We start from the raw sequence: 63,838 nt of genomic DNA on the forward strand, positions 1-63,838 counted from the left end.
TGCAAAATAAATCTAAATGTAAATAATAAGTTATTGCAATTTTGTATGATAAACTTAAATTTTTAACATACATTACTTTTTATTTATAAATTTATTCATGCAATTATTAAAGGAAAATAATAACATTGTAATCAATTAAAAACATACTTTATTGTCTTATATTTTAAAAATTGTAATAAATTAAAGAATAAATTTCTGTTTTTTCATTTACATACTATATTTGTTATTTGCACACTTTTTTGTTCAATTTACATATAAAACACTGTTTTCTTTTCTTAAAATACAAAGATTCATTTTTTATTTTTTTGTGATTGACGCCTGCACAGTTTACATTTATATTTATCTAAGATATCTTTATTAACTCTTTTATTTGGCCGATAGTTAATGTTTTCTTCATCATCAGAATTAATTTCTCCTTTATACGCACATTGTTTGTGAACGTTTACACTACATTCTTCACAGACAATACATTTTTTGTCTTTAACTTTAAATTCGCAATAAGCACAATTTTGTGGTCCTTTTTCAGCACAAATAATCAACTGATTAGCAACATTATTTCTAAACTTAAGAGGGTTGAAGTTTTCTTCCATTTCTGTGTCAGTTGCAATACTATCCAAATAGTACTGGATGTAAACTCCACAGTTAGACCCATCGTTTACTGGTTGATATGGTCTTCTTTTTACGTATTGTTTTACTTCAAATTTCCCTTTTTTAAATTTTCCAAAAGAAGAATTAACGTCGCAAACTTTTATAAATTGATAAAATGCCTCTACCACTCTGTCTTCATCACTACCTTGCATATAAGGATCTATTAACGTTATGAACAATTGTTTTACATTAACAAATAGTAATCTCCAATGTCCAAGGAACAAGTAAGGCATTAGAATGATATCATTCAGAGGTTTATTCATTTTATAAAATGGGTGAATGGTATCCTTCCTTTTATTATAAAAATCCCCTAAAAATATACTTGTATTATCAGTTGGAATGTAAGTAATATTTTCTGACCAAAATTGTTTTCTACACACAGAATAAGAGTCAATGATTTGCCCGTCAATCCAACCTGAATCGTTTGTAAGAGATTTTAAGTGCTTGCAAGTAATATGAATTTCGCTGGTTGTTGAAAATACACTATCTCCAAACGTGAATTTTCCAACTATTATGTAATTCGATTTCGAAGTAGAATAATATTCTAAATTCTTTTTCTCATTTTGAGAATATTCGATTATATTATCGCCTATGTTTTCTACTACACATTCTTCGTGAATTGTTTTTTGACGTTTTTCTTCTAAGTGTTTTCCGTTTTCATTAATTATTTTCCTTTTCCGTGAATCAGTTTTCTCATTTTTAAATATTTCTTTATTTAGATTGACTATTTCTTTTTTTTTCTTCAGGTCATCAACTTCGTAATTTGATCCAGTCAGTTTATTGTTACTAGTTTGAATAAATTCTTTTCTTACAAAATTTTTTGTGCCGTGTTTAGATACTAGTCGCTCTGCTTCATTTTCCTCTGCTGTTATTATTTTCTTATCAATGATTTCTTTTACCAGTTTCGTCAAAGTTTTAGCCGACGCATGATTAGCTTTTCTTTGAACCGATTGTTTACCTCTTCTCCACACGTCAACAGTTAAAGGATTAGAAGCTGTATCTGGATAAGCTGGCTTTTCTTTTTCTTTCTTAGTCATTTTTATTCTCGCATCTTCCCCCAGGTTACATTCTGCTACAATTTCATCAACATAGTCTTCAAGTTCCCTAATGACTTGTCCTGCTGCACAATTTTTTCGCTTTTCTAAGATAGAATGTTTTATTGTTGCATTGTGTGTTTCTACGTAACTATTACTAACGCGAGAGATATTTTTATCAATAGTATCGAGCATCAATGCTCCACAAATAGAAATGAAAGGCATATACTCCAGTGTTAAATATTCTGCAAATCTAGGACAATAAAATTTATTCAAATTTTCATCGTTTTCATCATCGAGTAAAGCTTCTTCTTCATTGTATTTGTTCTGCAATCTTACTAATTTTATATAAAACCGTTTATAAAATTCTGATTGGGTAAATACTGCTTTGCTGTCTTTATAAAAGTACTCGAATTCTTTTTCAATCTTATATTCCTCTATAGCATTTTCAATAACTTTTACTTCTTTGTAAACACTTTTCATTTCATCCTTTATATCTTTTGTTATCATGCCGGAGAGAATGAGAATTGACCTATTAGCTTTTTCTGCATCCTTCGTTAACAGAATGTGTAAAATATCTTCAAATATAACGTCTACTTCATCAATAGTTCGACTTAATAATAACAAACTGAATATGTCTAGAACAAAACTTTTCTTATCTTTTAAACGTATATAATTTTTGTCTATAGTTTTTGATGTTCGATGCATTACGTGAGCAAAACACGTCAATAGGAATGTTAAGTGGTTTGGAAGGTCTTTTTTCTTTGTTAAATAATCATAAGTCATATTAATGTAATCAACTACTGTCATTTTATTCCACTGTAATGTTATGGCGTTTATTGATGCCCAAGACCAGTCGACAACAATAGCTTTAAAAAATGGCCATTCAAATTTTTCTTTCAGAACAAATTCTTCAAAATCCATCAAAAATTTGCCTATAGAAAAAGCGTCATGATTCACCGTTAACATCTCTATTGCTGGAATTTCGGATTCATTAACTTTGCACACTATGCAATAGTACATGACTTTATTGCTAGAAACGTCATCTAGTTTCCTAGCTATGGATCCTGTAGAATCACAATGCCCAATTCTAGTTGATTTATTATCGACTATTGCTTGTAATTGCCGTTTGCTATACATGACTGTTCTCAAAGGTACTGACACATTACGAAGATAAGGATCATCTTTTTTACTTTCATTTATACACAGCTGACATAAATCTGAAAGTACTTTATCTTCCAAAGTTAATCGATGTTTACTTTTATCTTCTTGTCTGATTTTGTGTAGCGTTTTTATTTTCATCATATTTTGTGGATGACCATTTTGCCACATATCTTTGTTTAATGATAGTTCTGTCTTCAATTGAATTTTTCTAGCAGATTGATGTTGTAAAAGTCTCTTCATTTCATCTCGTTGCTTACCTCTGATCTGTTTATACTTTTTTGTTGTGCCATCATGTGAAACTAACATTTTTTTATTACTTAATACTCTCAACGTTGTATGTTTAAGCTCTAAATCTCTTATTTCACATTTAAAATGTTGTGAATGAATATGATTTTGAGAGCAAAATGCGTATATAATAATTGTATTTTTTACACTGTTATTAAATCTAAAATTATAAAATGTTAAACTACATGGGCATTCTAAAATTTCGAAAAAACATTTCTTAATAGAACCATATATGGTATCTCTGTCATATGTATCCGTATTACTTTTCCACATTTTTTGATCGACTTGTACTTCACCTATGAACTCTTCATATTTTATCCTTTCTTTTTTTGCTGTTTTACTAGTTTTTTCCATTTCTTCTTTTGCTTTACTATTATCTTTCTTTTCTATCTTGTGACATATTTTTCTTAATTTCTTCTTTCTTGCTGTATCATCACCATCAGCATCTTCATTATATTCATCACCATCTTCATTATATTCATCATCATCGCCATTCTCATCATCATCACCATTATTTTCATATCCATCATCATCACCGTCGTTACCATCACCATTATTATATTCATAATCATATTTATCATCATATTCATCATCATCGCTACCTATACTAACATTATCATCATCATCTTTAACACAATACTTCTCATCATAATCATGCTCACTATTCTCATAATTAGTAGTCTCATCATTGACATTAATTGCATCACAATCTCTATTCTCAACGTTTTTATTATTCTGACAATAATCCTTATTTTCACACTCATCATCACTAATTCTATCAAAACAATTCTTAACATTTTCATTTTTATCGTCGGTTGACTTGTTCCAACTATTCTCATTAACATCACTCTCATTCGTTTTAAACTCATTATTTGTTGTACTATAATTATCATAATTATAAGCATCAATATCATTAAAAGTACTCCCCTCATTATTATTCTTCTTTTTTTCATTATTATTTATACTATTAATATCATTGCGACTACTCTCATTTTTACCATTTTTGACAATTATTAAATCACTATTACTCTCAAATTTATCGTCCTCTTTCATATTTTTATTACAACTATTTTGGTCAAAAGTAATTTTATTTTCACGACGTACATTCACACCTTTTTTATTGCAACTATATTTATTTTCATCACACTCATCAATAACATTCTCATTGCACTCATTCTTATTATCATTAAGGTCTATAATTTTATTTATTTTTATCCATTCTTCTTGATGAATTATGATTTTTTCCTTTCTTGTGTCCCTACTTTTTGGAAATTTGGAAGAATGCATTTCTTCTGTCTCTTCATTGAAGTCAAAAGCTGAAAAATCTTTTGCATTGTCTACTACTACTTGTGTTTCTGTACAAATTGTCTCTTTTAATTCTTCATTAAAAGTAGTTGCAGACAACTTTTGTGTTTCTTTTTCATCTTCTGCTATTTTCCCTATCACACTACTCTTCTCTTTTCTTTCTTCTAATCTCTCTTCTTTACATTCTACTTTCTTCTCCTTTGGTTTCTCTATTTCATCTTCTGCTATTTTCCCTGTCACACTACTCTTCTCTTTTCTTTCTGCTAATCTCTCTTCTTTACATTCTACTTTCTTCTCCTTTGGTTTCTCTATTTCATCTTCTGCTATTTTTCCTGTCACACTACTCTTCTCTTTTCCTTCTTCTAATCTCTTTTCTTTACATTCTACTCTCTTCTTCTCTGGTTTCTCTATTTCATCTTCTGCTATTTTCCCAGTCACACTACTCTTCTCTTTTCTTTCTGCTAATCTCTCTTCTTTACATTCTACTTTCTTCTCCTTTGGTTTCTCTATTTCATCTTCTGCTATTTTTCCTGTCACACTACTCTTCTCTTTTCCTTCTTCTAATCTCTTTTCTTTACATTCTACTCTCTTCTTCTCTGGTTTCTCTATTTCATCTTCTGCTATTTTCCCTGTCACACTACTCTTCTCTTTTCTTTCTGCTAATCTCTCTTCTTTACATTCTACTTTCTTCTCCTTTGGTTTCTCTATTTCATCTTCTGCTATTTTTCCTGTCACACTACTCTTCTCTTTTCCTTCTTCTAATCTCTTTTCTTTACATTCTACTCTCTTCTTCTCTGGTTTCTCTATTTCATCTTCTGCTATTTTCCCTGTCACACTACTCTTCTCTTTTCTTTCTGCTAATCTCTCTTCTTTACATTCTACTTTCTTCTCCTTTGGTTTCTCTATTTCATCTTCTGCTATTTTTCCTGTCACACTACTCTTCTCTTTTCCTTCTTCTAATCTCTTTTCTTTACATTCAATTCTCTTCTTCTCTGGCTTCTCTATTTCATATTCTAATATTTTTCCTGTCACGCTACTCTTCTCTTTTCTTTTTTCTAACCTCTTTTCTTTACATTCTACTTTCTTCTTCTCTGGTTTCTTTATTTCATCTTCTGCTATTTTCCTTGACACACTATTCTTCTCTTTTCCTTTTTCTAATCTCTCTTCTTTATATTCTACTCTCTTCTCCTCTGGTTTCTTTATTTCATCTTCTGCTATTTTCCCTGACACATTATTGTTCTCTTTTCCTTTTTTTAATATCTCTTCTTTATATTCCATTCTCTTCTTCTCTTGTTTCTTAATTTCCATCTTTTTTGTGTAATAATGGAATTCTTCTATTAGTTCAAAATGTCCCGATCTATCACTTCTAGAAAAAAACAACATAATTGTTGAATTATTTGTAATGTCCGGAGTGTTGAATCTTCCAATATTTTTCACAATTTCATGATTTTCTGTTTCCTTAAATATTTGTACATTGACATTGTATAATTGTGAAAACATTCCAATTTCAAAATCAGTACCATATTTTCCATTTCCCCCCATCTTCTCATTATAATCCGCAAAAGTGTTACATTTTTTTTCGTTTTCATCTTGAGTAGCATGTAAATTATATTTAAGATCATTCCAGTTACATTGAACATGATTTACAATTCTTTGGCGTATTATTTTATGCGTATCGTTTTTATATATATGATTCTCTTGATCAGTAAGCCATAATGCAAGAGAGTGAAACAAGCAATTTCCATAGCTACGTAAACCTGACAGAACCATATTGTCGGATCACGATGGGACCTATTGCATAATTAAGGGCTCATTTAGGGCTAATTTAATGCCCCATTGCCAAATTTCCGGCCCTTTATATTTTAAAAAAAATCCATGGTTTTGTCACCCTTACTTCAAGCTGGCAGAACCACCTTCAAAAATGCTTAAAATGGTGTTTTAACAATTTTTCAATGTACGACAAATTTCGGCTCAATTTCGGCTTCAAGTTTCCACAATAAAAATTAATTAATATTATAATTTAACAAAAAATTTAAAAAGGGCTGACACATAATTTATCCCCTTGTCCTTGTTTTTCATTAACTATTTAAAGTCTGAATTACTTTCATTAATTCCATTTCTTCCACACTTGGTATGTAAAGGTTTTTTCAGGGTTTTATGGTTACGAATCTAAAATCAAAATTCAAAATGGCGTATCCAATATGGCGGACAAAACAAATTAAAAAATCAACAGAATTTACTTGAAACTTTGTACTGTGAAGTTTTCAGGGTTTCTGATGATGAATCAAAAGTAAAAATTTCAAAATTGAATATGTAGGATCCACACTGAAAAAAATATTCTAGTTTTGAGAAGAAAATTCCTCTTGAATCAAGAGGAGTATTTTCCTCTTATTCTAAGAGGAATATTCTTAAGTGGAGAATAATCCTCTTCAAATAAGAGGATTATTTTTGAGACATACACCCAGAGAAATGGTAGGGGAGGGTGGGGCAAGACGGGGTACTTAAGGTTTAAAGCGCAAAAAAACGAAAATTATGTAATATATACTTTATTATTTTTTTTTTAATCATCTTTGGGAATCAGTCTTTCGTAAAAAAGCCGTACAAAGGCCATCTGATTCTTAAATAGCTTATAATTAATAATATAGAAAAACTTGCAAATCACCCCATCTTGCCCCACCAGGGGGCAAGATGGGGTACCTGTAGGGGCAAGATGGGGTACTAAATGAAACAACCTATTTTTGTCGACAAATTTTACAGGTGAAGGTTGCATCTTCATCTTCATGCATAACTGCAGTGAGCCCATTGGCCGCAGACAAAAAAAGCAGCCCAGCCTTCATTTGAGTCTAAATAATAACCATTACAATAGAGACAAGGTGTATTTTCCACTTTACCATCGCTAATTGATGATTTAACCTGACAAGCTTTTTTCTTTTTGGTCACTCTTATTTTATTCAGTCTTGATTTTAGTAGTTTTCTTAACTTCTCTTATTTCTCTTTTTTTTGCTTAATTTGTGAACCCCGTCTTGCCCCCACCTACGAAATTGAAGAAAAAGATTAATTACTACTATTTACGATTCAACAAAGAAAAAAAACTTATGCTTCCTTTCTCCTGTAACCCTTGACAGTTAGAAAAAAATTTATACAGTCCATTAACTGTTATTATTAAATAATAAACACCTCCTAAAAAAAGTGAAAAAATGACAAGAAAATCGTCGAAAACAGTTTTTTTAGGAAAACAGATAAAAGATTTGTTCTCATGACTTTTAGGTTTTATAAACAAGATACTATCGTCTCGGTGCAGTATTATGTAAAATATAATCGCGATTGGTTAATTCGTTTGTTAAATAAGGCCGGTACCCCGTCTTGCCCCACCCTCCCCTATATTTGTCTCAGAACCAACTAGACTTTTTATTCGATTTAAATAAATTTTATTTGGTTTGAATGAAATTTTATTTAGCTCAAATATATATTTTATTTATACCGAATAAAATTTTTATTTAAAACAAATAAAAAGTCTAGTTGGTTCTGAGACAAATATACATTTATTTAACTTAAATAAAATATATTTGTTTTAAATAGTAATTTTCTCTGGATGTGTTCTCTCTACTTTAGTAGAACTTTTTTTTAGAATGTGCAAATAATGAGTTATTTGAAACAATAATTAATTTATTTATTTCACTCAATTAATTGTATATTTGATATTAATAAGAATTATTTGACGCAATTAATTAATTTTATGGCTTTAAGTAAACTAAATTATTTAATGCAAATAATGCAATATTTAATGCTAATAAAGTTTTTAATAAAAACAAATAAAAAAATATTTAAAACTATTTATTTATTTCATGCAATGGATGTTAGATATAAATAAAAATTATTTTTCTTAATTCATTTTAGGTATTTTTATTTTAACAATCTAAAAATATATTATATGAATAATAAATATGTGTTAAATGTATTAAATATAATAATTTTAGTAAGGTTTATATTAATTTAAAATAATTTTATAAAAATATTAAGAAATCTTGACATTTTTACACTGATATTTATATAGACATATCGAATATATTTTTCCAAGTCGCTTCGGTTGTCGATGTCGTTAAGGCTCTGTAATCAGATTTTTAATTAGTTAAAAAAAAGGTGCCTAATACTTTCAAGCTTTGAGTCTCTTAGAAAATTGAATCGAGAGTGCAAAATTTGAATTTTTGTTATTTCTATATATAATTATAAAAATTATAAAAAGTTTCGTTTATTTAATACAATGTGAAATTTATTTGTAATTAAAATTTTTTAAGCACTTACTGATTATTGTTTAATATTTTCAAAAATTTGTTATCGATTTTTCTTCTATAAGATTTGCCACGAAAACCGTAGTTTTGGAATAAAATACAATTTATTTCAATTTTTATAATGTAAAAAGTATAACTATGGACAGATCTTTCAAAAATTATTATTGAATGATTTTTCTAATTAAATTTGTAAAATATATACAACTAATAAATTTTTAATAATTGAAATTTATAAATTTAACTAAAAATAATTGATTTTTCAAGTATTTTATTCCTATTTTTGAAAATCAACTTTTGAGGAGTTTTAATTGAAAATTTTGAAAATAATTTAATTATTAAAAATTAATTAAAATTAATTTAAATTTGCTTCTAAAAATTATATTAAAATATTTTTGAAAAAAGTAATACTTATCGGAATTTTTCCTTACAATTTTTTAAAATTCAATTAGTTTCAATAATTTTAATTACACATTTCCAAAAATTCAAATACGTACAAAAAAATAATAATATTAAAGATTTTTAGAATTATTTTTATTGTTTTTTAACTTATTAAAATTTTGGAGAAGTCATGTTCATTTTTAAAATTGAAATTGATCATAAAAATTTATTTTTTTAAGTAGTAAACGAACTTACAAAAATAAATGCCCTTTTGTACATTAGTGTACTAATATTAATTAATAAATTTGAAAAACACTCTATAGTGCTAGGTTGATTATTTCCTTTTATATTTTTCAAAAATTTAATTATTTTTTAACTTTTCAATTGCTTAAATAAAAACTTATTAACTTTCAAAAATTATTTAAAAAATAAAATTCTTGTGACATTACTGCATATGAATTAAATGAACGAATTTTTCGACGTTTTTTGTATCTTTAATCGACTTTTTTTCCTTAAAGTCGATCCGAAGCCTGATAATTTTAAAAGTTTATTGATTTTTAAATAATTTTACTAACATTAAATCATATGGAAAATTTTTGTTTTTTAAATAATCAAAAAATCAATTTTTTAGAGAAAAATTTTAATTGAAAATTTTAGAAAATAATTGAATATTAAAAGAGTTATAGTGAAATTTTTCTTTTTAAATAATTAAAAGGTTTTTAGTTTAAATTTTTAATAGTTTGTATTTTGAGTAATGTTAGTTGAAAACTCTGATTACTTAATTTCATTTTAATATTTTAGTTCAATTTTGCTTCCTCATGAGGAAGGTTATATGGTCTCATTTTCATCTAGGATATATGTATATTAAATCCTGAGCAAATGTCCAGATGTATGTGTGTGTGTCACAAAAATCTACAAAATTTTTTTTATACAATTTTTTCAAAATTAAAAAAAAAATTTTTTTGGTATTTTTTGAAATAACTTTTTTATTTCTTAATATTTTCATTAATTTTTCTTAAAATTACATTCTTGACAAGAAAACGAATCGATTGATATATAAAAAGCGTACATTTTATCAAAATTTATAAAATAAATCGATATTTTTCTTTTTCACAAAAAATCCAAATTTTGTATTTTTTTAATTATTACCTTAACACAGTAAAATAATAATTCTATAAAAAAAAATCAAGCAACTGGTTTATATTATATTGACGAAGCGAAATGGTCATGAAATGAACAACTTGTTTTTTAAATTAGTTGATTTAGAAAATTGTATCTTTTCAAAATTATTTAATTAATTGTACATTTTTTAGCTGAAAAATCTATAAGTAATAAATTTGTTCCTCTGTCTATGCTATGCTGAGATTTCAAAAATTTTTTGTTTATTATTAAGCAATTATCTAATATTCTAGTGATAAATTGTCCCATACTTTATTTGTTTTGCTAATTAATTTCCCATTTTCTAAAAATATTTCGTTTTTCCTTTTTTTTAAACAGAAATTTGATTTAAAATCAAAAGAAATTTTGATCTAAATGTCTTTTGGTATTTCTTCCCTAATTCAGGGAAGTCTGATTCCGGGAAACTACAGAAAACTGTGGCGACGCTCAATTCCGCGAAAATCGTCTCAGACTATGACTCTATTGGCCCACCTCCCACTTTCACCCTTCCCATGCATAGCTGATTGACAATATCTACTGTCAAAAATATCAGTTTTTAAAGAAATTTGGTCATTGACTAATGCATTGTATCGCGCGAAAAAATGTCTAATAGACCGGGGAGGAGGCCAAGAGTTGATGAAGAAGATTTAATTAACTTATTTAAAAAAAGGAAAAGCGAAATATTTTTAGAAAATGGGAAATTAATTAGTAAAAATAATAAAGTGTGGGATAATTTATCACAAGAATTAGATAATCGCTTAACAGGAAGATCGCTTTACTCAAAACTGTGCGAAAATTCATTTCGGGATAAAGTGAACAATGACAATAAAAAAATGAGTGACTCTGAGGAAAATTCTTCTGTTAATTTGTCTTCTTTTAACGTCGCGGAAAGTGATTCGTCTTTCGATGAAAATGAATGGGCGTTCGATATATTCGTCAATAAGGACGAATTTGAAAAATTAATTGTTGAAGTCGAGTACAATCGAAAGGCAGGAAATCATAATTACGTTCGGGTTTTGAATCGTCTTCGACCAGGGTTATGGGAGGATTTGATGAGTGAAGAAATTTATACAAAAACCAAATTAGAATGTGGTTTTAATTTCATAAATCACTATCTAACGAAGGACAGAAACAGTGGAGTAATAAACGGTAAGTAAAACATTGCTTTCTCAAAAAATAATTAACTAGAGGAATAAATAAGTAAATAAATAAATGATTAAATAACTAAATAAAGGAGTAAATAAATAACAAAAATAATAACTAAATAAAGAAATAAATAAATAACAAAAATAATAACTAAATAAAGGAATAAAAAAAAAAATAATAACTAAATAAATTAAGAAAAATATAAATGAATAACCATATATCGATATATATAATAAAATAACTAAACAAATAAATATTTAAAAAGCAAAATAACTAAAGAAATGAATAAATAAATTATTAATTAAATGAATAAATAAATAATTTATTCAGGGTGTCTACTATTTTCATTCAACAAAATTCCCGTTTTTTTACCGGCTTTGTTCTAATATTTCTCGGTATTTTTACATCAAATTAAAATTTATTTAGATATAAACATAAATAAATCTACCAATTTCATAAATTTTTATTATAGTTTTTATGAATAATTAAAGTTTCTTTAAATTTTTTAAAAATAATCTTTCTTTAAGCTTTTTTTTAATCTTTATTTAGTTTTAATAGAAAATTTCTAAAATAATTGAATTAAACAAAGAATTAAAATTTTTTTTTAAATAATCTTGTCTGTTTATAATTGTAATTAAAAATTTGATTTGTAAATTTTATTAAAATTATATTCATAATAATTGAATTTTTGCAAAGATTTTTACTATTTATAAAAGTAATTGAATCCTTCCTAAGAATGTTATTATTTATGAAAATAATTTAACTCTTGCGAAGAATATTATTAACATTCTTGAAAATAAGTAGTAATAATAAATTTTTACTTAATAAGTAATGAACATTTTTTAATATATTCAAGAAATAAATAAATATAATTTATTAGAATATTCAGAAATTTAAGAGAAGTTTAATAATTATAATTATTCAATAATAATATAATAATATAGTTATTTTCAGTTGAATTTCACAAAATATTTATTAATTCAATAATTATTATATATATTTATATATTATTATTATTATTATTATTATTATTATTATTATTATTATTATTATTTATATTTTATTATATATATATATATTTAAGTCAGTGGCTGATTTTTTACTATCTAATTAATTATTTTTAACTAATTCAAATTTAGAGAACAGTTTATAAATATGTGTAAAAATTGAAATAAAAAACAATTTTTTTAAAAACAAATTAAAATAATAAAAAATTTTTTAATCTATTGAAAAAATTTCCGGTTTAGCAGAAAATTACTGGCTTATTCTCGGTTTTCCCGGTAAAATTATATTTTAAAATTATATTTAATTCAATTGATTCAAGAAAATATTTAATTGATAATACTCAATTAATCAGTTATTTCAATCAATTAATTTTTTTTTGAGAGTAAACACCCTGTAATTAATTCAATAAATGAGTTAATAGCGAATGTTACAATAGTAGTATAAATAAGATTTAATATAAATATAAAATAAGTTACTAAATAATTGAATAACTAAATACTTAACTAAATTACTAAAACTAAGAGCCAGTCTCATAAACACCGATTAAAAGTTAATCAAAGATGACATCATTCTAAAATTATGATCATTTTATGAACAATTGCTTTCACAAAAAATAAATATCAAAGAACAAGTAAACGAATAATTAACTAAAAAACTAAGTGACAATTTAACAACTAAATAAATAAAAAACAATAGAAATAACTAAATAAACAACTAAACATCAAAATAATTAAGTAAACAAATATAAATGCGTAACTAAATATCAATATATGTAAAGAAATAACTAACCAAATAAATAACAAACTAAATAAATAATTAAAAAACTGAACTCAGGGTTCAATATTGCCACGCTTTTGCTCATTTTAAATTCCTCGACATGGATCTTTCATATAATGCTGTATGTCGCTTTATTATAATTATATTTATATATTACTCAATTAGGGTTGCCACAAACATTTAACTTTGTTTTTCCCTGGCTAAAAAATATTTAATTTTACGAAATTTCAATTATTCGGAAATTCTTTAATCAAATATGTATTAGAAAATAAAAATTTCAAATAATTTCAAAAATATTCGATTAAACTTTATCAAAAAAAGAAATTAGTCAACACAATTTCTAGTTAAAAGTATGAAAAATTCAAAATATTTTAGTTTACTCCAAAAAAAATTTCCTGCCATTTCCCAGTCTAGCGGCCACCCTGATTTTAAAATCAATTTTTATTAGAAAATTCTACGAGAATCCAATAATTGAATGTTACTTAAAAATGATTTCTCATAAAAAATTTTGTCAACAAATTTTTTAATAATTAAAATTCATTGACAAATTTTAATGAAAATTTTAAGAATAATTACATTTTTCAAGAAATTTAATTCAAATATATTAAAAATAATTGAATCTGTCTAAAAAATTTGAATATTTATGAAAATAATACAATTATTGTGAAGAAATTTATAAAAAAAATTGTAAATAATTGAATTCTTATGCAATTTTTATTACAGTAATAGATAATAAAAATTATTAAATTGAGAAAATTTTTTAAAAATAATTTAATAAATACATTAAATTATTTATTAAAATAATTGAATTATTGCCAATTGTCAAAAAAAAAATTTCTTAAGAAATTTTTTATTATTGAATTTTATTTGAATTGTTGAATTTTACCAAATATTTATTTTAATAATTGAATTCTTTTGAAAAATTTGGTTAAAATAGTAGATATTGAAAATCACTGAATACATGGAGAAAAATGAGTTTGCTATTATATGGATAGCGAATTTTTAGTTACAGCAGTTAATAATTAGCTGTTGCAGCAAAAAAATTAGCTGTGAGACTTAATTATTAGCTGTTAGAGCTAACAATAATTGCTATCCATATAATAGCAATTAAGGTTAGCTCAGGTAGCTAAAAATTAGCTAAAATAGCTAACTTTTTTCTCCGTGTAGAGGAACATTTTTCGAAATAATTTAAATGTTGAAAATAATTTAATTAAAATTTGAAAATAATTGAATTTTATACAATGATTATATTATTTATAAAAATAATTGATGCTTTGACAAGAATTTTATTACAATTTTGGAAAATAAATGCATTTCTGGGAAGAATTGTACTACTTTCAGGGTTGCCACAGATCTGGAAAACCGGGAATTGTCAGGGAAATGCAAAAGTGTCTGGAAAACCCGGAAAAGTCAGGGAAATTGATAAAAAAATCGGAAATCCCATAATAATTTCAAATTTTGAATTTTCTGTTGCGGGCTGGTTAGGTCGCTGGCTATAAAAAGTACTCCAAAATAATTGTGATTGTACTCAAATTAAAGATCATTTTCCCTCTTTAATTCCTGACCAAGGGAAATAATTTTGGTCAAAAATTTAGACAGTTATGAATTTTTATTTTTGACCATTTACACATTTTTCAAATTTTTGGATTTTCTGTTGCGGGCGGGTTAGGATGCTGGCTATAAAAAGTTCTCCAAAAAAATTGTTATATTACTCAAATTAAAGCTTACTTCTCTCTCTTTAATTCCTAACCAAGGGAAATTATTTTGATCAAAAATTTAGAAAGTTATGAATTTTTATTTTTGACCATTTTCAAATTTTTCAAATTTTTGGATTTTCTGATACGGGTAGGTGGGGCTGCTGACTATTAAAAGTGCGCCAAAAAATTGGCTTTGTACTCAAATTAAAGCTCACTTCTCCCTCTTTAATTCCTAACTAAGGAAAATTATTTTGATAAAAAATTTAGAAAGTTATAAATTTTTATTTATGACCATTTTCATATTTTTTAAATTTTTGGATTTTCTGATACGGGCGGGTGAGGACGCTGGCTATTAAAAATGCTCCAAAAAAATTGACCAGGGTGGCCACCAAAACTTGTGAATAAAATTCACATCTATTTCCCGGTTTTTTCAAGGTTTCTAGAAAATTTTCAAGGTTTTTTTGTTGGTTCAAATTTTACTACAGTAATACTTAAAAAATTCAACTATTTCCACATTTTTTATTATTTTTTATTGCCGAATTTTTTATAGGCTTTTCTTACGATTCTGAACAATCAATCGTATAAATTTTAAAAACTTCAGGGTTTGCCACAAATATTTAATTTTATTTTTTCCTGACTTTTCCCTGATTTCCAGACAAAATTTTCACTTTTTCCCTGACCATAAAGAATATTCTGATTCACTCTAAAAATTATTAGATACTCAAAAAAACATTCTATTACATTTACTTACGAATTTCTTAAATTGTAAAATTATTCGTAAACATCAATAACTAAATTTTTAAATAAGTATTTAATTATTATTTTTCCATAGGAATTAAAATTTTTCAAAACATTCAAATTAAACATTTTTAAAATTCAACAACTTATAAGAATATTAATATAAAATTTTTCAAAAAAAAAAAATTTTTACAAAAATTATAATAAAATTCGTTGCAAGAATTCAATTATTTTCATAAATAATAAAATTTTTCACGTGGTTTCAATTATTTTTAATACAATTTTAAATAAATTTCTCGAAAAATAAAATTATCTTCAAAAATTTTTTGCAAGAATTAAATTAGGTACATTTTACAAATAATGAAATTCTTCGCTGAAATTCAAAAATTTTCAAAATTTACATTTTTAATACAAGTTTTCAAAAGAATATAATTATTTAAATAAAATGTAATAAAATTCGTTGCATAAATTCAATTATTTTTACAAGTAATAAAATTTTCTACGTGAATTCAATTATTTAAAAAAAAAATTGATAAAATTCGTTGTAAGAATTCTATTATTTTCATAAATTATAAAATTTTTCTGAGGATTTCAATTATTTATAATACAATTTAAAGTAAATTCCTAGAAAAATGGAATTATTCTCTTAATTTTTTTGTAAAAATTTAACTACATTTTACGAATAATATGAAATTCTTCGTTGAAATTCAAATATTTTCAAAATCTACTTTTTTAATAAAAGTTTTCAAAAGAATTCAATTATTTAAAAAAATGTAATAAAATTCGATGCAGGAATTCAATTAATTTCATAAATAATAAGATTCTTTACATTATTTCAATTATTTAAAAAAAAATTTGGAAAAATTCATTGCAAGAATTCAATTACTTTTATAAATTATTAAAATTCTTCACAAGATTTAAATTATTTTTAATACAATTTTAAGTAAATTCTTCGAAAAATGTCACTATTTTCAAAAATTTTGTTAAAATTCTTCCAAAGAATTCAATTATGTATTTTTAAAAATTCATGCTATAATGCTTTTAATATTCAATTATTATCTAAAATTTTAACTAATATTCATTTTCAAATCAATTTTTATTGGAAAATTCTACAAGAATTCAATTATTTAAATACAAAAATAAATTATTTATTGAATAAATGAATGTTTTTCGAAACTAAATTACCATAAAGAATTTTATCAACAAATTTGATTTTTTTCGAGAAATTTTAATAAAATTTTCAAGAATAATTAAATTTTTCGAGGAATTCAATTAAAATTGTATTAAAAATAATTGAAATTCTATGATGAATTTTATTATTCATGAAAATAATTAAATTTTTGTAAAGAATGTTTTATGAAAATAATTGAATTATTGCAAAGTTTGCTTAGTTTGCTTTTTTTATCAAAATTTTTTTTTTAATAATTGAATTCTTTTGAAAAATTTTATTAAAAATGTAGATATTGAAAATCATTGAATTGAGAAAAATTTTTTGAAAATAATTGAAATTTTGCAAAGAATTTTATTAAAATTTTTGAAAATAATTGAAATTTTGCAAAGAATTTTATTAAAATTTTTGAAAATAATTGAAATTTGGAGAAGAATTTTATTATTTTTAAAGATAATTGAATTTTTATGAGAATTTTTTTTAATTTTCGAACATAATTGAATTACTGCGAAGAATTTTATTACTTTTGAAAATAATTGAATTTCTCCAATCATTTGTAACTTCTCCAAAATGCAATTTTTTCCAGTTACTTAAATAAAAATCCCTGTCTTCCCCAGACTAATTTTACTTTCCCTGAATTCCCTGATTTCCCTGACCTGTGGCAACCGTGAGAAATTTTAATTTTTTCAAAAAATAAAATTTTAAAAATGGTCAAAAAATTTTTTTTTTTATTTTTAATAATATATAATACTAAAATTCAAGGTTTTTAAAAAAATTCACGTCCAATTCACGGTTTTTTCAAGGTTTTCAAGGTTTCAAGGTCCGGTGGCCACCCTGTTGACATTGTACTAAAATTAAAACTCAAATTAAATCACGAAAATTGTTTTCTATAAATTTTCTATACAAGTGCGAAATTTATTCTGCATTTTAAATTAATGCAGGTCTGGAAAAAATATTTTTTGTACCTGGAAAACCGGGAAAAGTCAGGGAATTTCAAAATAGAAAAACTGTGGCAGCCCTGTTACTTTTAAATATAATTCAATTATGTACCAAAATTAAATTTCTTTTACTGTTTTTAACTAAAATTCTTCTATAAATCCATTATTATTAATAATTAATTAAATATATATTATAGGATTTAGATGGTTTAAGAAGAATTCGAATTATAAAATTTTTCAAGTATATAATTTCTTTAAAATTTCTAATTATCCCTTTGGGACACTGTACAATAACTTTAGAAAAAAATAATTTACCAGGATTCAGACTAAAATTCCCTAACTAAATACTTGACTAAATAAACAAATATATAACTAAGTAAGTGAATAAATAAATAATTATATAACTAATTAAAAAAGAAGCGAGATAACATCTAAAATTTTGTATTTCTTATAAATAATTGCGTTCTAAAAATGATATCAAAATTAACAACTAAAGGATTAAATAACTGAAAAAAACTAAAAAAACAAAATTAATAATTAAGTTACTAAATAAATAAATAATTTAATAAATGAGTAAATAAAAAGAGTTATAATAGTGGTTTAAATAAAATTTAATTTAAAAATATAAAATAAATAATTAAATAACTGAATACTTAGCTAAATGACTAAATAAATAACTATATAACTAAGTAAATAAATAAATATATAACTAAATAAAATGAAAGCGAGATTACATTAAAAATTTTGATCTTCTTATAAACAATTGCGTTCTAAAAAATTAATATCAAAATTAACAACTAAAGAATTATATAACTAAAAAAATAAATAACATAATTAATAATTAAATGACTAAATAAATAAATAATTCAACAAATGAGTAAATAAAAAGAGTTATGATAGTCGTGTAAATAAAATTTAATTTAAAAATATAAATAAATTATGAAACTAAAGAATTAAATAACTAAATAAACAAATATCTAAATACTTAACTAAATGACTAAATAAATAAATATAGAACTAAGTGAATAAATAAATATATAACTGAATAAAATGAAATAAATATAAAATAAATTAAGTAATTTTTATTTTTCGTTTAGGTCGTTGTCATTGTGGAAGCAGTTTGAAATCGAAAATAGACAATTCAAGTTTTGCTAATGTGGTAAAGCTTGATTGCGTAGTCAAAAAGGGTTCAGGAAAATGTGGAAAGCGATACTTAAGACAGCCGAGAAGGGAAGAGATTGCAAAACTTTTATGTTCGAAACCAGCCGAGATTTTTCGAATTGAGGAAGCTGCAAAATTGATGAAACCTGGAGATCCGGAACCACCTTTTCTACCAAATTTAAATGTTTTGAAAAACGCAAAATGCGAATTTATTAAAAAAGAGCATCTCCACGAAGATCCCAGATTAGCTCTTGAAAAAATGCAGGAGACCAGTTTTCGAAACACCATCCACGAAATTGGATTAAAGCCATTTAGAGTATGTTTTTGGTCAAATGAGCAGAACCATATTTTTCAAAATTACTCCAAAACTGATGACGCTGAAGTTGCGATAGATGCTTCAGGTGGAATGGCTAAGCAAATTGTTTTAAAGGATGGATTAAAATCAAAAACAATTCTCATGTATTTGATTGTTATAAACACAGGATTTGGTCAAACTAGCGTTGCGCAAATGCTTACCGAAGACCATTCTGCATTATCCATCCTTCGATTTCTTTTGTTATGGGCACATTTAGGTGCACCTCACCCAAAAGTCGTGACGACCGATGCTTCGAAAGCTCTTTTAATTGCGGTAATTAGAGCTTTTGCGGGCGACTTTACAATAAATAATTATGTCGACTCTTATGAAGAAAAGCTTCCTTCGTGTTTCGTCCGAATTGATGCTGCTCATTTTCTAAAAATATATGTCAATTTTTTGAAGGATTCTAAAAAATCAAAAAGAATTCGAACATTCTATAAAGCAGCAATTGGGCAGTTAATTATTGCCACTGACGAAGAGTTTGCAACAAAGTTGCTAAAAGCAATACTAATACTTGCTTTCTCTGAGACAGATGGCAATATCATTGGAAAAAAAGAAGAGAAAACTCAATGCGAAATTGAAAAGAATTTCCTCCTCAGTCTTTTAAACCCGAAGGAATTAAATGAGGAAGAAGAGGAGAATTCATCAGAAGATGAAAATAATCATTTTGAAAATTTTCTGGAAACTGATTCGAATGAGAGTGGCTCTAATTCATCCAACAAATGGGTCAAAATTGGGAGCAATGTACAGAAAGAAGTATGGCGAATAATTGAGGCTGAAACAGGGGAACACGACAGCGCATATTATTTGCCAGAGTTAGGAGACAAATTACTGAAAGATTTCCGTTGGTTTCCCTTATGGTCCTGCGTCTACTTAAAACGGTTTGGATATGGAAAAATTCCAGCTTCAAGTGCAGGAGTCGAATGCGAATTCAAAAACATAAAAACCAAATTTTTGAATGATGAAGTCCAAACTTTAAGGGTTGACGATTTTGTTCAACGTTTTGTCACGAAATATCTATCCGGGCGTTCAAATTTATATATATCAAAGGAGGTGAAAAATGCTGTGGAAAATAATAAAGAAAACAAATGCAAAATTACTCGATCTGGTAAGTAAATCACAATTATATAATAACGAGGATTATTTTTTTAAATCAAAAGAATAGAATATTCAAATATTTACAATTTATTTATTTATTTATTTTTATTTTTATTTATTTATTTATTTTTTTTTATTTTATTTATTTATTTTTTTATTTATTTATTATTTATTTTATTTATTATTTATTTATTTATTATTTACAATTTATTTATTTATTATTTATTTATTTATTTATTTATTTATTTTTTATTCATTTATTTATTTATATTTATTTATTTTTATTTATTTATTTATTTATTTATTATTCATTTATTTAATATTTACAATTTATTTTATTTATTATCAAATGTTATTAAAATATTATTCAAAAGAAAATTAGTTTAAATTAGTTAAGACTTTAAAATAAAAAGTTTAGCAGAAAAATGTCAGTCGCTGATTTAAATAGTAATATTTTATAAATAAATATTTAATAGTGACTAATTGTTACTTAAATTTCACTTTCATTTATGTCAAAATATTTAAAAATCTTATTAAAAATCTAGTTTCATACTCGATAATTATTTTTAAAACGTATCGTTAAAACTGAAAAAATGGTGAAAAAGTACCGATTGAAAAATTAAGTTTAACGGCACAATTTTTTCATAATTTCTAAGTTAAATTACATTCAAAAATAGAATGATTTTTTAAAATAAATATTTAAATACTTTTTTGTAATAATTAATTATTACATAAAGTTTCAACTGAAACTATATTTTAAATTAATTTTTATTAGAAAGTTCTAAGAGAATTCAATTATTTAAATACAAAAATAAATAATTTATTATATAATTGAATATTTCTTAAAATTGAATCTTTATAGAAAACTTTATCAAAATTTGTTTAAATAATTTAATTCTTTCGAAGAATTTTAACAAAATTTTCAAAAATAATTGAATTTTTTAAAAGAATTCAAAATTAAAAAGAGTATGAAAAATGATTACAATTAAATTAAATAATTAAAATTAATTGAAATTCAAGTAATTATATTAATTATATTAATTTTTTTTAATAATTTAATTCATGCGAATAACTTTATAAAAATATTTTTAATTAGTTGGTTTTTTGCGAAAAATTTTATGAAAATTGTTTTAAATAATTGAATTCCTATGAAATTTTTATTATTTGTAAAAATAGTTAAACGATTGAAAAAAATTTTATAAGCAATAAATTTTTTAAAATAATGGAATACTTTTGAAATTTTTTTTATTGAAATAGATATTGAAAATAATTGAATCGTTAAAAAAATTTAATATAATTTGTTGAATTATTTCTAACAATTTTATTTGGATTTTTGAGAATAATTTTTTTATTTCAACTTTTAGCGAGTTTAAAAAAGAGCAAATTTTCAATTATAAACCCTTATTAATTAAAATGTTCCTATTGCAGAACACGATAAGAAGAAATTCAAATCAGGTGAATGTTCCTTGTGTTCCGCTCCATGTTATGAAAAACTTTGCCCTTCCTGCAATAAAATTGACAGTGCACCTGCAATTCTAGCTTCCAGAGAGATTGAGAACTGGAGAGGTTTACCTCTAATCGAAGTAGAAAAAGAACACAAAGTATTGAAAGAAATAAATCGAAATCCTAAAAAGGAAAGTAGATATTTTGATAAAAATCAAGAAACATTCGATTCTCTGAACTTCGAAAATTTAAAGAAGATACCAACAATGTTCAATGGCAATCACATTTCTCAAAAGGTATATTCTTAACTCATTAATTTTCTATGATATTAAAATATCTGACAAAGAAAAAATTGTTTTTTCTTTCAATCGTTGATTATAAACGTTGTGATTAATTGAGATTTAATTAGTAATTAAATTTTTCTAATTTCAATTCATGAATGTCTGTTTTTGAATTAGTAAATTTTACTAATAAATATTATTAGTTATAAATTAGTTATAAATTATTAGTTATTATTATTAGTGAAATTTACTAATTCAAAAGCAAAAAGTCAGTCAATAATTCAAATTAATAAACACTTTGTTAATTCTTCTAAAATTAATAAAAATTACTATTTATTATTAAAACTTACTAATTCAAAAGCCAGTCACTAATTCAAATTAGCAAAATATTTTTACTACTTCAAATTTAGAGAATTCTTAGATGTTCTAAATATCACTTGATTTGTTTACTGTCTCTAAACCTTTAAACGTCCAAATAAACCACAATTTCTTATTATTCTCAATATTAATATTATAAAAAAATCATTTTTGTGTATTGATAAAGTTAATTGAAAACAAATATTTAATGTATTTAAGTTGTTGAAGATAATATATTTTCATTTAATTAATTTATTAATTATTAATAATTATATTTATGTAATAACAGGGTTGCCACATGTCAGGGAATTCAGGAAAAAGTCAGGGATTTTTATTAAAGTACTAGAAAAAATTGAATTTTGGAGAAGTTACAAATGATTTCAAAAATTCAATTATTTAAAAAGAAAAATGTTGATAAAATTCTATAAGCAAACATTAAATTATTTTCATAAATAAACATAATTTCACAGGAACTCAACTATTTACAAATTTTTGATAAATTTCTTCGCAATTATTCAATTATTTTCATAAATAATAAAATTTTTTTAAAGAGATTCAATTATTTTCAAGAATAATAAAACTCATCATAGAATTTCAATTCTTTCAAATACAATTTCAATCGAATTCCTCGAGAAATGTAATTATTCTTGAAAATTTGATTAAAATTGGTCAAAAAATGCAATTATTTTTTTTATAAAATTCTTTATAAGAATTTAATTTTGAGAAACATTCATTTATTTAAGAAATCATATTTTTGTATTTAAATAGTTGAATTCTCGTAGAATTTTTTAACAAAAATTGATTTAATATAGAATTTTATTAAAAATTTAATATGATACTAATAATTGCATATTTAAAAAATTATAATATGAATTTTTAAAAATAGTTGCTAATTGAATTCTTTCGAGAAATATTAATAACATTTTTGAAAATAATAGCATTTTTCGATGATTTTAATTAAAAAAAAGTAGTTGAATTTCATAAAGGTTTGAATTAAAATTTTTTTGAAAATCTTAATTCTTATGATATAATTACGATTAAATATTCGTTCCCCGACAAATATCTTAATTTTAGATTCCTTAACGTATTTTCCTTATAACTATTTTTCCTAATAGTTACTTTTTTCTAAAAATATTTTCCCAATTCATTTTTCCTAACTCACTATTTTTAAAGCCTTTTTTCCAACCCAGTCAAGAATTTTTATTTAAAGTTTTCATTAAAAAAAATAAATAAATAGAAAAAACAAGATTGTCAGACTTAAAAGTGCTTTTCTACTTAAAATAAAAAATTTGTATATTCAAATAAAATTTGTCTATAAGTTAAAATTACTTTTTGCAAGAGAAAAGTAATTAATGTTCTTTACCATTGACGTAAATACATTAAGCAGAAAAAATTAGCTTGTCTGACCGAAAACTACCTTTTCTACTTAAAAGTAAAATATTTGTATAAAACTAAGAATGTTTTCTAAAAGCGATAATTATTTTTTCCAGAAAAAAATTCTTTTTAATTTTTGTTATTAAAGGAATTAATTAGCATCTGAAAAATTAGCTTGTCTGACTAACAAAGATCTTTTCTACTTAAAACTTTAATACTTCCCATTAAAAATTATTTTTTCTACGTAAAAACAAATTTTTTGACGGAGAAAAAGTAGTTTCTAAATTTTGTTAAAAACAAATTCGTAACTGAAACAATTACCTTGTCTGACCAAAAAGGAGTTTTTCTACATAAGAATAAATATTTGCTATTAAAAATTATTTTGTCTAAGTTGAAATACTTTTTGCGGGAGAAAAATATTTTGTATATTTTTTAACCAACGAAATAAATAAATAATTGAAGAAATTAGTTTGTTTGTTCAAAAAGGAGCTTTTCTACTTAAGAATAAAATATTCGTATTTAAAAATAGTTTTGTCAATATCTTAACTGCATTTCGCTGATGGCAAATAGTCTTCAAATTTTTTATGTAATAATACAAATACGTAACTGAAAATTTTAGCTTGTCTGGACAAAAACGCGCATTTCTTCTTAAAAAAAGAATATTTCGATTAAATGATGGTTTTATATATCACAAAACCAGGGTCCATTATTGTTCTACTTTAATTTTTTCATTACAATTTTTAGGAAATTAGGAAAATAGTTTTAAGAATTTCATTTTTATTAAATTTGTTTTTAGGAAATTTTGAAATTAGAATTCAAAAATTAAAATAATTGGTAGGGAATCTTAAATATTTACATAAAAATTCGAATTCGTTGTCGAATAATTTTACAATTAAAGAAATTCGTAAGTAGATATAATAGATAATAGTTTTTTTGAGTAGATATACTAAATTTTTAGAATGAATCAGAATATTTTTTAGGTCCAGGGAAAAGTCAGAAGTTTATCTGTATATCAGGGAAAATCAAAATTGTTTTTTGTGGCAACCTTGATATTAATAATAATAATAATAATAAATCAAATTGAATTAAAAAAAATAAAATAATAATAATTAATTTAATTAATTAATAATGTTTTTTGGATACCCTATTTTTATGTTTAAGTATATTATATTTAAACAGAAATAAATCTCGTTTATTTGAATATGTTCAAAAGTTTAAGAGAATTTTTTTTATTACACGGCAAAATACATGTGTAATATTATTAATGCATATTTAAAAAAATTATAGGCGATTAACTTCAAAGGAAAAAGCTATTCTTTTACGAATACTTGTCCATTTGACTCACTTCTGCAAATATTTTTGGTAGCAGCTGCTGATAATCCGCCGGCAAAAGATATTTTGACGAGATTGCAAACTACAATTCCCTTGTTTAGAATAGTATTAGCCATTTTAAAACAAGGCCTTAATAGTTCTGCGTATCGCAAAAGAGGAGACATTTTAAAATCGTTGGTAGAAAATTTAAATGCAGAATACATCAAGCAAACGACACCCACCAACTTCACCGTAATATGTGAAATGAGCGTCAAAGTCATTGCCAGTTATTTATTGCAAAATTTACCTGCCTTTGAAGTTTCGTCAACATGCACGAGCCATTGTTCCACTGTCACCAGGCAATGGAGAGTTTTACTCTGCGAGTGCAATGCTTTAGGAAGCACAAACTTCCAGGAGATACTTTTTCCATCTTTTCCAGAAATTGCTTGCAGAAAGACAGAATGCAATGGAATCGTAAATCGAAAATTTACTACAAGCGGTAAATATTTCCAATTCACATTAATATAATACAGTTCTACAAATTTATTGAAATCAATTATCTTGAAATGTTTTCTCAGAAACTAAAATAAAATAACAATTAAAATTGAAATTAAATAAATAAATAATTTTTTTTTCATTTTCCGGCAAAACATTTCAATTATGAAAATTCGCATTTCTTGAAAAATAATTTCTGCACTGTTCTGTTAATTCTACAACTTTATAGAAATTGATTAGTTTGAAAAGTTTTCTTAGAAACTAAAAGAAAATAACAATTAAAATTGTAATTAAATAAATGAATAATTTTTTTTCATTTTCCACACGGGTTCATAACAATATTCAAGAATAAAATATTTATTACATACTTACTTCAATTCATTTAAAATTAAAAAATTTCTTTTTTTTTCTCCTGAATTTTTGAAAACTCAAATGAACGGATATTTTTTGTATTTAAATGATTTTAAAAATTACTTAACCGAAAAGAAAAATAACTTAACATAGGGGAGACTGGGGCGAAAAGTTAAATTGTGAAAACAGTTAAAATTCATTATCTTTCGAACGGAAATAGTTACAGCATTGTAATTTTAATTATAGAAGGGTGTTATCACCTTAAATAAATGTCCGGAGTTATGTGACATTCTGCTAATTTTTGTGGTGTCCATATTTAAATTTTTTTTTCACCCTACTTTTGAAAATTTTTTCGTAAAAGAAAATATCAACTTTTAAGTATATTTTTTGCGAAAAGGGGCGAAAAGTTAAATGTATTTTTACATGTTATTAAAATTTTTTTTTATTTTTCGTTTTTTTGGGTTTATTTGTTTAAAAATGATTTATTTCACTTTAGGCAAGTACTCTATCAAAAAACAAGACCGCTCACGTGAAATAAACCAAAAAAAATTTTTTTTTTTTTTGAAATTTCAATTTATTAACTTTATAACTATTCTAGAGCTTTTGTTAAGTAAACAAAGATCTTTTATTAACTAAATTTCTTGTTTACGTATACTTTAACTTATCTACTACTTAACACCTATCAGAAAATAGTTTTAGTACTCTCTAAATCTGAATTAGTGCGGATTCGTTTACCAATTTGAATTAGTAACTTTTTTTACTAATTTTTAGTAGTTTTTTACTAATTGCTAGTAGAAAATTACTAATTCAATTAGTAGCACTAATTTTTTACTATTTCAAATTAGTAAATTTTCTACTAATAATTAGTAAAAAACTACTAGAAATTAGTAAAAACAGTTACTAATTCAATTGGTAAACGAATCCGCACTATTTCATTAGTAGAAAACTACTAATTCAGATTTAGAGAGTAGGCTAAAAATAGAATTTAACTTTTTGCACCAGCATGGGGCGAAAAGTTAAAAAAAAAACAAAATTTCCAAAAAAGGACAAAACATGTATTGTATGCGAAAATATCAGAAACTTTTTTATTGAAAGTTGTAGGGGATAAGTTGCCCTACAATATTGATGTATAAATATTTGCATCTAAGCGGATTATATTGTCTAAAAAAATCATTTATGCAAAATTTAACTTTTCGCCCCAGTCTCCCCTAAATCTTAATTTATATATAAATCGCTTTTTAATAAATAAAATAATTTTGTTACAAAAAATAAAAATTGAAAGAAATAAAAAAAATATTTTGGTTCATTTGAACATTCGAAACTTTAGGAACATATTTATTGAAGCTTTAAAGCTCATCCTGGACTTATGTCATGTATGAAAATTAAAATGAAATTATATATTCTAGGTCCATTTGCTATATTGGAAATAGATTTGATTAACAAGAGCTGGATACAATTGAATCAAGTGCCAACTGAGTTTCAAGATCCTCTAAATTCCAATGATACATATAAACTCATTGGAATTATAAGGTTTTTGGGAGATCTTCAAGCTGTGGAGGAAGTTGGGCACTACACTGCAATGTGTTATCGTCAAAAGCAGTGGTTTGAGTATAATGATCTAAGTGACAAAGTTGCACGAATACTTTCTTCTACTAAAGTGCAACCGGAATTAATAATCTATTTTAAAACTGAGCAGTAAAAATAGTTAAATAATTAAAAAATTATTTAAATTCATATTATGTCAATTAATTATTTCTAACATATCCCAACTTTATTCTCACCTTTGATTTTATAAAAGTAAGTGTCAATGACACTCTGAAAATAAAATTTTATTGCATATTAAAGGCTTCGCACTCTTCTACTAAAAGCTACTATTTGCTACTTTTTTTATACGAGGCTACTTTTTGGCTACTTTTTTGAGCCTAATGCTACTAAGGCTTCGTCCATAAATTACGTCACACTTTTTAGGGGGGGAGGGGGTCTATGAAAATGTGACTAATTGTGACAAAGGGGGGGTGGGGACCATTTATTTTGTTATGTCACACTTTATACTCTATTTATTATAATGAGAAAATTGTAATAAATAAAAATATCAAATATATTTCTTGTTTTTAAAATATTAAAAAATGTACTAATTATATAAGTAACTTTATTTATAAAAAAAAATTCGAGGGGGTAATTACTGATTAAAATGGTGTACACTCTAATACACTAAATTTTTCTGCTATTACGCGTATTATCCAGTATTACAGGGTATTACAGAACTATTACAGGGCATTATTGATTATTACAGAATATTACCTCTATATTATGTGGTATTACACTGACGTAATAATGCTCTATTACACTCTATTACGTGACTATTACATCACTATTACGTGAGGAGCATACACGCTAATACACAAGTAAATACCCCCTCGGTAAAATTAGATATTGACAGTGATTCATTTTGGAAAAATTTATTAAAGGGGGGTTTACGAATTGTGACGTAATTTAGAGGGAGGGGGTTCCTTCAGATGTTACTTAGTGTGACAAAGGGGGGGAGGGGGTCAAAAATTGGCTAAAAACGTGTGACGTAATTTATGGACGAAGCCTAAAAGCTACTTTTCTCAACAAATAGTCAAATTTAGATTTTTAGTTTTCACATTTCCATTTAAAAACAGTGTTAAAATCTAAAATCATTAATGAAAAACGACAGTCAATAAGATATTAGGAAAATAATTTTACCGACATTTACTCTATCAATAGTGACTAATTATAAATTGTGTTTAGATTTTCTCGCAAATGATAACCTTTAATTTAAATTCCCTGTTTTTCCCGGCTTTGACTTAATTTTTCCCGGTTTTTTTTTCTTATCAAATTTAAATTTATTTGATTTCAAACATAAATAAATCTACAAATGGTTTCCAAAGTTTGTATTAGATTTTTTATGAATAGTTAAATTGTTTTGACGAGTTTCTTTAAATTTTTTGCAAATAATGTTTTTTTTTAGTAATTTTAATTAAAAATTTATAAAATATTTGAATTAAACAAAGAATTTTTTCAATTTTTCAAACAAAAAATCTTGTCTCTTCATAATTATAGTTAAAAATTTGATTAATTCAATTTCATTAAAATTTTTGAAAATAATTAAATTGTAGAGAACAATTTAATTATTTATAAAGATAATATAATTGAAATTTCGAGGAGAATTTCAAATAATTTTTAAACATAATTGAATTTCTGCGGAGAATTTTATTACTTTTGAAAATCATTAGATTGTTTTTTTCGAATTTTATGGAAATTTATGAAAATAATTGAATTCTTGTGAAGAATATTTTTCAAAAATAATATTCAAAAGAATTTAGTAAATCTGAAAAATTTTGCTATTTATGAAAATAATTGAATGTAGAGTAGAGGGGGGTAATGTAGTACAGGGGGTAATGTAGTGCACTGGCTTTACTGACTAAACGAATGAATTGAATTACTTGCCGTTGGTATGATAGGGTTAAGGTATCAAATTATAGTAATGTATATCATTTTGGCTTTATTGTGCTTCTTCTAAAAGAAGTTGTGGCGTCACTTCAAAAACACTAGATTTCGAAACCATATTTCCGTTTTTTTAGTGACTTGAAAAAAATGTAAGGCTCGTTAAAAAAGTATCAGGAAAGTGATTTTCCATGTAAAATTTACTTCTGAACACAAATTTAGTGTTGTTTTGACGCTTAATTTTGTTTTTATTGAGATATTGAAGTCAACGTGAAGAAAGTGCTTGGGGGCATTGTAGTGCACTGGGTTGGGGGCAATGTAGTGCAATTATACAGAGTACCGTAAATATGTATTATTTAAAAATGTTTTCTTTTTGTAAATTTTTGCAGTTTTCTTTCAGTTTTATTTAACACAGGGCCAAAGAAATCTCTACTTTATGGTGCTGTCCACGAGACGAGATGATATCATGCAAAGTCTCGTCTCGTGGGCATCACTACTAGTTTATAGTTTTTTAAGTTTCTTATGTTCCTAATATTATATCTAATAAAATAAAATCGTTTATGATATATTCTCTGCTTTTTATTCCACTAATAAAGTAGTGCACTACATTGCCCCACAAATTTTAGAATGTCGAAAAACAGTGCCTTCAGTTTTTTGGATATAGAAAAGCTCCATCTACATCTACAAAAAAATAATGTACACCATAAATGTAGCTAGAAACATTGTCTTTCCAACGAGTCCTTATTAATCAAAATTGGTTGAAAATTGCGACCACAGGAGTCTTCGAAAGAAAAGTGCATTACATTACCCCCTTCTACTCTATTGCGAATAAATTTTTAAAAATAAAATTATAATTATACGGTGACTAACTTCCCTTGATTATTTTCGAAAACTTTAAATAAAATTCTTTAAAAGAAGTAAATTATTTGTAATAGAATATCCCAGTAAACAAAAACTAATTGAAATAAATTAAAAAGAATTCACAAAGAGTTTCAGTGAATCCCGCTTTGTGACAAATACGAATTGGAGCTATGTTGCAATTTTCCTGAATTCGTCAAACTGTATTGAACTTCCTAACCTTCTATTCTTACTAATTCAATGGAAAAGTTTTGGGGCCTTTAATTTTTTTTAATTCGTCAGCACGAATTCAATGCATGCCTTGGTCATTTCTTACGAATGCGAATTCGTTTGCACAACTTCAAGACAATTCAATCGAATTCAATCGAATATACAAAGAGCTTGAATGAATTCCGCTTTCTACCAAAAATCTTAATTGATTTCAATCCGTTTGAATTAGTTTTTTTTACTGGGATAAAGATATTTCAGTTACATAAAAAATTTTCAATTATTTGTTTATAAAAATTCAATTATTTTGAAATAACAGAATTAAAAAATCTTATTTTTCAAAATTTTCAAAAAAAACTTTGCAAAAATTCAATTTTATTAAAAAATTTGAAGTGTGTATCTTTTTTTAAATTAACTAATAAAAATTTTAATTATTAATCTTGGCACTTAGAAACATGAATACATTAGAATGTGACTCCTTGTAAAATTTAATTATTTATCATTTATTAAATTAAAATACTTTGAAAATTCGATTTTTTAAAAAGTTTTTAATGAAATTATTTAATTCTTTTTTTGTCACCGAGGCTACTGTTTCCTACTTTTTTTTGTCATCGAGGCTACTATTTGCTACTTTTTTTTTGTCATCGGGGCTACTTTTTCCTACTTTTTTTAAACGCATAATGGACACTGAAAAAAAAGTTCTGGTTGGAATTACCAGAAAACCTGTTTTTAACTAGAATTTCGTGTTAAATATGCCCCAACTAGATTTTTTCTGGTTGGGTTAACCAGAATTCTAGTTAATTTAACCAGAATTCTGGTTGTTTTAACTAGAATATCGTGTTAAATATACCCTAACCAGAACTTTTTTTCAGTGGAGTGCGAAGCCTGATCATATATCACACGTTAGCATGTTATTAGATCATTAGCATTAGAACATTAGTAGTTTTTTTAGATTCCAATCATTAAGGACAACCCGGAGAGCAGATTTTGCCGCGCTTAATATCGCCAAAACCGTGGCTGAAGAAGTTTTAATTTTTATTTTAATTTTTTTAAATTTTCCAACCCTGGGACAACCCAGGCTCCCAGGGTTGGAAATATTAAAAAATTATAAAAAAAATTTAAATTTCGTCAGCCACGGGTTTAACGACCTTAAGAGCGGCATAATTTGCTCACAGGGTTGTGCCAGGGTTGGAAAATGTAAAAAAATTAAAAGAAAAATTCAAAATTCTTCAGTCACGGTTTTTGCAAGCTTAAGAGCCATAAAATCTGCTCCCAGGTTTGTTCCAGGGTTGGAAAATGTAAAGAAATGAAAAAAAATTCAAATTTCTTCAGCCGCGGTAAAAACAAGCTTTTCCCATTGCCTAGGAATCTTTCATAAGCAAGGGTGGCGCCAGAGTATAGATCTTCCTTGTCTCGGCCTTGCGCCAAAGTTGGCACTTGATTTTGCAAACCTTTACCCAGGGTGTCGCCAGCCTTGGGTCATTTTTTAACGAATAAACATATGTTTATTCGTTATTATAATTGGGTCGATAAATTGCAAAATTACGAAAAAACTACTTCTCTTTAAATGCACGGAGTAAAGTTAATAACTAACAATAATAAATTGTTTAAACAAATAGACTTCTGTATATTATTAATGAAATATATTATATAACAACATTTACAGTAAAAATTATTAGTGGTTTAAACACAGAAAAAAGATAGTATAAATTTTGTTGCGGGGAATTTTAACCAATGCTAATTCACATAGAAAGTGGCGCCCTCACTTGGGTGAAAATTTGTTGCAGCGAATATTTACCCCAAAATCAGGTTAAAATTTAAACTTTGTTTTTCTAGTGAAGTTTTATACAAGATTTCAATAATTTTACTTTGGTATTACGTCAGTAATCTTCGTACATGGATTGACAAGTCTTATAAATAAACAATACACATTTTTTGTTAAATTATAATATTAATTAATTTTTATTGTGGAAACTTGAAGCCGAAATTGAGCCGAAATTTGTCGTACATTGAAAAATTGTTAAAACGCCATTTTAAGCATTTTTGAAGGTGGTTCTGCCAGCTTGAAGTAAGGGTGACAAAACCATGGATTTTTTTTAAAATATAAAGGGCCGGAAATTTGGCAATGGGGCATTAAATTAGCCCTAAATGAGCCCTTAATTATGCAATAGGTCCCATCATGATCCGACAATATATTTAATTTCAATTATTAAAAATTTGTTAATTGTTTATTTAAAAAATTTAATTAGAAAAATCATTCAAAAATAATTTTTGAAAGATTTGACTATAGTTATACTTTTTACACTATAAAAATCGGAATAAATTGCATTTTATACCAAAAATACTGTTTTTGTGACAAAACTTGGAAAAGAAGTCGAAAAAGTCGCAATTTTTTAAGAAAAGTCGAAAAAAGTCGCATTTTTTGAAAATAGTCGAAAAAGTCGTAATATCTTAGGCCTAAATTATTTAAAAATCATTAAATTTTTAACTAAAATTTTGAAAATATTAACCCTAGAAGGAGTAACTGGGGTTTAAAATACGTCTCAAAACTTAAAAAATTATTTTTTCGTTTTCAAATCCTAACCATTATTTAATTTTTTTTTAATTTATGAAAAAATGAATAAAACCATTGCTTTTCTTACTAAAAAGTAAAAAACCATTAAAATTCACTAGGTAGGTACCATTAATTGACTTTACGTCAAATAGTAACCTTTCAAAACGATATTCAAGTTTGGATTCAGCGACCTCGAAAACCCCCGAGTAGGCATTTTCAGACAGATTCGTTAACCTAAAAATTTTTTTGGGCGCTATTTTGAATTTTGAATTTTCGACAACGGATTTGAAATCAGCGACCTAGAAAAACCCCGAGTAAGCATTTTTAGCCAGATTCATTAACTTTTAAATGACTTTTTTCGATGGCCCTATAGAGCCCATGGACATACAGGGCACGACATTTTTATGACTTTATAGAGCTCAGTGACAATGAAGGGGTTAAATTCAAACACTTGAGTGAATTCCAGTACTCGATTAAATTAGAGCACCCTGAAAACCTCCCGGTACAAAATTTCAAGCAAATCCTGATTTAAAATTTTTTTTTGTCCGCCATATTGAATACGCCATTTTGAATTTTGATTTTAGATTCATAATTAATTAATTATGGACCCTGAAAAACCTTTAGATACCAAAAATGGTAGAAATTAAATTAATTAAAATAATTCGGAACTTAAAGAGTTAATGAAAAACAAGGACAAAGGACAAAGTCTCTCTGCCCTTTTTAGATTTTTTGTTAAATTATAATATTAATTAATTTTGATTGTGGAAACTTGAAGCCTAAATTGAGCCGAAATTTTTCGTACATAGAAAAAGTCTCAAAACGCCATTTTAAGCATTTTTGAAGGTGGTTCTGCCAGCTTGAAGTAAGGGTGACAAAACCATGGATTTTTTTTAAAATATAAAGGGCCGGAAATTCGGCAATGGGGCATTAAATTAGCCCTAAATGAGCCCTTAATTATGCAATAGGTCCCATCGTGATCCGACAATATGGTTCTGTCAGGTTTACGTAGCTAATTTCCATCACCAGGAACAGTTCTAATAACATACATATTATTCTCTTTATCTCTGACGCATCTTGCCTCGCTTTGGAACCCATTACTTTTATTTTCGTTACCTTTCTTCTTTTTCTTGATTGCAACCTTCTTAACATCGTATGTGGTATTAGTAAAGGATGCATTTTTGTTTTTTTGTAATAATAAAGCTAATTCTTTTTTGAACTCCTCATTTTCTTCAACCGCATATCTAATTATCCGTTGCACTTCAGATGATAATCCTACTTTTGCCTTGGCTGCAACCTTTAAAAACATTTAGAACCAATTAAAAATTATTGGGTATCTAAACGACAACGGAGCAAATATGTGAATTGAATAAATAAAATACCAATTCGAGATTTCTTTCATATTGAACTTCACATTCCCCAAGTGCGGAAAACAATCCAAACCATGAATGGAGATATAAGCAAGGAATAATTTGAGGTTATGACTATCAATTAAACTTTTATTAAAAGTGTTACTTTTATGAAAAATGATATATCAACTGTCAGTTTATTCGGGCTTCAAAATGATATTTCAACTCTCTTTTTTTTTAAATTTCATTTCAAAAGCTATGTATGGAATACTTGAAATTTTCGAGAATTCGATTGCATGCGATATCACGAATATTTCGAATACTTGATAAATTCGGGTACTCGATTAAATTAGATTTTTTAGATTACTGAAAAACTATCAATAATATGAAAATTTCGAATTTATGCTATGTATCCCGTCCCAAGTAGAAATGTCCGAATTTCGGACGGAGTTAAACACCGGCATGGTACTGCCGGTGGTACTGACTCAGTACTGACCGTCGGTACTGACTTTCGGAAGCCGATCAGTACTGGGAGTATACTGACTCCAAAACCGAATCAGTAATACGTCGGAGTTAAAAAAGTATTAAAATCAGTACTGGCATAACACCAAATCAGTACTGCGAAGGAGTTAAAAAACAAACAAAATATGTTATAATGGCATTAAACCGGCCATTACCCAGATGCGAATTTGGGTTGGCCGCCAGAGTTTGAAGGTTGGCCCAAGGTTGGCCTAACTTTGGCAAGCGAAGTTTTGATTGCCAGAGTTTGCCCAACTTTGGCAAGTACTAGTGCCCACAGTTGGCCCGACTTTGGCGATAAAGGTTGGCACAACTCATCCAAACGTAGTTTAAAAGACTTGATTATTCTTGGTTGACCGAACTCTGGGCCACGGTTGGCCCGACGGTTGGCAAAACTTTGTCAAATGCAGTTTAAATGACTTAAACTTTCTTGGTCGGCCGAACTCTGGGCCACGGTTGGCCCGACTGTTGCAGCTTAAATATACATTTTGCGTTATGCACTCCCATGTGAGCGTAGCGTAGTGGTCAGTGTATAAGTCTTCGGTGCGTTAGGTTAGGGGTTCGATCCCAGCGAGCGATAGATATTTTCGAAAATGTATGTATGAGATTGTGTTTAATAATAATAGGTAAAGGTTATATCTGATGTTCCCGCTAATAATAACGTGTTAATTGTTTAAATAATGTAGTTTTTTAATAATTTTTTACCTTTGGCTGTTGAAGTTGGCCAAACTTTGAAAATTGTGATTGGCCCAACTTACGCATCTAAAGTTGTGCCAACTTTGGCGTCAGTCTTTGGACCAACCATTGAAATGTATAGTTGGCACAACTTCCTTATGAGTTGTCGGGCCAACCATCGTCGCCATTAGACGGCGAACCGTTATCATCTGTATGGTTGGCCCAACCTCTGGCACGAGAAGTTGGACCGACTTTGTAAAAGTTGGCCCAACTATGGGCCGACCAAAAAATCGCACCTGGGTATTAATAACAACATCGTTTGATTTATTAACTATTAAAATATTTTCGAACATTTTTAAAAACATTATTCATCAACAATAACATCCAACAGTTTATTAACATTTTATTAAATATTTTTACTATTATGTATTATTAATAATACATTTTTTTTAAATGTATAAATATATGTGGACGTCCACATGAAAAGGGCCCATATTGTCGGTTCTAGTTTTCGAGATAATCGCAATTTAGTAATTTTTGAGCAAATTCTTAATTTTTTTTTTATTTTTTATTATCAATCTACATGTTTTGACAAGTCGAATCATGCGGTTTTCATTAATTTATCGATAATTTAACTGTTTGATTTCACTGGTTCTTTAGAAAAATGAAAAGGGCCCATTTTGTCGGTCATTTGCAAAAGTAATCCGTATTTTAAAAATGGAGGTATAGAAAAATTTAAAACCTCTTGATTTTTCATCTCTAAAGTGTCCTGGACTGTAAACAATTCTAATCTGAATAACTTCTCAGAAGAACCAGAGATATTGATGTTAGAGTCTTTTTTTCGTAATTATCGAAATGAAAATTTGTATATTTCGTCAATTTTTTCATAATAGAGACTGTCAAAAATTTTTAAATAAGTTTAATATCTATTCTTTTTCTTCAAATGACACAATAAAATTGTACGTAATCATTAATCCTGTAAAAAAATGGTTTTTTAATAGAAAAACTGTCCTTTTTAAAAAAGGGCCCATATTGTCTGTTTCTCGTACTTAAGTACGAAATTTTTCAAAATTAAGAGGGGGGAAGGTTTTAAAAATTTAAAACTTATTGGTTTTTCATCTTTTAGGTACCCTGGACTGTAAACAATTCTTATCTGAATAACTTTCCAGAAGAACCAGAGATATTGATGTTAGAATCTTTTTTTCGTAATTGTCGAAATGAAAATTTTAATATTGCGTCAGTTTTTTCATAATAGAGACTGTCAAAAATTTTTAAATAAGTTTAATATCTATTCTTTTTCTTCAAATGACACAATAAAATTGTACCTAATCATTTATCTTGTAAAAAAATGGTTTTTTAAATAGAAAAACTGTCCTTTTTAGAAAAGGGCCCATATTGTCGGTTTTTAAATTAATTAATTAATTAAGGGGAGGGGGTGGTTCTAAAAATTTAAAACCTGTTGGTTTTTTATCTTCAAGGTGCCCTGAACTAGAAACAATTCTTATCTGAATAACTTCCAAGAAGAACCAGAGATACAACAATTAGTTGGTATCGCAATCTTTAATTCCGTTTTTCTCGAAATGAGGTTTTTGGCGTTCTAAACTTTGAAATTCCGTAACTCAGCGAATTTTTAACCAAAAAAGTTCTAAGACCACTCAAAATTTTCCAAATTTTGCCAGGAATACGCCCATATAGATAACTCAAATAGTGCCAAAATGGGCCCTTTTCATGTGGACGTCCACATATATACATTTTTTTTAAATGTATAAATATATATACATTTTTTATTATTTAAATAAATAATTAAATAATTAAATAAATAATTTATCAAATTTTTATGCTATACCTATTAATTAATACATAACGTCTTGTTAAAATGTATATAAATATATGGGTGATTCTTCTAAAAGTGCCACTTTTGAAATTAGATTTTTCAACTTATTTTTTTTTAAATTATATGGTTTTTTATTGAACTTACCTTATTTCATACTCAAGAGTAAGAATTTCGAGTTCCGCGAAATTAATTGTTGAAAATATTAAAGTTTTTTTTTTCTTTAAAGAAGATTGATTTTGTTGCTCCAATTGATCAATTTTATTTGTTTCGTAATTTTTTTTTATGAAATATACATACTAATATAATTCATAATAAAATTGCACTGTTTAAAAGAATAATAATTTGCATATTTTAATACTACACTGAGAAAACTGGTTTATTGGACTAAACATCTGGAGGGACAAATCGTTGATATTTGAGAGTTAGGTATTGGATAACAATCTAAATGTTTAGGTTAATATTTTCAAATCAATGCAGGTAAATACTAAAAACAAAAGAAAAATTCGAACATTTCAAGGAAAAAGCTTCGGATGATTTCTTTAATAATCAAATAACAAATTAATATAAGCCCGTGTAGAAATGGTAGTTGGGTTCTAGTGGGGACCACACTAGTTTATCCCATTTGAAATAGGGCTCCAACTAGAGAAACTGGTGGGGTTCTAGTCGATTTTGTCACGCTCCTGTTGATAGGGTCCCGACTAGAAGTTCTAGTTTACTTCTACCGGTTCTAAAAATTATTATTTTTCAACTTAACCTATTTACAATTGAATTCTTCATTCACATTAACATTATTAACGAATGTTGTACACGTAAAACCTGGAACTAGAATTAAAAATCTCGTGCCCATGGGGGATCGAACCTTGGACCTTGGGGACTCCAGTCGGATACACATACCTCACAGCCACGCTAGGTTGGAAGGACCTTTGCTTAAATTACATTATGAATTATGGAGAGATATTATTCACTCTTATTTAACTCTGCATTGTTAATGATAGTTAATAATAATTAATTATAACATTACTAATTACATTACTTTTTATATTTTTATATTTACTATAATTATTATAATTATATTATTAAATTTATTATTGTAATTGTAAGAAAATAACATAATTTTAATTATTAATTAATGTTTTTATTAATTGTCAAAAAGATTTTTATTAGATAAAATTGTTTTATTTGAATTTTTTGCAAGAATATTCTACAATATTGAAATTTTCTTTAAAGTATGTTAAAAAATTAAATAATCAAATAATTTGCAAAATTTTTTAATAAATAATGCTGGTAAATTTTTCTGTTAATTAATCTGAATTATTTATCTAAAAAGACAATTTATGTATAATACTTGTACACTAGTTTGTCTAGTTGGAAATCAATAAGGTCCTGATCAGTTTTCTCTAGTCTAGGTTATCCTAACTAGAATCTGATAGTTTTCTAGTGAGTTTTTCTACTCTAAATTATCTAACTAGAATTCGATAGGGACCTGACTAGTTTTTCTAGACTAGAGGTTCTAGTCAGAATCTAGCGAGGGCCCTACTAGAGACAGGGATAAATAGGGAAATTTCTACACGGGAGCTTCTAAAGGTAAATTTTGTTTTAGAGAACGCGTTACAGCATTTTCCAAATTTGTTAAATTTTACCTGCGAATCAGTAATTAGGCGGTGTTCTGCCAGTGATATTTTAATACTGACTTAGTACTGACTGCCGGTAAAAAATCAGTACTGGACAGCGTTACCAACCAGAGATTTCATAGTACTGATTTAGTACTGGAGTCAGTATACAGGAAAAAAGAAGCGTTATTATAACATTAAAGTAGAGTTAAAACTACACGCAACATTTTTAACCGACAGTGTGTGATTTTAACACATCATTGGTGTTAAAATTAACACTGGAATATGTTAAATTAACATTACAGGGTGTTAAATTGATATACATTTTAAATGGGGTTAAAATAACACCTAAATTGTGTTAAAACAACATCACCTGAAAACTACACGCAACAAATTTAACACATTTTTTTCTGTATACTGCTATACTGGCAGTCCGTACTGGGTCAGTACTATGCCAGTATTACATTTCTACTTGGAGTGTAGAAATTTCCCTTCGTCTCCCTATCAATGGTTGGATTCTAGATAGAACAACGCCAGAGAATCTAGTCTAGAGAAGCCTGACTAGAATCGACCTAGATTCTTGTGAGAAAATCCGGATTAGAAATATCTCCCCAGATCCCGCTTAGATTTTAGAAAGGCGATTCATATTAGAAAAAAACTGAATAGATCCCAGATAAATTGTGAACAGAGATATCGAGTAGATATATTGATGTGCAAATGTTAGGTTAGGAAATCCAAATAATTATATAGATATAATAATATACGTTATTTTAATTTTTTAAACAATTTTTTTTTCAAAATAGTAAACTGTCGAATTGTTGAAATTCTCGTAAGTACATTTTAGGATAATTATCATATTGTACACTAATATTTTTCATAATTTACATTTTACATGCAGACTTAAAAAATTATTAAAAATTCTACAAGGACATGTCCATATGTTTTTGGGGTCGCTCTTTCGAATGGCAAGGTCAAAATTTCCAAAAAGTGACATTTAACCTTTATTTTTTTCAAAAATACTCAAAAAATATAAAATTTTAGGAAGTAATTTTTTTTAAAATCCAATTTTAGTTGTGATACCGATGTTTCCAAGTCATCTAAAGTTTAAAAAATGTATTCCCGATAGTTTTAGTTTAAAAATATGCTCAGATTCGTAATCAGCGGCCCCGAAAACCCCCGAGTAACAAATTTGAAGCCAACATATGAAGTTTTAATTTTGTGGTCCGCCATATTGAATCCACCATTTTGAACCCAGTAACATAGGAAAAGTGCCTTAATAGTATATTAGTCTCAATTAAAATAATTAATTATAAAGAATAATTGCATATTTGATACAAATAAATATTTACACTGAGAGAAATGGATAGTCAGATTTTGATGTTAAAAAGATGATGTTACACGATACTATCATTATGCTACTGCCAACCATCACAGATGCTAAAAAAATATAGTTATGCTACCCCTTACTACCAAGATGTTACTCCTGATGATATTGATGGTAACGGTGACTATCTAGATAGCTGTCTGTATACGTAGCATTAAAGATGGTCACCCTAACCACAATTATGTTACCCACTACTATAAATTTCTCTCCGTGTAGTTATTTAAAAAAAAATATTTTATTGATGCAAATAAATATTTATTTGAATTAAAAACCATGCATTATTGAATCAAGTAATTTTCCTATAACTGATTTACAGTAATATTTATTAGATCCAATTATACCATTCATTTCACTCAAATAATTCAAATTTGCTACAAATAACTATATATTTGATACTATAAATTAAAATATTTATATCCAGTAAAAATTTACTTAGCACAAATAAATAAAAAAAAAGAAATAAGTAAAAACAAATAAGTTTAATTACAACCGAACGAGCGTTAGCGATTGAGGTATATGTAGCTATAGTTAATAATAATTTTTTTGTCCTACCTGCACGAAAAGTATGTCATTTCGGGCTATATATTTTTATATATTTTTTATTATTATTTTAATAAATAATTAAATTATAAATAATAAATAATTAAATAATTTAAAAATAATAAATAAATAATAATTAATAAATAATTAAAGTATAAATTTTTATCATATTTTTATGCTATACCTATTAATTATTAATATATAACGTCTTGTTAAAATGTATATAAATATATAAAACATATATTTATAATAATTTTTCTTTAAATAAATATAATATACAGTGAATTCATTATTATAGCACTGTATATATCTTTCCCATAATTCAAAAGGAAGTTTAAGTAAAATCACTTCCAAGCTTGCGTGGCTGTGCTGTTAGTGTATTCGACTTGCGTCCTCGAGGTCTAGGGTTCGATCACCCGTGCGTGCGATATTTTTCCGTCTTAGTTCTAAGTGTTTAGTATATAATTCTCAACAGTGTTACATAAAATATAAATTTAAATAATTATAAACAATAATAATTTAGTAATTAATTTAAATAAATAAGATTGTCTAAATTAATGAAAAAAAATAAGAACAAAATTTTTTTAAAACTTATTTCAATAAAAGCAATTTTGCTAATTATTTACATTTTTATTGTTACTCATAAAAGTTTATTTACTACAGAAATATTAATAATAATTATTAGTATTCAATAAACTGCGAATCAGTAATTAGGCGGTGTTCTGTCAGTGATATTTTAATACTGACTTAGTACTGACTGCCGGTAAAAAATCAGTACTGGACAGCGTTACCAGCCAGGGATTTCCCAGTACTGATTTAGTACTGGAGTCAGTACTGCTATACTGGCAGTCAGTACTGGGTCAGTACTATGCTAGTATTACATTTCTACTTGGGCTATTACAGTTTATAGAAAAAAATTGCAATAGTCATATTTTAAAAAGCAATAATACCCCTTTAATTTGTGACCAAGAAATAAAAATTTGGTCTAAAATTGTTCGAGTTATGAATTTTTTTCGATTTTTTTTCCAATTTTCGTTTTTCTGATACGGGCGGGTGGGAACGCTGGCAATCAAAAATTTATTTAAAAAATTTTCAATCGTCATGTTTTAAGGAGCGTTAATTCCTATTTTATTTGTGACCAAGAAATAAAAATTTGGTCTAAAATTGTTCGAGTTATGAATTTTTTTTCCAATTTTCGTTTTTCTGATACGAGCGGGTGGGAACGCTGGCTATCAAAAATTTATTTACAATATTCTCAATTGTCACATTTTAACGAGCAATAATCTCCCTTTAATTTGTGACCAAAAAAAAAATTTGGTCTAAAATTGTTCGAGTTATGAATTTTTTTTCGATTGTTTTTCCAATTTTCGTTTTTCTGATACGGGCGGGTGGGAACGCTGGCTATCAAAAATTTATTTACAAAATTTTCAATTGTCACATTTTAACGAGCAATAATCTCCCTTTAATTTGTGACCAAGAAAAAAATTTATCCTAAAATTGTTCGAGTTATGAATTTTTTTTCCAGTTTTCGTTTTTCTGATACGAGCGGGTGGGAACGCTGGCTATCAAAAATTTATTTACAATATTCTCAATTGTCACATTTTAACGAGCAATAATCTCCCTTTAATTTGTGACCAAAAAAAAAAATTTGGTCTAAAATTGTTCGAGTTATGAATTTTTTTTCCATTGTTTTTCCAATTTTCGTTTTTCTGATACGGGCGGATGGGCACGCTGGCTATCAAAAATCTATTTACACAATTTTCAATTGTCACATTTTAAAGAGCAATAATCTCTCTTTAATTTGTGACCAAAAAAAATTTGGTCTAAAATTGTTCGAGTTATGAATTTTTTTCGATTCTTTTTCCAATTTCCGTTTTTCTGTTATGGACGAGTGGGGACGCCGGCTATCAAAAATTTATTTAAAAAATTTTCAATCGTCATGTTTTAAGGAGCGTTATTCCTATTTTATTTGTGACCAAGAAATAAAAATTTGGTCTAAAATTGTTCGAGTTACAAATTTTTTTTCGATTTATTTTTCCATTTTCGTTTTTCTAATACGGGCTCTTTAAAATGTGACTATTGCAATTTTTTTCTATAAACTGTAATAGCTGGAGTACGTTGTTTTTGCGTTGATTGAACCATATAGGGCCACCACACTGCTATGTGTGTCGGCGCCTATGGATTCTTCTGATGGCTGGCGTCCAGCGGGTCGCTAGTTTCACCGAACCAAATTGTTTTCCTAAAATATAATTTTTTTAAATCTAATTAATTATAAAATGACTTTGTATTCTTTCTCTATTGTTTATATTAATTTATATTAATTTTTAATTATAAATATATTAGTTGAAATTTTTTTTAAATTTATAATAATTATTAATTATTTTTAAGTAGGGGAGAGTGGGGCAAACCCTAACGGTTTTCTGACTCTTGTGACTAAACGAATCAACCGATTTCATTTTTCGATGGCTTGTTTGAAAGATCATTAAATTGCGCAACTTTTTCCCAGAGACACCTCAGGGTGGCCACTTTTTTTGTAAAAAAAAATTCACGGTCATTTCCCGGTCCATTCCCGGTCATAAATTATTTTTCCCGGTCATAAATAATAACTCTGAAAATAAATTATTCAATGAAAGATTGAAAGAATTTCCTGATTTTTAGACAATACTTTGACTTTTTCCCAAACCCTAAAAATATTTTAGTTTACTCTAAAAATAATTTTGAACTTAAATAGATTTTTTGAAATAAATATTTAATTATTATCCATTATTTTTTCATATAGTAGATACTCAAATTTCAAAAAAAAATTCAAATTTCAAATCCTTTAAATTTGAATAATTTTTAAGAATTGCTACTGTAACTTATTAAAAATTATTTTCAAAATTTCAATTCAATTATATTCTAGAAATAACTAAAATATTTCTAAAATCCACTTGTTTACAAGACAATTTCATGAAATTTTGAATAATTTGAAAATTTTTCAATTAAATATTACATATTTAAAAACATAACTAATTTGAAAAAATGTGAATAAAAATATTTTTAAAGACTAAATTATTCAGAATTTTTAATTAAAATCTTTTAAAATTCAACTTTTCTAAAACTTAAAATAAATATTTCTATTTTTTCTCACAAAGTAATGTGTGTTTTTAAAAAAAAATTCCAAAATCCCGGTCAAAATCAAAATTCACTGTCATTTCCCGGTTTTCCCGGTTTCCCGGTCCAGCGGCCACCCTGCACCTATACTTAATCTTTTATTGTTTAGTTGCTGTGTTAACTTTAAAAAATTTTGCAAACGGTCCGGTTTGCCCCACCCCCTGGGGTAAACCGGACCGTTTGGTTTTTTATTTATAATATTGCATTTACATAATCTACAATAATAAAAAACATGAAGAATCATGTAAACAATGGTTGTAGTAATGAAAATAATAATACAGGATTGCATTTTAATTAAATTACAGGGCTCGGATCGTCATTAAGACTCAAAAAAAGTCGCTTTAGTCGCATAAATTTTCAACAAAAGTCACGAAAAGTCGCATAAAATTTCCGAAAAAGTCGAAAAAAAGTCGCATGAAATCTTAGAAAAAATAAAAAAAACGACAAAGAGAACACGTAACTGTCAAAATTGTAAAAAAATCACATTTCTCGACAACAGAAACATTAGTATCGAACAATCCAAAATAAAATTTTTAAAAAATTAAATAAAATTCATAGCAAAATTCTCCGAAATTCAATTATATTAAACATTTTTTTAAATTTTTCATCAAAACTTTATATATAATAAAATTCATCATGGAAATTTAATTATTTTTAAAAGTTCTGATAAAATTCTTTTCAAAATTCAATTATTTTCAAAAGTAAGAAAATTCTTTGCAGAAATTCAATTATATTCAAATTTTTTTTTAAATTCTTCTCAAAATTTCAATTATCTTTATAAATATCAAAATTCTGCAAAATTCAATTACTTTTAAACATTTTTAAAAAAATCTGTTTAAAATTTCAATTATCTTTATAAATGATAAAATTCTTCTCTGAAATTCAATTATTTGCAAAAATCCTTGTAAACATTTCAATTATCTTTATAAATAATAAATTCATCTTAAAAATTCAATTATTTTCATCTTCATTTAATTTTCTCATCAAAATTTTAATTATCTTCGTTAATAATAAAATTCATACTGGAAATTTAATTATTTTTAAAAGGTCAGATAAAATTCTTTTCAAAATTCAATTATTTTCAAAAGTAAGAAAATTCTTTGCAAAAATTCAATTATTTTCAAAATTTTTTTTAAATTCTTCTAAAAATTTTAATTATCTTTATAAATATCAAAATTCTGTAAAATTCAATTCCTTTTAAACATTTTTTAAAAAATCTGTTTAAAATTTCAACTATCTTTATAAATAATAAAATTCTTCTCTGAAATTCAATTATTTGCAAAAACTTTAATAAAATTCTTGTCAAAATTTCAATTATTATCTTTATAAATAATTAAATTCATCTTAGAAGTTCAATTATTTTCAATTTTTTTTAAATTTTTCGTCAAAATTTTAATTATCTTGATAAATAATAAAATTCATACTGTAAATTTAATTATTTTAAATTTTTATTAAATTTTTCTTTTAAATTTAAATTATCTTTATAAGTAATAAAATTCATCCTAGAAATTCTATTATTTTCAATTTTTTTTTAAATTTCTTGTCAAAATTTTAATTATCTTCATAAATAATAAAATTCCTACTGGAAATTTAATTATTTTCAAAAGTTCTGATAAAATTCTTTGCAAAATTCAATTATTTTCAAAAGTAACAAAATTCTTGGCAGAAATTAAATTATTTTCAAAAATTTTTTTAAAGTCTTCTCAAAATTTCAATTATTTTTATAAATATCAAAATTCTTCTGCAAAATTCATTTACTTACTAATGTTTTATAAATTTATTCCCAATAATTCAATTATTTTCATAAAAAATAATTAAATTTTTTTTTTTTTATAAAGTTTTATAATATAAAATAATTATTTTATCACTCGGTCATTTTGAAATATTATAAAACATGAAGACATCGATTGCTCCGAGTCGAAGACTCATGTTTTATAACTTCATGTTTTATAACAATTTTTTATAAGTTGTTTGATTTCAAAAAGGTTTGAATTTGAATCTTTTGAAGAATTTGAAAGAAATTTGTAAATAAATGTAACCGGACATTTTTCTACTTAAACTTTTTCCTTTAAATTTTAAAAATTTTTTAAATATCAGTCGCATTTTGCTAAAAAAAATCTCGAAAAAGTCGATTAGTCGCATTTTTTCACAAAAAAGTCGAAAAAAGTCACATTTCCTTAGAAAAGTCGAAAAAAAGTCGAAAAAGTCGCACAATCCGAGCCAAAATAAATATTTTTTTTAATAAAAAATTAAAATGTTTGTCATTATCAGAGAAACAATATTAAAGGGTCCAATTCTCATTGGAAGACAATTATTTTTCATTGTAAGTAAATATTTTAATGAAAGAAACATTTTATTTAAAAATAATTTTTATGAAACTTTAATTCAATGGAAATATCCTATGACCGCTTTGCCCCACCGAAAACGGTCCGGTTTGCCCCATAGGCCCATTTTGAGAATAAATGTTTGTCAAAAAGAAACGCTTTGCAAATTCATCAAAGTTTTTGGTGGTAAATATTCCTGAGGTGTGTACCTTCAAAACCCAAGACCTAATATTTGGAAACATTACACGATTTCCTCAGAATTTCCTTAAGAAAAAATTCGTAAAAGTGTAGAAAAAAACTAAAAAAAAAACTTTTACTCCCTTCGTAGCACAAACGCAAGCTAAAACTGTCAGATTGAAAAAATAAGGTATACTAAACATGGTTGTTTTAAATTTGTAAACAACACTTTTTCCAATTTCGCCATTTCAGAAATATTGAGGGGAGTCCGGTTTACCCACCGGTCCGGTTTGCCCCACTCTCCCCTAGCAATAATAATTTAAAATTAATTAGTAAAATAAAATTTAAAAAATAATAATAATAACCCTTCGAAAAATATTTTACTTTATTTTATATACTCACAAAAGAAACAAAAATTCCATTTTTTTTATTAAAAAAAACTTTAAATCTTATTTTTGATTATTCATCAAAAACAAAAAAATTTATATTATAAATAATATTAATTAATAATAATAATAATAATTATTATTATAATAATAAATAATAATAATATTAATATAATAATATTATAATAATTAATTAATTAATTAATTAATTATTATTACTTATATTATTTATTATTTTTTTTTATTTTAATTCTTTACTTAACTTATTTTAAATTAAAAAGTAAATTTTTTTTTCTTATATTATATTATTTAATTTCATATACTTTTCTGTTGTAATAAAAAAAAAATTCAAAATATTATACGCTCAAATTTTTTAAACCTATACTATAATTTCAATTTTGAATTTTTGTGATTAAAAGTTTATTTTTGTCACTTTTTCCTTTACCGACATTATTAAAATAAATATATTTGAATAATATACATTATTAAAAAATATATAATACATAATTGAATAAAAGTTGAAAGTTATTGTGTTTTATATAATTGAAAAAATATAATTTCACTGGATAGATATATGTGCAACAAAAAAGCTAATTTATAACATCAATTATTACTTTAATAAAATTAAAACCATAATTAAGATTAATTTATGTATTCCTTTTTTTAAATAGACAAAGAGCAAAGAAGTTCAAAAAAAATTATTCTGTACAAAAATTTTTAATTTAAATTAATTCAATAGGCAATTTTAAATCACCAAAGGCGTATATATTTTTTTTAAAAGTTTTCCATTAAAATTATTTAAAATCTTAATTACCTACTGTGGAAAATAATAAGTATTGAAATATATATTTTATAAAAATTATTCAAGTTTTGAATAATATAATTTAAAAATTATGAGAAAAAAATTATCTTTTGAAAAATTCAAATTAAACATTTTTAAATTCCTGCAAATAGTATAACAAGATTAAATTAATTTGCAATGAATTGGAAATTTTGTATTTTAAATAGTAATATAATAATGATTGAAAAAAATTGAATTGGTATTAAACTTATTCTTCACATCAACATAGAAAATAGTAATTTTAGTATAGAAGAAATAGAGAAAATTATTTACCGTCATGAAAAAAGTGGAATCCAATCTTATGTCGTCAAGACATTTAAATTTCTCCACAATCACATCACAGGTTGCTTTTAAAACTTTTCTTTTTAACATTTTGGAAAATAAACAATTTTTATTTTTAAATAAAAAATTTTCCGTAAAAATCGACTTATTTGCAAAAAACGAACTTTCGGTGTCCACGGCGAAGTGCAGAATAAGACGACAAAAAACAAAAACCAATCAAATGAGAGAGGAGGGAATTCCCGCTACCTATTTACTAGGAAAAACAGTTCCAGGAATTAGACGCCGAACTTGCAACTAAATGCATCAAAATAAACATACAAACACACATAAAGGGTTGCGGGAGAAAATTCTCCTCGAATGTGGAATGATGTGTTAAATTGACAACTATTTTCTTTTTTTTAAACATGAATTAATTAATATTATTAATTAATTGTATTTAAATATTATTTTAAAAAATTGAAATTGATGATAAAAATAGATAATAATATTAAATAATATATAATAATAATAATAATAATAAAATAATTTATAATATAAAAACACATTACTGTAAACAATATGTGGACAATAATTCAAGATCGTGTTATTGCATATGTATAAGTATTAGAGGGGAGGGCGGAGAAAATTCTCTTCGAGCATGGAATTAGCATTGTCTCCTGTTAGTCATTTCCCCCCTCAACCCCTTCTCATACGATTTACGAGAAGATGTTAGCGCACACAAAAAAGAGAGTAACAGTCAAGTCTATTCAATAGTGCCGTAAAATTGAGCATGTCGCTGCAATAATCGGTCGTGCATATGAACGCAAGCTGTAATACCAGTCGGTTCTTGGAACTGTAGTACCCCCACTCTTTGTAGTGTCGATCCACACACACACATTCATACGTCTGATTTCTTCTCTCATCGGTGAGCCTCTTCTCACCTTTCCTCGGCTTGCTCGAAAAATGGGGCGCGAAATTTGAAAATAATACTTATCAGAGAAGTATTATTTCCAAGATTATTGTAAACAATTCAATACTTAATGAATATACATAAGTAGTCATTAATAATCATTTATTATATATTAATGAAAGTATTTTTTATCATTTTATTAATTTTTTTATTCCCTGAATATTCTTTAATAACTAAATCTATTATTGATTAATTTAAATATTTCAATTTAAAAGTTATTATTTTTTTGTACTTTTTATATTTACTAATAATCGTTTAACTTCAAATTAAGAAAAAATATTAAATTATTTTCATTATAAAAATAATAAAATTCCTTAATTAATCTAAAGTGTAAGGTAAAGGAGAATGCCGGAAATTCGTTCAAAGCCGAAAGGCAGGAACTATGTATAATAAATAAATAATAATAAAATTCCTAAAAATAATTTTATTATTTATGAAAATAATTAAATTTCCTAAAAATAATTTTTACTTTTAAAAATAATTGAATTCTTGTAATTGAGAAAAGAATATTATTAAAATGACTCAAAATAATTGAATTTTTGGGAATAACTTTGTTATTTATCGACATAATTGAATTTTATCGAAAAATGATTTATGTAAATAATTGAATTCTTAGGAAGAATTTTTTAAAATCTAAAAGAATAATGAATTATTTTTAAAAAATGTAATTAAAATTGTATTTAAAATAATTGATTACTTTTGAACAATTTTATAAAAATATTTGAAAATAACTGAATTCCAGTGAAAACTTCTAATTTTTTTGAAAATAATTGAATTCTTCCAAAGAACTTAAAAAAACATTTTTTTAAATAATTGAATTTTCCAAGTAATTAAAATTAAATTTTTTTAAATAATTACATTCTTTGAACAATTTCTGTAAAATTGTATTAAAATTAATTGAAATCCTGCGATTAATTTTATTATTTATGGAAATAATTGAATCTTGCGACAAATTTTAGTAAAATGTTTGAAAAGAATTGAATTTCTATATGAAAAATTTTGTTATTTTTCAAAATAATTGAATTCTTCATAAGAATTTTATAAATACTGTTTTAAATAATTAATTTTTTTGAAATATAATAAATATTATGGAAATTTTATTTTAAATTATTCAATTCTTGTCAAAAATTTATTTATAAAAATAATTTAATTTTTCGATTAATTAATTTAAAGTAGTATTTAACATAATTGAAATTCTTCGAAAATTTTATTATTTATAAAATAACTGAATTTTTCCTTAGAATTTTATCAACAATTTTTTTAAAAAATTGATTTCTGTTTGGAAATTCAAATTTCCAAATCCAAATTCAATGATTTCCAATGTCTATAGACATTGGAAATCATTGAATTGCGAACAGTTTTTAAAAATAATTAAATTTTACAAAGAATTCTATTAACATTTTTAAGAATAATTGAATGTCTGTGTGGTATTTTATTAAAGCTTTTCAAAAAGAATTGAATTTCTGAAAAGCATTTTAATATTTATGAAAATAAGTAAATTATTTCAAAAAAATGTAATTAAAATTGTATTTAAAATATTTCATTTTTTTCATACAATTTTATTAAAATATTTGAAAATAATTGAATTCCTGTAAAAAATTTTAATATTTTTGTAAATAATTGAATTATAGCAAAAATGTTATTAAAATGTTTAAAAAGAATTGGATTTCTCTAAAAAATTTTGTTATTTTTCAAAATAATTGAATTTCTCATAAGAATTTTATAAACATTGTTTAATAGAAATAAAATAATAATAATAAAATTGTTTATTAAAAATACTTCTTAAAAAAGTATATTATTTTTAAATTTCGCGCCTCATTTTTCGAGCAAGCCAAGGAAAACGACGAAATCGAAAAAGAAGCTCACCGACGAGAGAAGAAATCAGACGTATGAATGTGTGTGTGCTCATATGGAACATATTCCTAATGCACAAAAGTGTCGATTTCAGATAGCAGATGACAGGGAGTAAAAGTTATTCAATTGTTCGACTTGTATGAAAACGGTCGCTATTTTCATACGGTTGAAGAAATTAATGACTTTACTCTCTGTCGTCAGCTGTAAGAAACCGCCATTTTTGCGCATGTAGGATGAAAAATTATTTTGCACCCGCTCTCGCTATAAAATGTTAAAACGCATCTGGATTACATAAAAATCAGTTTTTACTTAAAAAGAATAACTTTTTAGCATTAAAAAAAATGCACTCCTCGTACTCTCAATGCCATACTTTCCATGCAGTTAAAACAAAAAATTATCTTCGCAACATGGGCGCAAAGGTGATTACGATTTAGGCGAGTTTAATTTAGTTAAGTATTTGCGCCCCCCAAAGCCTGCGCCCGGTGCCACAGCACCGACGGCACCACCCTTGTTACGGCACTGCCTATAACTATTCTCTCCATGTAAGTAATAAATTTATGATATAGTTGTTCAAGAATTTCGCGCGTTGCGGAAAATGTGTTTTTTAATAATTTTTATTACATAGGGGGAGGCAAATGGGGTGGTTCCCCCACTCCAATTTGGATCAAATTTTTTGTTTGTAATCTGGGCTCAATGTAGAAAGATTTCCAAAAAAAAAATTTCGCGCGTTGCGAAAAATGTATTTTTTAATAATTTTTATTACATGGGGGGAGGAAAATGGGGTTGTTCCCCCACTCGGATTCGGGTCAAATTTTTTGTTTATAATCTTGGCTCAATGTAAAATGATTTCCAAAAAGAAAATTTCGTGAGTTTCAAAAAAAGGAATTTTTAAGACTTTTTATTACATGGGGGGAGGAAAATGGGGTTGTTCCCCCATTCGTATTGAGGTCAATTTTTTTGTTTGTAATCTGGGCTCAATGTAGAAGGATTTTCAAAAAAAAAATTTCGCGCGTTGCGAAAAATGTATTTTTTAATAATTTTTATTACATGGTGGGAGGCAAATGGGGTGGTTCCCCCACTCCGATTTGGATCAAATTGTTTGTTTGTAATCTTGTCTCAATGTAAAATGATTTCCAAAAAAAAATTTCTCGCGTTGCGAAAAATGTATTTTTTAATAATTTTTATTACATGGTGGGAGGCAAATGGGGTGGTTCCCCCACTCCGATTTGGATCAAATTGTTTGTTTGTAATCTGGGCTCAATGTAGAAGGATATCAAAAAAAAAAATTTCTCGCGTTGCGAAAAATGTATTTTTTAATAATTTTTATTACATGGGGGGAGGAAAATGGGGTTGTTCCCCCATTCGGATTGAGGTCAAATTTTTTGTTTGTAATCTGGGCTCAATGTAGAAGGATATCAAAAAAAAAAATTTCTCGCGTTGCGAAAAATGTATTTTTTAATAATTTTTATTACATGGTGGGAGGCAAATGGGGTGGTTCCCCCACTCCGATTTGGATCAAATTTTTTGTTTATAATCTTGGCTCAATGTAAAATGATTTCAAAAAAGAAAATTTCGCGCGTGGCGGAAAATATAATTTTTAATCATTTTTATTACATAGGGGGTGGTAAATGGGGCGGTTCCCCCACTCAGATTTGGGTCTAATTTTTTGTTTGTAATCTTGGCTCAATGGAAAATGATTTCAAAAAAGAAAATCTCGCGCGTGGCAGAAAATAAAATTTTTAATAATTTTTATTACATGGGGGGAGGCAAATGGGGTGGTTCCCCCACTCCGATTTGGATCAAATTGTTTGTTTATAATCTTGGCTCAATGTAAAATGATTTCAAAAAAGAAAATTTCGCGCGTGGCGGAAAATATAATTTTTAATCATTTTTATTACATAGGGGGTGGTAAATGGGGCGGTTCCCCCACTCAGATTTGGGTCTAATTTTTTGTTTGTAATCTTGGCTCAATGGAAAATGATTTCAAAAAAGAAAATCTCGCGCGTGGCAGAAAATAAAATTTTTAATAATTTTTATTACATGGGGGGAGGCAAATGGGGTGGTTCCCCCACTCCGATTTGGATCAAATTGTTTGTTTATAATCTTGGCTCAATGTAAAATGATTTCAAAAAAGAAAATTTCGCGCGTGGCAGAAAATATAATTTTTAATCATTTTTATTACATGGGGGGTGGTAAATGGGGCGGTTCCCCCACTCAGATTTGGGTCAAATTTTTTGTTTGTAATCTTGGCTCAATGGAAAATGATTTCAAAAAAAAAAATCTCGCGCGTGGCAGAAAATAAAATTTTTAATAATTTTTATTACATGGGGGGAGGCAAATGGGGTGGTTCCCCCACTCCGATTTGGCTCAAATTGTTTGCTTGTAATCTTGTCTCAATGTAAAATGATTTCCAAAAAAAAAATTTCTCGCGTTGCGAAAAATGTATTTTTAATAATTTTTATTACATGGGGGGAGGAAAATGGGGTGGTTCCCCCATTTGGATTCGGGTCAAATTTTTTGTTTGTAATCTTGGCTCAATGTAGAAGGATTTCCAAAAAGAAAATTTCTCGCGTTGCGAAAAATGTATTTTTTAATAATTTTTATTACATGGTGGGAGGCAAATGGGGTGGTTCCCCCACTCGGATTCGGGTCAAATTTTTTGTTTGTAATCTTGGCTCAATGTAGAAGGATTTCCAAAAAGAAAATTTCTCGCGTTGCGAAAAATGTATTTTTTAATAATTTTTATTACATGGGGGAGGCAAATGGGGTGGTTCCCCCACTGGGATTGGGGTCAAATTTTTTTTTTGTAATCTTGGCTCAATGCAAAAGGATTTCCAAAAAAAAAATTTCGCGCGTTGCAGGAAATATATTTTAATACATTTCATTACATATTAACTTTTTATACTTCTATTTTCTTTAAATTCGTTGATCGTAAACGTTGTGAACTTCACCTACCTAAATTTTACATTTTAAATTCAATAACTATCTCTATGTCAAATTTCTACTTTTTTATTCTTTAAATTTTACTTTTAAAATTTAATTGTTTCTCATTCTCTCTTATTCATTCTCATTCTCGCTCATTCTATTTTATGAATTCTTATTCTCTCTTATTATCTCTTTTTTTATCTCATTTTCTGACATTCTCTCTAATTTTCTTTTATTTTATCCTTCTTAATGTCTTATTCTCTCTTATTCTTTCTCATTTTCCCTCATTATATCTTATTTTCTATTAATCCCTCTTATTCCTTCTTATTGTCTCTCATTCTCTTATTTTCTTTATTCCCTCTTATTCTCTCTTATTGTTTCCCATTCTCACTCATTATCTCTTATTTTTACTCATTCTTTCTTAATATCACTCATTTTCTCTCATTCTATCTTATTCACTTTTATTCCCTCTTATATTCTTTGTTATTGTTTCTCATTCTCACTCATTATCTCTTATTTTTACTCATTCTTTTTAATCTAAATCATTTTCTCTTATTTTCTCTTATTCTATCTTATTCACTTTTATTCTCGTTTATTCTCTCTCATGCTTTATCATTCTCACTCATTATCTCTTATTTTTACTCATTATTCCTTAAGCTCACTCATTTTCTCTCATTTCCTCTTATTCTATCTTATTCACTTTTATTCTCGTTTATTCTCTCTCATTCTTTATCATTATCTCTTATTCTCTCTTATTTTTGTATCTCATTTTCTGTCATTCTCTCTTATTTTTTCTCTTTTATCTTCTCTTATTGTTTCTCATTCTCTCTTATTCTTTCTTAATGCCTTATTCTCGCTTATTCTCTACTATTCTTTCTCATTTTCTCTCATTATCTCTTATTTTCTATTATTGCCCCTTATTCTTTCATTGTCTCTCAATCTCTTTTATTCTCTCTTATTGTATCCCATTCTCACACATTCTCTCTTATTCCCACTTATTCTCTCTTATTTTATATTATTGTCTATAATTTTCTCTTATTCTTGCTTATTCTCTCTCATTCTCCACATTAACTCTAATTTTCTCTTATTCTTTCTTTTTATCTCTTATCCTCTCAAAATTTCACTCATTCTCTATTATTCTCACTCATTCTCCTTCATTTTCTATTATTCTTTCAGATATTTTCTCTTATTCTCACTTATTCTCTCTTATTCTTTCTCTCATTTTCATTCATTATTTCTTATTTTCTATTATTCTCTCTTATTCTTGCTTATTCTCTCTCATTCTCTCTTATTATCTCTCATTCTTAATCATTGTATCTTATTGTATCTTATTCTCTCTTATTTTGTAATATTGTCTATTATTTTCTCTTATTCTTGATTAATCTCTCTCATTCTTTCTTATTTTGTATTATTGTACAATTAAAAAATAAAATAAAATTATTGTACTCCACATTAACTCTAATTTTCACTTATTCTCTCTTATTCTTTCTCATTATCTCTTATTTTCTCTTATTCTCACTCCTTCTTATTATCATACATTCATATTTACTCTTCTTCTCTTTTATTCTTTCTGAATATCTCATTCTCTCTTATTTTCGCTTATTCTCTCTTATTCTTTCTCATTTTCTCTCATTATTTCTTATTTTCTATTATTATCTCTTATTCTTGCATACTCTCTCTCATTCTCTCTTATTATCTCTCATTCTTTATCATTGTTCTCTTATTATATTATTATTACATCTATCTTTTTTTATCATTTTCTATTACTGTCTCTCATTCTATCTTTTTATCCCTCATTCTCTTTTATTTTCTTATTCTCTCTTATTCTCTCTCATTCACTCTTATTTACTGTTATTCTAGTCTGTTCTCTCTCATGCTTTATCATTATCTTTTATTATATCTAATTCTCTCTTATTATCTCTTTATGTATCTCATTTTCTGTCATTCTCTCTTATTCTCCTTTATTTTCTCTTATTGTCTCTCATTCTCTCTTATTCTTCCTTAATGCCTTATTCTAGCTTATTATCTTTCATTCCTTTTTTATTGTCTCTTATATCTTATGCTCTCTTATTCTTGCTTATTCTCTTATTATCTCTTATTCTTTATCATTGTCTCTTATTTTCTATTAGTGTCTCATTCTTCACATTAATTCTAATTCTCACTTATTCCCTGTTATTCTTTCTCATTATCTCTTATTTTCTCTTAATCTTTCTCATTTTCTTGCATTATTTCTTATTTTCTATTATTCTCTCTTATTCTTGCTAACTCTCTCATTGTCTCTCATTCTTTCTTATTATCTCTCATTCTTTATCATTGTATCTTATTATATCTTATTCTCTCTTATTCTTGCTATACTCTCTAATTCTTTTTTATTCCCACTCATTCGCTCTTATTCTCTCTTATTTTGTATTATTGTTTATCATTTTCTCTCGATCTCCACATTAACTCTTATTCTCTCTTATTCCCTCTTATTCTTTCTCATTATCTCTTATATTCTCTTATTCTTTCACATTTTCTCTCATTATTTCTTATTTTCTATTATTCTCTCTCATTGTCTCTCATTATCTCTAATTGTCTCTCATTCTCTGGTGTTCTCTTATTCTTCCTTATTTCCTCTTATTCTCTCTTATTGTATTTTTTTCTTTCTTATTTTCTCTTATTCCTACTTGGTTTTTCTTAATCTCTCTTTTTCTCTCATTTTCTATTACTGTCTCTCATTCTCTCTTATTTTCACTCATTTTCTCTTATTTTCACTTATTCTTTCTCATTCTCTCTTATTGTCATATTGCATAAAAATTCTTTTTTTTAAAATTTCTTTCTTATTTTCTCTTATTCCTCCTTACTTTTTCTTAATCTCTCTTTTTCTCTCTTATTCTCTCTCATTCTCTCTTATTCTCACTCATTTTCTGTTATTCTTTCTCATTCTCTTTTATTGACATATTGCATAATAATACTTTTTTTTGAAATCATGTGTGTTGAGTGTTGAATTTGTTTTTTTCAGTGCACATGGCAGTTTAAAAAGAGAAGAAGAAAGGACAGGAGGAAATATATGTGGAGAAGAAAAGTGGTCCCTGCACACTGCCGTGTATATTAAATTCTTTTCACTTAAGGCTACTTTTTTTAAATTTTTTCAAAGCATTCCATTCAGTATTGTTAAAAAATTTTTTTTAGTTAAACTTTTCTAATTTTACGGTTCCGTGTGGCCCCTAATCTGGCGCAGAAGTGCAATCAAGAGCCAGGGATCTTTAGGGGTGGCCCAGAAGAGGTGATGTTGCGAAGATGGAACCCATCGCCACCACGTGGGCTCAGCATCCACCGAGGGAACAACAAAGTGGACTGTCACAAACTGTGATGCCACTTGACAAGTAAGTTGCATGCATACTATTTACTAATATTTTTAAATTTTTGATACTTTCCGATAATTTTAGATTTTTACCAAAGATTTGAGACTATTTAATAAGTACAGTATTTTCCAAGAGCACAAAAATAATAATGAAGCTAAATCCCTTAAAAGAGAGGAAAAAATGTTGAAATTTAAGAAATTCGGATTTTTGAAATCCTTATTAATAAAATCAGATGTCTGTCTGTACATTGCTTAAAACTTCAAAATGTTAACATGATTAGTTATTATGGACATCAGAGATTCCAAAAATGTTCTTAAAAAATTTAATGTATGTATGTATGTATGTATGTATGTATGTATGTATGTATGTATGTATGTATGTATGTATGTTTGTCTGTCACAAAAACTTTGTACCCCAATCACACAAAAACATGTGAATCGATTTAAGTCCAACTTGGTAGGTTATTAGGTATTGACCCAAGGAAGGTTTATAAATTTACAGATTTAAAAAATATTAATTAGAACGGGAGATATTCAATTTTTTCAAAAAATCGAAAATTTCAAAATTTTTTATTTTTCATGGACTGCTTTTGAAGTTTATATACTTGAGTATTATATGTTATTTAGTCACATTATAGCATAACTTTGCAAAAAATAAAGTCCTATAACTAATATGTAAGTATAAAAATGTTTTCAAAAAATCGAAAATTTCAAAATTTTACATTTTTTTATGGATTGCTTTTAAACTTTCTATATTTGAGTATTACATGTTAGCATAATTTTTCAAAAAATACTATTCTACAACTAAGATGTAAATATAAAAATATTTTCAAAAACTTGAAAAATGGAAAATTTCCAAATTTCACAATTTTTAATGGATAGCTTTTAAACTTTCTAAAAATAAATATTATATGTTATTTAGTCAGATTTTATCATAATTTTGCAAAAAATACTATCCTACAAGAAATATAAAAAAATTTTCAATATATCAAAAAATCGATACTAATTACTATATGAAGTATAATTCAGTAGTATTTTTGGAGTCTCTGATTAATATTTTGATGTCAAAATAGTGCAATTCAAAATTATTTATCAAATCAATCTAATATTTTCAAGAAGTTCAGAAATATTGAAAATGGAAATTTTTTATGATTAAAATGATTTCGCAGGATGTCAAGAATTGTAAGTCACCTGTGATACAATACAAGCATATTATGCCACTAGGCAAAAACTTACATGTTAAAACGTTTTTTCATTTTAACTCTAGATTTAACTTTAAGAGATGTTTTGAGCAATGTAAAGACAAAAGTTAACACGGTGTCTATTTTTGTTTAACAAAATTCCCTGCTTTGTCCAAACTTTTCACGGTTTATCTCTTTTTTGTCAAATTTAAATTTACTTGATTTTATCCATAAATAAATCTACAAATGGCTATAAAAATTTACTTACAGTAGAACCTCGATTATCCGAGGTAATGTGGGGAAGAGGTACCTCGGATAATCGAAAACTCGGATAACACGGAACCAATGAAAATTTCAAAATTTTAAATTATTTTTTATGTGTTTAAAGTGTTAGAATAATATTAAATGACAAAAATGGACGAAATTTTAAATGCAATGATCACAAATAGTGGTTTTGTAAAATTTATTTTCCAAATTTAGTCGCTCGATTCGTTTTATCCGAGTTATTCCGCATTATCCGAGCATGTTTTGTGCCTCGGATAATCCGGAATCTCGGATAATCGAGGCTCGGATAACCGAGGTTCTACTGTATTTTATGAAAATACTGTTTCTTAAGTTCATATAAATATAGATTGTATTACTTGCTGTCGTACAGTTTTCTGTTTATACTAATACATTTAACTGGGTATCTACCAAACGGAAAAAACTGTAAAAAGCTGGGAATATGCCGAACCGGGAATTTTCCTATCAAATTAAGAAAAAGTTTCATTATATTAATTCGCTTTTAAAAAATTGCTTTTCACTTCAATTTTTATTGATGTATAATATTTATGAAAACAGACCCGAGTCAAAATTTAAGCCCTACTTTCAGCCTAAAATTTAGGTCTTATGTTAGGTTTTAGCAGTCGTAACGTAGGGTCTACTTGCGATACAATTAGTTCCAATTAGACTCTACTATAACTCCAAAAACTGTATGGAAAATTTAATTTTTTTAATACATTAATTAAAGTACTACAAATTGATAAATATTGTTCTCTGCATTTGAATTGGTTAAAATAACTAATTTAATAACAAAAAGTCAATCACTGATTCAAATAGTAATATTTTCCTACTAAAATAGCTATAATGGTAACTAATTATTATTTTTTTCCGGTCAAATTAAATTCCCTAGCTATTTCCTGATTTTCCAGATTGGTAGAAACTTAAATGTATTGGTAGAAACTAAAACCCGTCGAAGACGGGTACGACAGCTAGTATTTAATAATTTTAGATTTTTTACCAAAGGGTAAAGACTATTAAATAAATAAATTGTTTTTGAAGATACCAAAAATAATCATGTGTCTATATAGATAGAAGTGCCTTTTATTTTTTACTGAACTTGTGAGTCATCTTGGCATATTGATGATGGGTAATTCACAAGTCTCTTTTTTGCAATGTCTTTCGATTAAGAGTTGAAGGAAAAAATTCCTTTTACAATTTTCCGAATATAATTAATTTTTAATCACCCCACTGACAAGAGCAGTTAAAAAGTAAGCTAAATGTGACTGACGACCGCTAGGGGCGCTAGTAGAAAATGAGTCCTACACGGAAAAAAAGTACGTGAATCCTTCCTTGAAAGAGCTTGACTTTTGGATAGGACACAAAATACAAGGCTGTTCCATATACTTTTTATTAGAAAATATAAGAAAGTCCTAAAATTATTCTAGTACTAGTATGTGCAACAGTGTTTTTTAAATTTTAACGAAAAGTCATTTGTTCAGTTTTATAAAGTGCGTGAAAGATTAGTTGACTGCGCTTGAAAATTCTGTAGAGCATGCGCAGTGTGCGTTGCGCGTTTCTACCCAAGGTAAATGCCAGCTGATTGTCTGTTTCCGTTTTTGTTAATTTCAGATGTGAATATACTATTATATTATGAAAAACAAATAGTGTTAATATATATTTGTCTTCAAGAATTGACTTTCAAAAAAATATGTTTTGTTTTGTGTTTCTCACAAAACAGAATGTTAAATAAGTCTCAGTTTTCAGTGAAATAGCATGTCTCAGAAGTCGTTAAAAATTTCACCATGTGGTATATGTATAAGAACAATTCGATACGTACTTTTTAGTGTTAAGTGTGTGTTTATATTTAAGTTATACGCGAATATATGTGTGTGTTATAGGTTAGTTCATAAGTGCGTTGATAAACGTCGAAAAGTGATACAACAATTGTTCTTTGTTTGTGTGATTAATTATCCAAATATTATGTGAATGAATGAGTGAATTTCAGAAAAACTCTGTGAACAAGTGGAAATTATTTTTTTTATTTTACATTTTTTTTTGAAACTCAATGAAATTCTCAAGCAAGGTACTAGAAATTTTCATTGACTGCTTTTGAAACTCTCATGCAAAAGTACTAGACTGTTTTTAGTATTTTGTGTCGTATCCAAAAGTCAAGTACCGAGTCAATGAAAAATTCACGTACTTTTTTTTTCCGTGTAGATACATGAATGTGATTGGTTGTTTGAAATTTCTATGATAATGGACAACCTAAATAACCAATCACATTCATGTATCTAGGACTCATTTTCTACTAGCGCCCCTAGTGGTCCCAGTCACCTCTTACCACTTTTTTGTATTGGAATTACATTACCGTGTCAGAGTGGTGTTTTTAATAAATTTCTAATAAAATTTTTTTTACCGTCATATTTGATGCAATTTTTCATGCTGCAAATGTCATTTTAGCATGTTGATGATGGGTAATTCATAAGTCAGTTCATACGTCATCTTTCGATTAAGAGTTGAATAAAAAAATTCCTTAAACAATTTTCCGAGATAATTAATTTCTAAAAAAATTGTAATAAAATTTTTTCGTTACTGTCATTTTTAATGGTATTTTTCATATAGAAAATGTCATTTAAGCATGTTGATGGTACATAATTGATAAGTCTGTTCTTGCGTCATCTTTCTATTAAGAGTTGAATGAAAAAATTCCATTAAAAATTTTCGGAGATAATTAATTTTTAAAAAATTTTTAATAAAACTGTTTCGTTACTGTCATTTTTGATGGAGTTTTTCATGTAGAAAATGTCATTCTGGCATGTTGATGATACATAATTCATAAGTCAGTTCTTGCGTCATCTTTCGATTAAGAGTTGAATGAAAAAATTCCATTAACAATTTTCGGAGATAATTAATTTTTAAAAAATTTTTAATAAAACTGTTTCGTTACTGTCATTTTTGATGGAGTTTTTCATGTAGTAAATGTTATTTTGGCATGTTGATGATAGGTAATTCATAAGTCAGTTCTTGCGTCATCTTTCGATTAAGAGTTGAATGAAAAAATTCCATTAACAATTTTCGGAGATAATTAATTTTTAAAAAATTTTTTTCTTTACTCATTTTTGATGGTATTTTTCAAGTAGAAAATTTCATTTTAGCATGTTGATGATGGGCAATTCACAAGTCAGTTCTTGCGTCTTCTTGCAATAGCTTCCAAAGCAGCTAATTACTAATTCAATAGCAAAACCCCTCCAACAGCTTCTAAGTCAGCTAATTCAATAGCATACCCCCCTGCAATAGCTTCCAAAGCAGCTAATTACTAATTCAATAGCAAAACCCCTCCAACAGCTTCTAAGTCAGCTAATTCAATAGCATACCCCCGGCAATAGCTTCCAAAGCAGCTAATTACTAATTCAATAGCAAAACCCCTCCAACAGCTTCTAAGTCCAGCTAATTCAATAGCATACCCCCCTGCAATAGCTTCCAAAGCAGTAAATTACTATTCAATCGCAAAACCCTCCAAACAGCTCTAAGTCAGCATTCAATAGCATCAGCCCTCCCTGCAATAGCTTCCAAAAGCAGCAATATTCTAATTCAATAGCAAAACCCTCCAAACAGCTTCTAAGTCAGCTAATTCAACTAGCATACCGCCCGCAATACGATTCCAAAGCAAGTACTTTACGACAAGTTTAACATAGCCAAAACTCACTACCCCCAAGAAGGCAGTTTAGTAAGTCATGCCTAGGAACAGAAGTAATAATCAATAGCATACCCCCCTGCAATAGCTTCCAAAGCAAGCTAATTACTAATCAATAGCAAAACACCTCCAACAGCTTCTAAGTCAGCTAATTCAATAGCATACCCCCTGCAATAGCTTCCAAAGCAGCTAATTACTAATTCAATAGCAAAAAACCCTCCACAGCTTCTAAGTCAGCTAATTCAATAGCATACCCCCTGCAATAGAGCTTCCAAGCAGCTAATTACTAATTCAATAGCAAACCCCTCCAAACAGCTTCTATTCATCTAATCAATAGCATAAACCCCCCTGCAATAGCTTCCAAAGCAGCTTAATTAACTAATTCATAGCAAAACCCCTCCAACAGCTTCTAAGTCAGCTAATTCCAATAGCATATACCCCCTGCAATAGCGTCCAAAGCAGCTATTACTATTCAAATAAGCAAACCCCTCAACAGCTTCTAAGTCAGCTAATTCAATAAGCTACCCCCCTGCAATAGCTTCCAAAGCAGCTAATTAACTAATCAAAATCGCAAAACCCCTCCAACAGCTTCTAAGTCAGCTAAGTCAATAGCCATACCCCCGCTCTGCACAGCTTCCAAAAGCAGGCTCCTATACTTCCAATTCACTAGCAAAACCCCACAACAGTCTTCTGAAGCACGCAATTCCAATAGGAATACCCCATCGCAATAGATTCACAAAGCAGTAATTTACTAATTCAATAGCCGATAGGAAAGAAAACCAAAAGCTGATAAATAAAACAAAAGCTTCTAAGTCAGCTCATTCAATAGAATACCCCTGCATAGCATTGCAAAAGCAGAAAAATTAACAAGATTCATACGTCGACAAACAAGCAAACAGCAGTCGAACAGCGGCAAGAATACTAAGCAGTCAGCTAAGTAAATAGAGCAATATTCCCACGGCAATAGCTTCAAAAGCAGCTAATTACTAATATCAATGAGCAACTACAACAACCGACAACAGCGTCCTCAAGAACATGCTACGTCAAATGTAGCCATATACACGCTAGCAAGAGACTTACAAAGCAGTAATGTAGCTGAATTCAATAGCAAAACCCCTCCACAGTTTCTAAGTCAGCTAATTCAATAGCATACCCCCTGCACCAATAGATTCCAAAGCAGACAACTCTTAAATTATAAATTCAAAATAGCCCAACCTCCCACAGCTTCTAAGGTAAGATAAACGTTCGAATGCAGAATACCCCCCCTCTGCAAGAGCTTCCAAAGCAGGACTCAACCTTATAATTCATATAGCAAAACCCCATTTCTGGCATCCCATAGCTTCTAAGTGCCAATGCTAATCAATAGCAAAAAGCCCTCCAACCGCTTCTAAGTCAGCTAATTCAATAGCCTACCCCCACCTGCAAAGAGCATTCAAGCAGCGAACTTACAATTCACTAGCAAAACCCCTCACACAGCTTCTAAAGTCAGCTAATTCAAAGTAGATACCCCCGGCAAT

General features: G+C 26.7%; 1 protein-coding gene across 1 annotated transcript; it reads right to left on the minus strand.

Annotated features, from left to right (window-relative positions):
• Positions 1 to 282: 282 nt before the first annotated feature.
• LOC122507640 (uncharacterized protein PFB0145c-like) lies at positions 283 to 35,206 on the minus strand. Its single transcript, XM_043620455.1, has 2 exons — positions 34,058 to 35,206; positions 283 to 6,175 (listed from the first exon to the last, which is right to left on the minus strand). The coding sequence occupies exons 1-2, from the start codon at positions 34,347 to 34,349 to the stop codon at positions 291 to 293; spliced, it is 6,177 nt and encodes a 2,058-aa protein (XP_043476390.1). The 5' UTR covers positions 34,350 to 35,206; the 3' UTR covers positions 283 to 290.
• Positions 35,207 to 63,838: the final 28,632 nt, after the last annotated feature.

The sequence above is a fragment of the Leptopilina heterotoma genome, unplaced genomic scaffold, assembly GCF_015476425.1.
Source record: "Leptopilina heterotoma isolate Lh14 unplaced genomic scaffold, ASM1547642v1 Lhet_493, whole genome shotgun sequence".
Lineage (NCBI taxonomy): Eukaryota > Metazoa > Arthropoda > Insecta > Hymenoptera > Figitidae > Leptopilina > Leptopilina heterotoma.

Excerpts from the sequence above, each read along its gene's own strand:
- LOC122507640 (XM_043620455.1), bottom strand. The coding sequence starts at position 34,349 with ATGTTTTTAAAGGTTGCAGCCAAGGCAAAAGTAGGATTATCATCTGAA. Across the intron at positions 6,176-34,057 it reads AACTGTTCCTGGTGATGGAA|ATTGCTTGTTTCACTCTCTT; the intron begins ATTAGCTACGTA and ends GTAGCTATGGAA.